Source organism: Dendrobates tinctorius, unplaced genomic scaffold (genome assembly GCF_039654945.1).
Source record: "Dendrobates tinctorius isolate UK_male_01 unplaced genomic scaffold, ASM3965494v1 ptg000022l, whole genome shotgun sequence".
NCBI lineage: Eukaryota > Metazoa > Chordata > Amphibia > Anura > Dendrobatidae > Dendrobates > Dendrobates tinctorius.
In genome coordinates, this window is record NW_027361690.1 from 80,610,744 (window position 1) to 80,682,832 (window position 72,089).

General features: G+C 46.4%; 1 protein-coding gene and 1 long non-coding RNA gene across 2 annotated transcripts; both read left to right on the top strand.

Moving 5' to 3' along the window:
• The first annotated feature begins 28,168 nt into the window (after positions 1–28,168).
• Positions 28,169–30,180, top strand: LOC141083979 (uncharacterized). Its single transcript, XR_012230883.1, has 3 exons — positions 28,169–28,254; positions 28,594–28,802; positions 30,103–30,180. It is a non-coding gene; the product is annotated as an uncharacterized lncRNA (long non-coding RNA).
• Positions 30,181–30,373: 193 nt separating this feature from the next.
• On the top strand, positions 30,374–34,247 carry LOC141084429 (microtubule-associated serine/threonine-protein kinase 3-like). Its single transcript, XM_073569154.1, has 7 exons — positions 30,374–30,475; positions 30,624–30,789; positions 30,942–31,043; positions 31,263–31,385; positions 31,540–31,649; positions 31,949–32,043; positions 34,100–34,247. Exons 1-7 carry the CDS (start codon positions 30,407–30,409, stop codon positions 34,245–34,247), a joined length of 813 nt encoding a protein of 270 aa, XP_073425255.1. The 5' UTR covers positions 30,374–30,406.
• Positions 34,248–72,089: the final 37,842 nt, after the last annotated feature.

The window sequence follows — 72,089 nt, forward strand, 5'->3', positions numbered from 1 at the left end:
CAATTTGTCCTGAGTATGCTGATACCCCATATGTGGGGGTAAACGACTATTTGGGCGTATGGCAGAGCTCAGAAGGGAAGCAGCGCCATTTGACTATTTTGGCTGGAATTGAGATCGGACGCCATGTTGCGTTTGGAAAGCCCCTGATGTGACAAAACAATGGAAACCCCCCCACAAATGACACCATTTTGGAAACTAGACCCCCAAAGGAACTTATCTGGATGTGTGGTGAGCACTTTGAACCCCAAGGGCTTCACAGAAGTTTATAACGCCCGGGCGTGAAAATAAGAAATCATATTTTTTTCCACAAAAATGATCTTTTATTCCCCAATTTTTTTATTTTCCCAAGGGTAACAGGAGAAATTGGACCCTAAACGTTATTGTCCAATTTGTCCTGAGTACGCTGATACCCCATACGTGGGAGAAAACTACTGTATGGGCACACGTCAGGGCTCGGAAGGGAAGTAGTGACGTTTTGGAATGCAGACTTTGATGGAATGGTCTGGGGGTGTCATGTTGCCTTTGGAGAGCCCCTGATGTGCCTAAACTTTGGAAACCCCCACAAGAGACCCCATTTGGGAACTAGACCCCCCAAGGAATGTATCTAGATGTGTGGTGAGCACTTTGAACCCCCAAGTGCTTCACAGAAGTTTATAACGCCCAGGCGTCAAAATAAAAAAAATACTATTTTTTTCCACAAACATGATCTTTTAGTCCCCAATTTCTTTTATTTTCCAAAGGGTAATAGGAGAAATTGGACCCCAAAAGTTGTTATCCAATTTGTCCTGAGTACGCTGATACCCTTTTATGATAGAAAACTACTGTATGGGCACACATCAGGGCTTGGAAGGGAAGTAGTGACGTTTTGGAATGCACACTTTGATGGAATGGTCTGCGGGTGTCATGTCGCATTTGGAGAGCCTCTGATGTGCCTAAACTGTGGAATCTCCCACAAGTGACCCTATTTTGGAAACTAGACCCCCCAAGAAACTTATCTAGATGTGTGATGAGCACTTTGAACCCCCAAATGCTTCACAGAAGTTTATAACGCCCGGGCGTGAAAATAAAATAATCATATTTTTTCCACAAACATGATCTTTTAGTCCCCATTTTTTTTATTTTCCCAAGGGTAACAGGAGAAATTGGACCCCAAAAGTTGTTATCCAATTTGTCCTGAGTACGCTGATACCCCATATGTGGGAGAAAACTACTGTATTATTATTATTATTATTTATTGTTATAGCGCCATTTATTCCATGGCACTTTACATGTAAGGAGGGGTATACATAATAAAAACAAGTACAATAATGTTAAACAATACAAGTCATAACTGGTACAGGAGGAGAGAGGACCCTGCCCGCGAAGCCTCACAATCTACAAGGGATGGGTGAGAATACAGTAGGCGAGGGTAGAGCTAGTCATGCAGCGGTTTGGTCGATCGGTGGTTACTGCAGGTTATAGGCTTGTTGGAAGAGGTGGGTCTTCAGGCTCTTTTCGAAGGTTTCGATGGTAGTTGAGAGTCTGATATGTTGTGGTAGAGAGTTCCAGAGTAGGGGTGATGCGCAAGAGAAATCTTGTATGCGATTGTGGGAGGAGGAGATAAGAGGGGAGTGGAGAAGGCAATCTTGTGAGGATCGGAGGTTGCGTGCAGGAAAGTACCGGGAGACGAGGTCACAGATGTATGGAGGAGACAGGTTGTGGATGGCTTTGTATGTCATGGTTAGGGTTTTGTACTGGAGTCTCTGGGCAATGGGGAGCCAGTGAAGGGATTGACAGAGGGGAGAAGCTGGGAAATAGCGGGTGGGACAGGTGGATTAGTCGGGCAGCAGAGTTTAGAATAGATTGGAGGGGTGCGAGAGTGTTCGAGGGGAGGCCACAGAGCAGGAGGTTGCAGTAGTCAAGGCGAGAGATGATGAGGGCATGGACTAGGGTTTTTGCAGATTTTTGGTTGAGGAATGAACGGATTCGTGAAATATTTTTGTATGGCACACGTCAGGGCTTGGAAGGGAAGTAGTGACGTTTTGGAATGCAGACTTTATGGAATGGTCTGCGGGTGTCATGTCGCGTTTGGAGAGCCTCTGATGTGCCTAATCTGTGAAATCCCCCACAAGTGACCCCATTTTGGAAACTAGACCCCCCAAGGAACTTATCTAGATGTGTGGTGAGCACTTTGAACCCCCAAATGCTTCAAAGAAGTTTATAACGCCCGGGCGTGAAAATAAAATAATCATATTTTTTCCACAAACATGATCTTTTAGTCCCCATTTTTTTTTATTTTCCCAAGGGTAACAGGAGAAATTGGACCCCAAAAGTTGTTATCTAATTTGTCCTGAGTATGCTGATACCCCATATGTGGGAGAAAACTACTGTATGGGAACACGTCAGGGCTTGGAAGGGAAGTAGTGACGTTTTGGAATACAGACTTTGATGGAATGGTCTGCGGGTGTCATGTCGCGTTTGGAGAGCCTCTGATGTGCCTAAACTGTGGAAACACCCACAAATGACCCTATTTTCAGAAACTAGACCCCCCCCAAGGAACTTATCTAGATGTCTGGTGATCACTTTGAACCCCCAAGTGCTTCACAGAAGTTTATAACGTAGAGCCATAAAAATAAAAAAAATAATATTGTTTTTTCCACAAAAATTATATTTTTGCCCCCAATTTTTATTTTCCCAAGGGTAACAGGAGAAATTGGACCCCAAAAGTTGTTGTGCAATTTGTCCTGAGTAGGCTGATACCCCATATGTGGGGGTAAACCTCTGTTTGGGCGCATGGCAGAGCTTGGAAGGGAAGGAGCACCGTTTGACTTTTTCAACGCAGAATTGGCTGGAATTGAGATCAGACGCCATGTTGCATTTGGAGACCACCTGATGTGCCTAAACAGTGAAAACCCCCCAATTCTAACTCCAACCCTAACCCCAACACACCTCTAACCCTAATCTCAGCCCTAACCCTAGCCCTAACTCTAACCCTAACCCTAATGGGAAAATGGAAATTAATTCCTTTTTTTAAAATTTTATTATTTTTCCCTAACTAAGGGGGTGATAACGGGGGGTTTGATTTACTATTTATGGCAGTTTTTATGTTTGGCAGCAGTCATACGCTAAAAGACGCTTTTTATTGTAAAAATAATTTTTGCATCACCACATTTTGAGAGCTATAATTTTTCCATATTTTGACCAACCGAGTCATGTGAGGTCTTATTTTTTGCGGGACGAGTTGACGTTTTTATTGGTACCATTTTCGGGCACGTGACTTTTTTTATCGCTTTTATTCCGATTTTTGGGACGCAGAATGAACAAAAAACAGCATTTCATGATTTTCTTTTGGGGGGGATGCGTTTACATCGTTCTGCGTGTGGTAAAATTGATAAAGCAGTTTTATTCGTCGGGTCAGTACGATTACAGCGATACCTCATTTATGTTTTGGCTCTTTTATGCAATGAAAACAATTTTATATAAAAAATATTTTTGCATCGCTTTATTCTGCGAGCTATAACTTTTTTATTTTTTTGCTGATGATGCTGTGTGGTAGATCGTTTTTTCCAGGACAAGATGACGTTTTCAGCGGTACCGTGGTTATTTATATCCGTCTTTTTGATCGCGGGTTATTGCACTTTTTGTTCGGCGTATGATGATAAAGCATTGTTTCTTGCTTTGTTTTTTATTTTTATTTTTTAAGGGGTTCACTAAAGGGGTTAACTAGTGGGACAGTTTTATAGGGCGGGTCGTTACGGATGCAGCAGTACTAAATATGTGTACTTTTATTGTTTTTTTATTTCCAATAATGAATTTATTAGGGAACATTTATTTATCTTTAAATTTGGTTAGGGATTTTTTATAAATTATTTTTACACTTTTTTAGTTTTTTCTTTGCTTTATTTTATTGTCACAGGGGGGGACATTACTGCAATGTGTCAGATCGCTGATCTGACAGTTTGCACAGCACTCTGTCAGATCAGCGATCTGACAGGTGCTGCACAGTCTTCCTCCGTGCCTGGAAGCTGCCTCCCTGCAGGCCCCCGGAGGCCCCGCAGCCATTTTGGGAAGGAGACCCTCGGACAGCGCAGCACATCGCGCTGCTCTGGGGGTCTCAGGGAAGCATGGAGGGAGCCCCCTCCCTGCCCGATGCTTCCCTAATCCTCAGGTACACTGTGATCATGTTTAATCGCAGTGCGCCAGGGGTTAACGTCCGTGACCGCCCCTGACACATAGTGCCGGGTGTCAGCTGTGATAATCAGCTGACAAACGGCCGCGATCAGCGGCGCCCCCCCCCGCAGTGCCGCTGATCGCTTAGACGTACTATACCGTCCCCGGTCATTCGGACCCGGGTACCGTGGACGGGATAGTACGTCTCATGTCAGAAAGGGGTTAAAAGGAACCTGTCAGCAGGATTGTGCATAGTAACCTACACACTGTGTCAGGTCGGTGCATTTCTACTGATTAAAATGATACCTTGGTGGATGAAATTCATCTAAATGGTTGTTCTTTAATCTTTATTTTCAGTTTGTAGTTAATGAGATTCTCGGGCCCTAGGTTGGGGTTGGTGTATGCGCTGCTCTGATTAAGTATTCATAATGCAGAATGCTGACAGGTCACTGATCCCTCACTGACCTGCCCCCTAGTTTACATAATGAATACCTAACATACTGAAGAAAGAGACAAAAACGCTTAATCGCTTGTTTAGTGTGCCAATAATACATTTTCTTGATGTTATCCAGCTAGGGAAGAAAAACAATTTGAAAAGGGCGCCTGCTGCACCTGCACAGTAGCAATTATCAGTGTCTAGCTGTGATCCGATAGCTGCTACTCAGCATGCCCCGGCGGCGCCATCTTACTGGAGAAGAAAAAAAAAAATCCTCCTCCAAGATGATGCCGCCCATGTATTATTGCCACACTAAAAATGCGATTATGCTGCAGAGCAGGTGCCATGGCTGGCACCTGCCTGCAGAAGCATTTTTGGTCTCTTTCTTCAGTATGTTAGGTATTTATTATGTAAACTAGGGGTCAGGTCAGTGAGGGATCAGTGACCTGTCAGCATTCTGCATTATGAATATCTAATCAGAGCACCACATACATGAACCCTGCCTTAGGGCACGAAAATTTCATTAACTACAAACTGAAAATAAAGATTAAAGAACAACCACAAGACAGATTTCATCTACCAAGGTATCATTTTAATCAAATAATGGCACCGACCAGACACTGTGTGTAGGTTACTCAGCACAATCCTGCTGACAGGCTCCCTTTAAATAGTGATAAGAAAAGAGTATGGGAAGAAATTGAAGGGGCACTGTCCACAAATGTCTGACAAATACACCATGTTACAAATTATTATGCAAATGATATTTTTCTCTGATATTCCTAAATGGTCAGTGCAAATGACAGTCAGTCTAATAAAAGTCATCCCCCGTAAGAGCAGTGGTCCCCAACGTTTCTGACCTTGAGAGCCACATTCAGCTTAGAGAGAGGGTCGCGAGCCACATTCAGCACTGAGAGAGGGTCGCAAGCCACATCTCGCTCCCACCCCCTTCAAAGAAGTGTCAACCAAAGCCCCCATTACAGGTATAAATAACCAAAGCTTTTCCACAGAAATCACTCCAAAGCAGTGCACTGAGATCCAGGGGTTCCCACAATACCCCCATTCAGAATTCTCCCATCAAGGACTCCCAACACAATGTCACATCCAACTTTGAGCACCTCCTCTAACAGGTAGTACTATCCTCCAGCATAGCATACCTAAAACATCTCTAAACCGCTAAGACCAATAAATGTGCATCCACATCTGCTCTTCTGTGCAGGGCTACTCACAAAATTCACCATTTTGAGATGTGCTCTTGTGGCGCCCCCAGGGGCATGGTCGCCACACTGGCTTTGCCTTCCTCCAGGGAAGGGTAATGCCAGGCTCGGAAGCAGTGATGGGTCTCTCCAGCAGTTAACCTAATGCATGCAACACAGTTCCACTCCAGGCCAACAGGGGGAACTCTGAACCAGGATTGAGGGGAGGAGTGCTCTCTGAGGGCCGAGAGGAAGGAGGGGTCAGTTAGTTGAAGGAGGTCCACGTGTGCAGACGTGTGGAGGAAAGTGGAGGTTGAGCTCCGGGTGGAGAGCTCCCTGACTGCAAGAGCGCAAGAACTGGAGCCTGGTCTCCACGGTGGTACGGATACTAACGGTCCTGCCACAGATACCAGAGGAGTAGGAGGCTGTAAATGCCCTGCTCCCAGCAAAGACTTGGGACACAACAGCAATTGAATAGAGAGCCAGGACTCAGAAGAGGAGTCCCCGAAAGAGGCTATAGCTGTCTGTCATACAAGTATAGTTCTAGGAACATCTGAAGAGAGGCATTTCAGAGTAACTAAGTACTGGAGTTCTTCACACCACAAGGCGCTAGGAAGGAGACTGCACAGCCCTTCTGCTGAGAGAGAATCCTGATCTGCTTCCAGGCTAACCTGCCCCAATACCATCTGTAATCAGGACCCTGGACTGCATATACTAAGTAAAGGTACAGAAACTGCAACTGCTGTGTCTTGTCTGCTCCCTACGCTTCCAGCACTGCTACATCCCCGTGCCGGATACATCTACACTGCCCTGGGACTACAGCTCCAACTATGGGGAGCTTTTACATCTTTGCTCCATCCTACCATCAGTCCCAGCGGATCTGTATGCAGTGTTGGCCTAACACCATACTTGCCAAACACCACGGGTGGCGTCACAAACTATTCAACCATTAACTACATCTCCCCATTGCTTGGGCGCCCAAGGCCATGGACCGGGTCACCGCTGCTGTGACACATCCACCTGACACCGGCCCGGTACCAAATACACCACAGCCCTAGGAGGGCGACCCACTCTTCATACCTGTTTGCTAGACCTAATGCGCAAAGCTGGCAGAGTCGCAAGCCACAATTCATGGGAACGCGAGCCACATGTGGCTCCCGAGCTACAGGTTGGGGATCCCTGCATTAGAGTATACATCGATTTTATTGAAGAAACCGCCCAATGATAACAGTATAATCTCCAAAATGAATAAAAACTCAAAATGCACTGTTCCAAATTATTAGGCACAGTAGAATTTTTAAACATTTGATATGTTTTAAAGATCTGAAAATGCTCATTTGTGGAATTTGCAGCATTAGGAGGTCACATTCACTGAACAAAAAAGCTATTTAACTCCAAAACATCCTAACAGGCCGAGTTACATGTTAACATAGGAACCCTTCTTTGATATCACCTTCACAATTCTTGCATCCATTTAACTTGTGAATTTTTGGAGAGTTTCTGCTTGTATTTCTTTGTATAAAGTCAGTATAGCCTCCCAGAGTTGCTGTTTTGATGTGTACTGCCTCCCACCCCCATAGATCTTTTGCTTGATGATACTCCAAAGGTTCTCTCTAGGGTTGAGGTCAGGGGAAGATTGTGGCCACACCATGAGTATAAATCCTTTTATGCCCATAGCAGCCAATGACTCAGAGGTATCCTTTGCAGCATGAGATGGTGCATTGTCATGCATGAAGATGATTTTGCTCCTGAAGGCACGTTTCTGCTTTTTATAGAATGGAAGAAAGTTGTCAGTCAGAAACTCTATATACTTTGCAGAGGTCATTTTCACACCTTCAGAAATCTTAAAGGGCCCTACCAGCTGTTTTCCCATGAGTCCAGCCCAAAACATGACTCCTCCACCTCCTTGCTGACATCACAGCATTGTTGGGACGTGGTGGCCATCCACCAACCATCCATTGGTCCATCCATCTGGACCATCCAGGGTTGCTCGACACTCATCAGTAAACAAGGCTGAAAATTAGTCTTCATGTATGTCTGGGCCCACTGCAACCCTTTCTGCTTGTGAATACTGTTTAGGGGTGGCAGAATATTAAGCTTTTGCACCACAGCAAGCCTTTGAAGCAGTAGCGTAGCTACCAGGGGGGCAAGGGACAGTGGCCCCAGGCCCCGCTTTGAGGGGGCCCACCAGAGCTACAATACACCACTATTCTGTGGCAGAGCAGGGAGAATCGATCTCCCTACTCTGCTGCCCGGCCGCTATGGGCCCCTGAGAGGGCGGTGGGGGGGCCTCGGTGCCAGCAGTGGGCCCCCCACCTCTCAGCCAGCAATGTCGTCCTGGGCTATTCTGTGCGAACAGGACCTGTGATGAGGTCACAGGAGGGGCAGAGTCAGGGGTCACATGATCAGGGGCTTCAGTGGCTGCAGGACTCTGCTGTGCTGGTTGTCATGGTGCTGGCTGGATGAGGTGAAGTTTCTGTGTGGGGTCAGGAGGGGTTTACAGGGTGGATGTAGCAGAGCTGTGTGTATGAGGTGTTGAGGTGTACAGAGCGGAGCAGTATGTGTAGACGGTGTACGGAGCAGAGATATGCATGTATGAGGTGTACGGAGGAGCGGAGCCGTGTGTGTAGAAGGTGTTCAGAGCAGAGATATGCATGTATGATGTGTACAAGTTGTATGGAGCTGTGTGTGTATGGGGTGAGCAGAGCCGTTTGTGTACAAGTTGTACGGAGTGGAGCCGCGTGTGTGCAGCGTGTAAGGAGCGGAGCCGCGTGTGTACAGCATGTACGGAGCGGAGCCGCGTGTGTACAGCGTGTACGGAGTGGAGCCGCGTGTGTACAGCGTGTACTGAGCAGAGCCATGTGTGTACAGCGTGTACGGAGCGGAGCCGCGTGTGTATAAGGGGTGCAGAGGCGTGTGTGTATAGGGGGTATCAGGTGCAGTAATAGGGACACATGCAGCAGCAGTGGCTCAGCATTAGGGTATCAGGTGCAGTAATAGGGACACATACGGTATCAGTGGCTCAGTATTGGGGTATCAGGTGCAGTAATAGGGACACATATGGCAGCAGCGGCTCAGTATTGGGGTATCAGGTGCAGTAATAGGGACACATGCGGCAGCAGCGGCTCAGCTTTGGGGTATCAGGTGCAGTAATAGGGACACATAAGGCAGCAGAGGTTCAGTATTGGGGTATCAGGTGCAGTAATAGGAACACATACGGCAGCAGCGGCTCAGCATTGGGGTTTCAGCAGGATGAGAGGTTTGTGCAGGTTGGGGATACATGGTGATGGAGCTGGAATATGAGAAGTGGAACATGTCGTTGTTGTATTCTCTGTAGCCGAGTCCTGGCTGGAGGAGTAGTCATGTCGGTCTGGGCCAGATGGAAAAGATGTGAAAAGAGAACAATTCCATCAGAAAGATCATCAGCGGTAAGACACCAACTATAATTGTCCAGGAATCACATATGTTTTGTAGGACTGGTATTTACCACTGACCATATGGTGGTAATATCCATGCTGGTCTTTATATAGAGATTATTTTCAGTAACAGCGCGGTCATCTCCTACGTCCACTATTAGGGTGCGTCGCCGAGTTGTAATCAACGTTACCTAGTTAGGGGCCCACTCAGAAGTTTCTCCCCCCCTGAACCAAAACCCTAGCTACGCCTCTGCTTTGAAGGATCCTACACCTTGAGGTTCGAGGGACTCCAGAGGCACCAGCAGCTTCAACTATCTGTTTGCTGGTTTGTAATGGCTTTTTAGCAGCTGCTCTCTTAATCCGATGAACTTGCCTGGCAGAAACCTTCCTCATTCTGCCTTTATCAGCACTATCACGTCTCTGCTCAGAATCAGCCACAAATCTCTTAACAGTACTATGATAACGCTTAAGTTTTCGGGAAATATCTAATGTTTTCATCCCTTGACCAAGGCATTGCACTTTTTGATGCATTTCCGCAGCAGAGAGATCCTTTTTCTTTTCCATGTTACTTGAAAACTGAGTCCTGCTCAGTAGTGTGGAACATCCAGTTTTCCTTTTATTGGGCTCACATAGCAAACTAATTTCCACAGGTATCTGAGATTGATTTCAGTGATCCAAAGAACCCTGAGACACAATACCATCAATGGGTTTCTTTAAAACAAACAAAAAAAACGCTATGACACTTAAAAACAATTTGCATAATAATTTGGAACATGGTGTATACCTGTCGGAGTATTGGATGTATACTTGCAGGAGAATTGGATGTATACCTGCCAGAGTATTGGATGTATATGTATCAGAGTATTGGATGTATACCTGCAGGAGAATTGGACATATAAATGCCGGAGTATTGGACAGATATGTGTCAGAGTATTGGATATATACCTGCCGGAGTATTGGATGTTTACCTGCCAGAGAATTGGATGTACACCATCAGGAGTATTAGATGCATACTTGCAGGAAAATTAGACGTATAACTGCCAGAGTATTGGACGCATACGTGTCAGAGTATTAGATGTGTAACTGCAGGAGTATTCAATGTATATGTGTCAGAGTATAGGATGTATACTTGCTGGAATATTGGACGTATACCTGCTGGAGTAATGGAAGTTTACGCGTCAGAGTGTTCAATGTATACCTGCAGGAGAATTGGACTTATATCTGCTGGAGTACTGGATGTGTACGTATCAGAGTATGGGATGTATACCTGCCGGAGTATTGGATGTTTACCTGCTAGAGAATTGGACATATACCTGAGGGAGTATAGGATATTGAACATGTACCTGCCGGAGTATTGGAAGTATACCTTCTAAACTATGGGATGTATACCTGCGGGAGTATTGACCGTATATGTGCTAGAGTATAGAAAGTACACCTGCCGGAGTATTCAATGTATACGTGCCAGAATATAGGACAAGTTCAGGCCCGGATTGGCCACTTACCCAACCGGGCATTTTCCCGCTGGGCCGCCATTTTCTTGAGGTTATGGGCCGCTGATGGCGGCGGCGGCCGGTCAGCCTCTTTTTCCTGCCGCCGGCCCTTTAAATTTTCTGGCAAGGCGGCAGGCAGCGGGGGTTAAAAACGTGCCACGACGTGGTGACGCTGCACGTCGTCGGTCGACAAGGCCCCGCCCCCGGACCGCTGCAGGAGCAGGAGGAAACCTTGCGGCTGCGGCCATTTTTAATTTGAGCGCGTGGCGTGGGCGAGTCGGCGACGGTGCGGCCCTGGTGATGCTGCAGCTACGGCCCTGGTTACACTGCAGCCGTGGCCGAGCCAGAGCGGCAGGGAACAAGGTGAATGACTTTTTTTATTCTTTTTTTATAAATCAAACAGTATTATGTAGGGGACCATATGTGGGGCTAGTGTACTGTATGGGGGATAACATGTGGGGCCAGTGTACTGTATGGGGGATAACATGTGGGGCCAGGGTACTGTATGGGGGATGACATGTGGGGCCAGTGTACTGTATGGGGCATGACATGTGGGGCCAGTGTACTGTATGGGGGATGACATGTGTGGGGCCAGTGTATTGTATGGGGGATGACATGTGGGGCCTGTGTACTGTATGAGGCATGACATGTGGGGCCAGTGTACTGTATGGGGGATGACATGTGGGGCCAGTGTTCTGTATGGGGGATAACATGTGGGGCCAGTGTTCTGTATGGGGGATAACATGTGGGGCCAGTGTACTGTATGGGGGATAACATGTGGGGCCAGTGTACTGTATGAGGGATAACATGCGGGGCCAGTGTTCTGTATGGGGCATGACATGTGGGGCCAGCGTACTGTATGGGGGATGACATGTGGGGCCAGTGTACTGTATGGGGGACTACATCAGGGTCCAGCATACTATATGGGGAATGACACAGGTTGGGCCAGTGTACTACATGGGGTAAAACACAGGTGGGGCCAGTGTTCTATATGGGGGATGACACAGGTGGGGCCAGTGTACTATATTGGGGATGACACAGGAAGGGCCAGTGTACTATATGGGGGATGACACAGGTGGGGCCAGTGTACTTTATGAGGGATCACAGGTGGCTCCAGCGTACTATATGGGTGACTACAGGTGGGGCCAGCTTATTATATGGGGGATTACAGGTGGGGCCAGCTTACTATATGGGGGATTACAGGTGGGGCCAGTATACTATTTGGGAGAATACAGGTGGGGCCTGTGTACTGTATGTGATGCCATTATATGTGGGGCCATCGTACTGTATGTGATACCATTATATTTGGGGCTGTCACAGTATTTGCAGGGCTATTAGGACTTTTGCTCTGGGACCCCATGTGGCTCCAGACCATCAGTCAGCCGCAGTATGTTGTTGTTCCTGCCCCAATCTGCAGCAATCTGGGTCACTGGATGAGTTAGGATTCTATGCCATCCCAGAGACAAATTTAGTAAATTTAAAGAGAATGTCCACTATTTTAACATTGATGACCTATCCTTATCTCATCAATGTCTGATCTGTGTGGGTGTGACTCCTGGCATCCCTGCCAATTGGCTGTTCTCGGTGATGGCTGGAACTTCTCAGTTACGGCACAGCTGTCTACTGTATACTGGCCACGGCCGCGTACTGCACATTCGTGACCTATTCAAATCAATAAGGGGCGGATGTGCAGAACCCGGTTGTGGCCACTTTACGCTTTGCTGTGCAGTTCTGTAACAGCAGTTCCCGCCGGCACTGAGAACAGCTGATCTGCCAATGGTGCCAAGTGTCGCAGCAACGCCGGTCAGACATTGATCACCTGTCCTAAGGATAGGTCATCAGCGTTAAAGTAGTGGGCAACCCCTTTAAATACTCATATTTCCCTCCTCTGGTACAAAACTGGCTCGTCGCTAACTTTTGGTGCTGATGATAATTACGTTTTCTCCCTACTAAAATTGCCAATCCTCCAACCGGTTTTGCACCAGGAGCTTATTTGGCCAAGAACATATGACTTCTATCAGTGCTGGACAATCAGTCCCTATATAAATCAGATCTTTTAGGCCAAATAAGCTCCTGGTGGAGGTCTGGCTGGAGGACTGTACGTTTTTAGTAGGGCGACAACTGCTTTAATTTTCTTTGTGGTGATCATATTAAGGGCTTGTTCACATGATTGCTGATTACCAGAGAATCAGATGGATTATGGTAATGACTTTGGTCACACTCTGATCCCCGTCTGATCAGTGTCAGTTTACTGTGATCTGCTTCTCTCGCATGAGAGTATGGTATCACAGGTGTGAAGGAGACGGAGAACTTAATGTCGCCACCTTCTCCATTGTCTACGTCAGCTAAAATCAGACTGTAGTTGAATGACGTCAGAGTGAAGTCCAATGTGTCACACGCACCCATAGACTTGTACGGGTGATCCAAATTCCAAAGTCACTCGCCGCATGCTGCAAATTTCAGACCTATTTGGACTGAAGAAAATAACGCAGATCTGCTCTGCCCCATAGTATAACATTGGGCTGAGTGCTATCTGATAAAACATCACACACAGCCCTCTGCCGTATTATACGCCAGTGTGAGCGAGCCCTCGCTGCGCCAAACAAATTCTCGTCTCCCTCCATCAATAGAAAAGTTAGAGAATTGGAGGAGAAGTAATGAGAACGTGTTTGGCAAATCACAAAGTTATGGTTACGTAACAACTGTCTGCACCACCACGAATCCCAACATTACACTCTGTTAGTGTTCAGCAATGGGTGGAAAACCCCTTTAACAATGTTGGAGTATGGGCTGAGTGTATAAATAAGATGTAGTGACGTTAGGTCCTCCTGCACCTAGGGAAGGCATTGAAGACGTCTTAATTATGATTCCCCCTTCCAAAACCAAAAATTGCCAGCGGGGTCATGGGGCATAGGCGCGGTCACAGAATGCTGTATCTCCCAACTTTTAAAGAAAAAGTCATTTTTCACCTATTGAACTCCCTTGGGCCTGTTTCACACTTCAGTTGTTTGACGTCAGTTGCAAACCCCCAAAGTGTGAAAAAACGGATCCGTTTCCACTATGCATAAAAAGAATGCACCGGAAGAGAGAAGAGAGAGATTTGCCAGAACGGCATTTGGGGTTAAAATGCATGACAGAATAAATGTTCCGGGCATGCGCAGTTTAAAATAGTGGGTCCACCCCTGAAAAAAAATGTTCCCTAGCCTGTCTACTCCAGATGGCAGATGCTAAACAACAAACAAATCCGTCAAAAAACAGATGCAACGGACGACCATCAGACATAATCCGCCGCTAATGCAAGTCTATGGGAAAAAAAAAACGGACCCACCAAAAAAAGGCGGATCCGTTTTTTTATAAACCTGGTGGATTTTGACTGACGTCAAACAACTGAAGTGTGAAAGAGGCCTTACTGTTCTCACCTACAAGCTGTACAGAAAAGATTGCATGGAAGATACATTTATTTACTATTTAACCCCTTTACCCCCAAGGGTGGTTTGCACGTTCATGACGGGCCAATTTTTACAATTCTGACCACTGTCCCTTTATGAGGTAATAACTCTGAAAAGCTTCCATGGATCCTGGTGATTCTGACATTGTTTTCTCGTGACATATTGTACTTCATGTTAGTGGTAAAATTTAATTCATATAACTTACGTTTATTTGTGAAAAAACGGAAATTTGGCGAAAATTTGGAAAATGTCGCAATTTTCCAACTTTCAATTTTTATGCCCTTAAATCACAGAGCTACGGCACACAAAAAACTTAATAAGTAACATTTCCCACATGTTTATTTTACATCAGCACAATTTTGGAACCAAAATTTTTTTTTTTAGGAAGTTATAAGGGTTAAAAGTTGACCAGCGATTTCTCATTTTTACAACACCATTTTATTTTTACAGACCACATCACATTTGAAGCCACTTTGAGGGGTCTATATGATAGAAAATACCCAAAAGTGACACCATTTTAAAAACTGGACCCCTCAAGGTGCTCAAAACCACATTCAAGAAGTTTATTAACCCTTCAGGTGCTTCACAGGAATTTTTTGAATATTTAAAAAAAATGAACATTTAACTTTTTTTCACAAAAAAAATATTTCAGGTTCAATTTTTTTTATTTTACCAAGGGTAAAAGGAGAAATTGGACTGGAAAAGTTATTGTGCAATTTGTCCTGAGTATGCTGATATCTGATATGTGGGGGGGAACCACTGCTTCGGCGCATGGCAGAGCTCAGAAGGGAAGGAGCGCCGTTTGACTTTTTCAATGCAAAATTGACTGGAATTCTGATTGGACGCCATGTCACGTTTGGAGAGCTCCTGATGTACCTAAACAGTGGAAACCCCCCACAAATGACCCCATTTTGGAAACTAGACTCCCCAAGGAACTTATATAGATATGTGGTGAGAACTTTGAACCCACAAGGGCTTCACAGAAGTTTATAACGTACAGCGGTACAATTAAAAAATCATATTTTTTCCACAAAAATGATCTTTTCACCCCCAATTTTCATTTTCCCAAAGGTAACAGGACCCTAAAAGTTATTGGGCAATTTGTCCTGAGTACGCTGATACCCCATATGTGGGGGTAAACCACTATTTAGGTGCATGGCAGAGCTCGGAAGGGAAGCAGCACCATTTGACTTTTTTGGCTGGAATTGAGATCGGACACCATGTCGCGTTTGTAAAGCCCCTGATGTACCTAAACAGTGGAATCCCCCCACAAGTGACCCCATTTTGGAAACTAGACCCCCTAAGGAACTTATCTAGATGTGTGGTGAGCACTTTGAACCCCCCAAGGGCTTCACAGAAGTTTATAATGCCCGGGCGTGAAAATAAAAAAATCGTTTTTTTTCCACAAACATGATCATTTAGTCCCCAATTTTTTTATTTTCCCAAGGGTACCAGGAGAAAATGGACCCCAAAGGTTGTTGTCCAATTTGTCCTGAGTACCCTGATACCCCATATGTGGGAGAAAACTACTGTATGGGCCCACGTCGGGGCTTGGAAGGGAAGTAGTGACGTTTTGGAATGCAGACTTTGATGGAATGGTCTGCTGGTGTCATGTTGCCTTTGGAGAGCCCCTAATGTATCTAAACAGTGGAAACCCCCCACAAATGACACCATTTTGGAAACTAGACCCCGTAAGGAACTTATCTAGGTGTTTGGTGAGCACTTTGAACTTTCCCAGTGCTTCACAGAAGTTTATAACGCCCGGGCGTGAAAATAAAAAAATCGTATTTTTTCCACAAACAAGATCATTTAGTCCCCAACTTTTTTATTTTCCCAAGGGTACCAGGAGAAAATGGACCCAAAAGTTGTTGTCCAATTTGTCCTGAGTATGCTGATACCCCATATGTGGGATAAAACTACTGTATGGGCCCACGTCAGGGCTTGGAAGGGAAGTAGTGATTTTTTGGAATGCAGACTTTGATGGAATGGTCTGCGGGTGTCATGTTGCCTTTGGAGAGCCCCTAATGTACCTAAACAGTAGAGACGCCCAACAAATGACACCATTGTGGAAACTAGACCCCCTAAGGAACTTATTTAGGTGTGTGGTGAGCACTTTGAACTCCCCCAGTGCTTCACAGAAGTTTATAACGCCCGGGCGTAAAAATAAAAAAATCGTATTTTTTCCACAAACATGATCATTTAGTCCCCAATTTTTTTATTTTCCCAAGGGTACCAGGAGAAAATGGACCCCAAAAGTTGTTGTCCAATTTTTCCTGAGTACACTGATACCCCATATGTGGGAGAAAACTACTATATAGGCACACGTCGGGCATCGGAAGGGAAGTAGTGACGTTTTGGAATGCAGACTTTGATGGAATGGTCTGTGGTTGTCATGTTGCCTTTGCAGAGCCCCTGATGTACCTAAGCAGTGGAAACAATCCACAAATGACACCATTTTGGTAACTAGACCCCCTAAGGAACTTATCTAGATGTGTGGTGAGCACTTTGAACCCCCCAAGGGCTTCACAGAAGTTTATAATGCCCGGGCGTGAAAATAAAAAAATCGTTTTTTTTCCACAAACATGATCATTTAGTCCCCAATTTTTTTATTTTCCCAAGGGTACCAGGAGAAAATGGACCCCAAAGGTTGTTGTCCAATTTGTCCTGAGTACCCTGATACCCCATATGTGGGAGAAAACTACTGTATGGGCCCACGTCGGGGCTTGGAAGGGAAGTAGTGACGTTTTGGAATGCAGACTTTGATGGAATGGTCTGCTGGTGTCATGTTGCCTTTGGAGAGCCCCTAATGTATCTAAACAGTGGAATCCCCCCACAAATGACACCATTTTGGAAACTAGACCCCGTAAGGAACTTATCTAGGTGTTTGGTGAGCACTTTGAACTTTCCCAGTGCTTCACAGAAGTTTATAACGCCCGGGCGTGAAAATAAAAAAATCGTATTTTTTCCACAAACAAGATCATTTAGTCCCCAACTTTTTTATTTTCCCAAGGGTACCAGGAGAAAATGGACCCCAAAAGTTGTTGTCCAATTTGTCCTGAGTACACTGATACCCCATATGTGGGAGAAAACTACTGTATGGGCACACGTCGGGGATCGGAAGCGAAGTAGTGACGTTTTGGAATGGAGACTTTGATGGAATGGTCTGCGGGTGTCATGTTGCCTTTGGAGAGTCCCTGATGTACCTAAACAGTGGAAACCCCCCACAAATGACACCATTTTGGAAACTAGACCCCCTAAGGAACTTATCTAGATGTGTGGTGAGCACTTTGAACCCCAAAGGGCTTCACAGAAGTTTATAACGCCCTGGCGTGAAAATAAAAAAATCATATTTTTTCCCACAAAAATGATATTTTTTCCCCCAATTTTTCATTTTCATAAGGGCAACAGAAGAAATAGGATCCCAAAAGTTGTTTTGCAATTTTTCCTGAGTAGGCTGATACCCCATATGTGTGGGAAAACACTGTTTGGGCGCATGGCAGAGCTTGAAAGGGAAGGAGCACCATTTGACTTTTTCAACGCAGAATTGGCTGGAATTGAGATCAGACGCCATGTTGCGTTTGGAGAGCACCTGATTTGCCCAAACAGTGGAAACCCCCCAATTCTTACTCCAACCCTAACCCCAACACACCCGTTACCCTAATCTCAGCCCTAGCCCTAGCCCTAACCCTAGCCCTAACCCTAGCCCTAGCCCTAACCCTAATGGGAAAATGGAAATAAATACATTTTTTAAATTTTATTATTTTTCGCTAACTAAGGGGGTGATAATGGGGGGTTTGATTTACTATTTATGGCGGTTTTTATTTTGGCAGCTGTCACACGCTAAAAGACGCTTTTTATTGTAAAAATAGTTTTTGCATCACCACATATCGAGAGCTATAATATTTCCGTATTTTGACCCACTGAGTCATGTGAGGTCTTATTTTTTGCGGGACGAGTTGATATTTTTATTGGTAGCATGTTCGGGCACGTGACTTTTTTGATAGCTTTTTATTCCGATTTTTGGGACACAGAATGAACAAAAACCAGCGTTTCATGAATTTCGTTTGGGGGGTGCGTTTACACCGTTCCATGTGCGGTAAAATTGATAAAGTGATTTTATTCTTCTGGTCAGTATGGTTACAGCGATACCTCATTTATGTCATTTTTTTATGTTTTGGCGCTTATATGCAATAAAAACAATTTTATATAAAAAATAATTATTTTTGCATCGCTTTATTCTGCGAGCTATAACTTTTTTATTTTTTCTCTGATGATGCTGTGTGGTTGCTCGTTTTTTGTGGGACAAGATGACGTTTTCAGCATTACTATGGATATTTATATGAGTCTTTTTGATTGTGCGTTATTGCACTTTTTGTTCGGCTGTATGATAATAAATCATTATTTTTTGCTTCGTTTTTTTATTTTTATTTTTTAAGGGGTTTGCTAAAGGGGTTAACTAATGGGACCGTTTTATAGGGCAGGTTGTTACGGACGCGGCGATACCAAATATGTGTACTTTTATATTTTTTTATTTTTTTTTATTTCCAGAAAATGAATTTATTAGGGAATATTTTTTTTTTTTTTTAATTTATTTAGCGATTTTTTAAAAATTATTTTTACACTTTTTTTTTTAACTTTATTAGGTTGTCCCATGGGGGACATCACTGTCCTGTCACATCACAGGTCACTGTGACGGATCAGTAATCTGTCACAGGCACTGCACAAGGCTTTCTCGTGCCTGCTGTCACGTCGCCGTCAGACTCGGGGCCTGCTGTTCCGCCCTCAGCCACTAGGAGACGACGGACTGTCACACCGCCCTCGGGCTCGGGGCCTGCTGTCCAGGCCTCGGCCACCAGGAGGCGCCGGACTGACACATCGCCGTCGAACTCGGGGCCTGCTGTTCCTGCCTCGGCCACTGGGAGGCGCCGTGGCTCGCGCCCGAGTGATGGCGGCAACAGTGAAAGGGCTTCTGCGCAGGCGTCTAGTGGACGCAGACTCCGCTCCTCTGTCAGTCATGAAGGGGTTGGTGCATCATCCTCAGGTCTGGTCCTGGGGGCGGTCCTGATGACATCATCAGCCCGGGAGCCTGTGAGGGATGACCTGATCCCTCAAATACCTTGGGACTGGGTTTGCAAGCCGCCTGGTATATTCTTGGTTCCCCTTGCGTGCTACTTTGTGATTTACTTTAGTTTACTCTGACCTCAGCCTGGATTTCTGACTATTCTATTGCCTACCGTTTTTGTACTTTGCCTTTCTCCCGACTACTGACGCTGACCTTGGCTTGGACCCCTGACCTCCCTTCTGCCTGCTGATTCTGTACCTCTGCTATTCTCCCGGTTTGTGACCTTGGCCTGGATATTCGACTCTGCTACCGCCTGCCGTTTTTGCACCTCTACCGCCCTCCCGTTTTGTGACCTTGGCCTGGACTCTCGACTCTGCCTCTGCCTGCCGTTTCTGTACCTCCACTGCTCGCCTGGTTCTGACTACATTTTTGGCTCCTTCCTGCTTTTCTATTGGCGACCGTCCTGCTCTGGCGCACTGTCCCTATTCTGACAGCGCCTCCTGGGCTCTGTTGTAAATCCAGATCCCTGTATAGGGGTAAAGGGTATCGGGGTTACTCGGGGCGCTGTCTTTGTGCAGCCCAGACTTGCAGACGGACGTTACACCTGCGCTTTGCAGGCACTGAGGATGCCAGCTCCCTGCAGGCCCTCGAAGGTCCCGGTCGCCATCTTGGATCCGGTGACCTGCAGGGAAAGAGCCCCCCGCAGCAGCACTGCATATTGCACTGCTGTGGGGGGCTCAGGGAAGCACGGAGGGAGCCCCCTCCTTGCTGATGCTTTCCTTTATCCCCCTGTACACCGCGATCATGTTTGATCGCGGTGTGCAAGGGGTTAACGTGTCGGGGGCGGTCCGTGACCGCCCCTGACACATAGTGCCGGGTGTCAGCTGTGATAATCAGCTGACACCCGGCCGCGATCAGCAGCGCTCACCACGTGGGCACAGCTGATCGCGCTAGACGTACTATCCCGTCCATGGGCATAGGGGCCCGAGTCCCATGGATGGGATAGTACGTCTGATGTCAGAAAGGGGTTAAGAATAGAGATTTGTATGTGGGCTGCTTTGGTTTGTGTGCCAGGGCTGATTTTCAGTCCCAGTCCGGCCCTGGACAAGTACCTACCGGAGTATAGGACGTTTACCTGCAGGAGTATTGGATGTATACCTGCCGGAATATTGGATGTATACCTGCTGGAGTATTGGAAGTATACCTGCAGTATAGGACATATACCTGCCGGCAGGGCCGCCATCAGGGCATGACAGGCCTTACATGTGTATGGGGCCCGGTGATTAGGGGGGCCCGACCATGCTGGCAGCCCGATCCGCGCTGGGGCCCCCCTACATTTTATACAGGCTTCTGCAGCTTTATTTTAAATTCAGACTCAGCACCTGCTGGGCCCCCCGGGCCCCCTGGGCCCCTCGGGCAGGCCCCCCCCGCACCATGGTCCAGCCAGCGCAGAAATCCCCCCCTGCACAATGGTCCAGCCACAGCTCCGCCCTCACCTGACGTCACACACTGCTCTGCTCATCCACTTCCTCATTCAGTCAGTGTGCTACGTGGGACTGGGAGAGGGAGGGAGCCTCGCCGCTGGAGCACAGCCAGATAACAAGGTAAGAAGAATTTTTTTTTTTTTGAGAGCGGCTATCCAGGGGGCCTGGGGCAGAATGCTGGACGCTGGGGCAGAATGCTGGGGGCAGAATGCTGGACGCTGGGGGCAGAATGCTGGGGGCAGAATGCTGGATGCTGGGGCAGAATGCTGGACGCTGGGGGCAGAATGCTGGGGGCAGAATGCTGGATGCTGGGGGCAGAATGCTGGACGCTGGGGGCAGAATTCTGGAGGCAGAATGCTGGACGCTGGGGGCAGAATGCTGGGGGCAGAATGCTGGATGCTGGGGGCAGAATGCTGGACGCTGGGGGCAGAATTCTGGAGGCAGAATGCTGGACGCTGGGGGCAGAATGCGGGGGGCAGAATGCTGGACGCTGGGGGCAGAATGCGGGGGGCAGAATGCTGGACGCTGGGGGCAGAATGCTGGGGGCAGAATGCTGGACATGGGGCAGGAATGCTGGGGGCAGAATGGACATGGGGCAGAATGCTGGACGCTGGGGGCAGAATGCTGGACGCTGGGGCAGAATGCTGGACGCTGGGGGCAGAATGCTGGGGGCAGAATGCTGGACGCTGGGGGCAGAATGCTGGGGGCAGAATGCTGGACGCTGGGGGCAGAATGTTGGACGCTGGGGGCAGAATTCTGGGGGCAGAATGCTGGACGCTGGGGGCAGAATGCTGGACGCTAGGGGCAGAATGCTGGGAGCAGAATGCTGGACGCTGGGGGCAGAATGCTGGACATGGGGCAGAATGCTGGGGGCAGAATGGACATGGGGCAGAATGCTGGACGCTGGGGCAGAATGCTGGACATGGGGCATAATGCTGGACACTGGGGGCAGAATAGACATGGGGCAGAATGCTGGATGCTGGGGGCAGAATGCTGGACATGGGGCATAATGCTGGACACTGGGGGCAGAATGGACATGGGGCAGAATGCTGGACGCTGGGGACAGAATGCTGGACGCTGGTGGCAGAATGCTGGATATGAGGGCAGACTGTGAGACGGGGCAGAATGCTGGACATGGGGCAGAAGAATGCTGGACGCTGGGGCAGAATTCTGGACATGGGGCAGAATGCTCGAAGCTGGGGCAGAATGCTGGAGACTGAGGCAGAATGCTGGACGCTGCGGGCAGAATGCTGGACATGGGGGCAGGCTGTGAGCTGGGGCAGAATGTTGGACGCTGCGGGCAGAATGGTGGACGCTGGGGGTAGAATGCAAGAGACTGGGGCAGAATGCTGGACATGGGGGCAGAATGTGACAGTGAGACACAGGAGGGGCAGAATGTGACAGTGAGACACAGGAGGGGGCAGAATGTGACAGTGAGACACAGGAGGGGGCAGAATGTGACAGTGAGACACAGGAGGGGGCAGAATGTGACAGTGAGACACAGGAGGGGGCAGAATGTGACAGTGAGACACAGGAGGGGGCAGAATGTGACAGTGAGACACAGGAGGGGGCAGAATGTGAGACACCGGGCATGATTGGAGATAGATGGAGCAGGGTCATGGGGCAGGATGGATACGATTTAGACAGATTGGTCAGGAGGGGAGATCATATGGGGCAGAATGGATACTGATGAGGGTGGGATGGGAGAACATATGGCTGAAGCCAAAAATGAGACACACGGGAGTCAGGATGGGGGATATTATTACCATAGGGGCTAATTAAGGGATATTATTACTGCAGTGATGTATTTTATTTTCTTGAGGATACTGTTGTAAATGGGGGGGCGGTCCTGTTACTGTGTAGAGTGATACTATGTCGCCTTTTTTTCTTCATGTGGTGTAATGTAGAAGTTGGGAAAAAATAAGTAATGTGTTCTGCAAGCGGAGCTCTAGATAACTGTGATATTTCCTGCAGAGACAAGTCCTGGCTGGAAGACGTGATGGCGATCTGTGCTGGATGAAAGATGAAAAACAAAGATGAAGGACTTCACCTAGAGACATCACTGGTGAGTTAGTGTGTTACCTGTACACTGACACTATGTACAGAGGTCCTGTGTATAATGTCACCGGTGATCACTGTGTTACCTGTACATTATATACAGAGCTCCTGTGTATAATGTCATTGATCACTATATTACCTGTACACAGACACTGCATACTAAGTACAGATCTTGTGTGTATAATGTCTCTTATGGTCATAGTATTATGTTTTTTTAATTAATGTCAGTATTGTAGTATTCAGTCTCCATGTGGTGGTAATATGTGGTCTGGGCGTGGTGCAGTGGTATTTGTCCCTTGTATATTCTATTATTTGGTCACTTTGTGGTGGTAATTTGCGGTCTGTTCATGGTGCGGTGGTATTTGTTCGTTGTATGTGATATTATTCGGTCACTATGGTAGTAATATGTGGTCTGGTCATGGTATGGCGGTATTTGTTCCTTGTATGTCTTATTATAGGTCACTATGTGGTGGTAATATGTGGTCTGGACATGGTGTAGCGGTATTTGTTCCTTGTATGTGATATTATTGGTCATTTTAAAAAATTGAAAAATAAATAAAAATATACCTAAATTGTATTGCATATTTTAACAAATATTTAATAGGTTACAGTAGAGTAGGGCCTGGCCAAAAGTGTCTACCCTGTTATGGTGGCGACTTAAAACAATCTTTTGGCCAAAGCAAAAGCTGCTGGCTATATGTGTGACCTGGTGATGGGAACTGTTAATGTGTGATAGGTGAGAAGTGGAGTTTATCCAAGAGAGCGGTGGGACTGTGGACAGTTCGAGTGGTGGAGGCGGGGCTGGATGGAGCCTGGGCGGAGTCTAAAGGGGGCCCCGAAAATTTTGCCAGTATGGGGCCCCGAAATTCCTAGTGGCAGCCCTGCCTGCCGGAGTACTGGATGTACGACTGATGGAGTATTCACCTGCCTTATGTACTATGCTTTCCTGCGGTTTTTACCTTTTGGTTGGAGCATGGCTGTTTTGTGTCCTACCTGGGATTCTGGAGTTAATAAACCCTTCTTTGCTAAACTAACTTGTTGCATGTGTGAACACGGCCTAATGCCGACCTCAAGCACTACCTGAGAGATTCCCTACAATGCCCTTATAGATGGTTTAGGAGGGTTGATCCTCCTGACAGATTCCCTTATAAGGAGACTAATAGGGGAACTATTAATATTATAAGGAGACCCAGAGGGGTAGTATTAATATTATAAAGAGACCTTAGTGAGAATGCTCATATATTTGTATTATTGATAGTAATACATTTTGATTTGCTCCAATGGTAGGCAGGGTCATCTTTGTAATAGTAGTGGGTGTGGGAGAGCAGCATGGGTCTGTGTGCTTCATATGCCAGGGCTGGATGCAGTCCCAGTCTGTCCCTGTTCCCGCAATAAAGATACATAATTTATCACTGCAATCTGAATTTATTATTCACACAAATTGTTAGAATATTTATTCTGTTTAACAAATATAAATAATTTCTTACAACATGAAAATAGACTAACTGATCAGAAAAGTAAAGCACCCATTGCCCTTTCCTCCACGCCTGCATCTGGTACTGATGCTGAGCCTATATTGTTGCCTCCTTAAGAGATACTAGCCAACTTCCTTATAAGGTAAGAGGCCCCTTTAGAATCAGAACACAAGATTCCATTATGACATCATTATGACATCACAATTGACCATCACTACTTACACAAGTGTTTACACTCCGATCATCACTTTGACAACCTGTTGTCATTGCTGTTTGTGATAAGCTGCATAGCAAGTCATACACTATTGCGATTGGATTTATTTTCAATGTCTGGAATTTCTTCAGACAAACTTCAGGTGTTAGCACTACTCCAGGGGATTCTTACCACCTATGACCCTGACATTGTGCTACCACTACCCGATAGCGTCCTCAGCTTCACTTACCGGCTGGTTATGGAGCTAGTGAGAGACTGCCTGACCAAATACCACCAAGGTCGCATAAGCCTAGAATACCTAGAGCATTTACAGCAGAACATCTGGACATTGGTCCAACAGGTAAGTAGCAGATAATCTGCACAAATCATATAAATATAATAATGGAATACAAGATTAAGTTTAACCTAAATGCAATACCCAGAATAACCGGGGAGATGAAATAGGGCCTACAAGCTACATGACAAGGGAAAAGGTGGGATATAAAGGGTTAATAGAAGTAGGGTGAGAAGGTTGTGGATTATGGACATGGGGGATTGGATAGATAACACTTTAAGGATCAGGATTATTTTTTGCTTTTCTGCTCTCATCTTTTCATAACTTTCTTTCAAGAGCCATAACTGTTATTTTCCCATTGACATAGACATGGAAGGACTTGTATTAAAGTGACGGGGATCTTCAGCAGACCCTCAGGTGTCACAGTAAGTGGTCCCCTGCGATCACATCATAGAGGGTGGATGAGAGCTAGACAGCGGTGTGCCCACCATATAAATGCTGCTGTCAGACATTGACTGCATCATTTAAATGGTTAGCAGAAAAACAGCCGCTGCCAGAACTCAGCTCCGTCCGCGGCTATTACAGACGGCTGCCGTTATGTAATGTACCTGTATATTCCGTGTGATTAGGTAGCTCAGCTCCGGACCCCCCTCCACATGGGAGGACTCCATTCGTGGGAAGGAGTTATGGAGGACAATAAATGGAAGAAGGTTGGGGAGATTCCACCTTTTTGCAGTTTCATGTTCCAGCATCTAACCAACCAGCCCTTATTCATATATATATGAAGAGATGGGGAGGAAAGGAAGCAGGATGTAAAAGATGGTACTTGATAAGTAGGGGTCTTGGGGAGGTAGGATTGTGTTCCTATCATCACAGAAGCGGGGGATGGGTCTGGGTATGAGGCTGCTAAATGTGAGGTCCTTTGGACGGAGGTTACTGCTGGGGAAATAGTGACTTCGGATACATCCCAATATAATGAGTGGACTTATGTCCTGGGAAGATAGAGGTATTATTATGGGATATTAACACCTTACTCCTTGTGCCTGTGTGGTGCGTGTAGGGGCTAATTCTGAATTAGGTTTTGTTTTTTTCTGGTCTGGTGTTGCAGTCACCCCGTGTTTGGAGTGTGAGGCTGCTGTGGCCATTTTCCACAAGTCCCAGTCAGCCATATGCGTTATTTCCATACACTGGGTGCGGAGGAAGGACATGGAAATGTAAAGGTTCTCAGGCGACCGGTTCCATCGGCAGCGGTCATGTAGTACTTGTAGTGCCGATAGCAGGGGTAACATGGTGACATAAATGGCCTCCTCCATTCTGCACTTTATCTGATGATTTTCTTTTCTTGTTTCTTCTCATTTCTATAGGCCGAAGAAAAATCCCACAGTGGAGAATTGGCCTTTATTAAACAATTGGCCCAAAATGTCCTGCTAGTACTGGAGAATCCGGCCTACTCACCGGAGCGTCTGGTAAGGATCCGTTATCTTCTTCATCTCACGCCCATGTTGTCTGATCGTCTCCAGATTAATAATAAACAATGGTGCTAAAAACTGCCGACTGCACAAGCAGCGAATAATGCGGTAAATCAGAGTAACCCCAGATATGAGAACTTGTACTAATTGACATAGGCGGGTTATTAGCCTTATAATAAAGTATAGTGACAGGAGTGCAGGTGTAATGTAGATAAATGCCGTGTATGAGGACAGAGGCAAACAGTTATATACCGTAGATAAGATTCTATATTTCCAGCAGCCATCAGTACAGCAGGAGAATATACCTGCAGTGATTGTCACACTCCACATCCCGGATTCATCGCTATATGTGCAGTTTACCCCTTACCTGACACATATTGAATTGTGGCTCAATCTCCGACGACTATAGGCGGCAACTCTTCCTATCAGCGGCATCTGATTTTCATGCTTATTAATAATTGTTTGCTCCTGTCCTCATACATGTGCACTATATTTTTGAAAAAGTGTGTCTTATAATCCGAAAAATATGGTATTTTATCTATATTACACCTGCAATCCTGTCATTATTCTGTATTATGTGGTTAATAACCCGTCTACATCAGTTAGCACAAGCACACATTCTTGGTTTTATTCTTCCCCAGATTACCAGTCATATAGCAGAAGGTCAGATGTGTGATATCAGACGCCTCTCTGTCCGCTCCAGGCAGACACAGGACACTTTATGGCAGCCTGTCTCTGTGGCTCCATCATCTGTGATGACAGTCTGTACTCAGCAGTGCAGAGTTTGTATTTCCGCCTCTGTCTCACGCGATTATCACAATCTTCCTTCTTGTAAATGCTGCAGTTCTGATAGACGTTATTAGAGAACAGTGGTATATACAAATCCCTTATATATTAATATGGACTTACTGGAGAGATTCGCCGTGTATAGTCCGACCTATACCGAAATTATCATGTAAATCCAGTATTACTCCTTCCTGCCTTATATATACGGTCATTTAGTGTCTGTGAAATGTTATATAAATTGTATATATTATATCCATCAGGAAATATCAGAAGATGACTCCAAAGAGACACAAAACCTCCATATTGCTGACCCTGATACCCGTCAGCCGGGGCTAAACCCTGATCTGATGGAAGGTAAGCCGATCATCTAATATTTTACATTCAATGTCAAGTTATAGAGAACGGTAGAGAATATGGAGATTTACTCCTCATCCTCTGTATGAGGCCGGTGACGGCTCATGAACCCCCTATAGACTGTAATGGAGGGGACTGATGTAATTTGGCTTCTCCCCTCTGGGCTTTTCTCAGCCCCCAATCATGTCATTGATGTGACTCGATCAGATCCTGAAGAAGCACACATTTATGGTACAGTATACATTATATAGATATGCCATAACTATACACAGTGTGTGCAGAATATCCATACACCTCGTATTACTCCATGTACAGGGGTCTTGGCATTTCCTTCACTATATGGATGTTATATAATAAGTGCTGATATAGACTAATACATGACGTCTCTTCATTATTTCATCATTACTTTAGGAATAACTGTGCCGGCAAATACTGATGGAGGAATATGTGAGACACCAGAGATCATCCAGGAATCTGACAATGTAAGTATCAGAGGGACGTCTGTGTATCATCTGATTACGGGTGTGAATTACACATCCCATATTATACCCCATATGATAATGGGATATCGCTGTTTTTCATGTAGATCAGACCTATTGTGTGTGATGATGACGTTATTATTTTACCTCCTCTGTGTGATGTCCCCTATCCTCCCTTGCAGTACAATGACATATGTGTATGGGGGATATCCCCCTATAATATAATAGTGTCTGTGGAGGGTCCAGCTTGTATCACCTCCTCTACATCTGCTGTAGTGTAATCAGCAGGGACGTAATGTAGAAGTGAGACCTTCCTGCATCTGGAGCTGACATGTTTCTCCAGCTTCTGTGTCTTACTGTCATTTCTTATTCCTCTATAGGCCTTGATCGGATCATATAACCCGTGGAGGTTACCTTGTAAGAACGACTATAAGCCGATCAAACTGATCAGCTCTGGATCTTTTGGGTGAGCTTTATTTTGGTATAATAATTTATTTCCCAGGGCTCCTTATGACGATGCCTATGTCTCTGTGCTTTGCCCCTGCAATGCTCCCATAGAGAAATTATATGAGTCCACATCACTATCCACATCAGTGAATATTCAGGTCAGGTAGGATGTGACAGGGATGAGGACCCCCACTAGTGTTCATTTATGGAGTGTTATTTTATGTAATTCTAGACATGGATTTCTAGTGATGGCCTCACATCTAGTATTAACCATTAGGTCAGGAGATCATTAGATGAGGTCTATAGACACATTGTTAGTAAGAATTCATAATAAATCTTGGATTTTACTTTTCTCTAGGGCCGTCCACCTAGTGCGCCATAAAGACTCAAACCAAGTATGTGCTATGAAGAAAATAGACATACAGAACCTTAAAGAGCCAAGGAGACTTGAACGAGCCTTTCTGGAGAGGGACATCTCAATCTTCGCTGATTGTCCCTTTGTGGCCTCCATGTTCTGCTCCTTTCCTACTAAAATTCATCTGTGTATGGTCATGGAGTATTTACCAGGTAGGACACATCCATTGTATCTATATCCAGCCTCAATGGCTTAATCCTAGCACCTATATATAACCAGAATGTGCCCACTAGGACGGGTACATGTCCACACTGCAATTACTATAATGTATCTGTTACCAAGATGCCAGAAAAACCATTGATCTCTGTGAACGTCTCCCCTGTAAGCCCTCACTGAGCATGGCAGCAATTTCCACTATGGATAAACGGAAGATTTCTCTTTACTTGAACAATTTTTATAAATAGGAACTTTCACAGAGAAATAATTTAGAGAATAGTAGATGAGGTCCGGCTAGGCCTCTTTGTAAGGGTCACTGTGTAGTATACAGTTGTGGGTTAAGGCCCCGTTACATTTAGTGATGCACCAGTGATCCCGACCACGATACAACCAGGTCAGGATCGCTTGTGCATCGCTAAATGGTTGCTAGTTAGCTGCCAAATATGCAGATCTCACAAGCGACGCAGCAGTGCTTGGTGGTCGATACTCACCTGTCAGACGCAGCGATGATGACCGTCTTCCGCCCGCGTCCATGGCTCGCTCTTCGGTGGAATACTCCTAGTAGGCGAGTTAGGGAAGGGAACTCTGGTTCAGCAACTTGTGAGAGATCCTATGAGACTCCGGGAATGCAAAGTGTTAGCCAAGGCTTGAGAGCTGTGGGTCTGAAAAGAGACAAGTCGGCGAGGCTGGGGGCACATACAGTAAAGAAGTTAGCCACAGTCGCTTTTTCTAAGTGGTTCATGAAAGTGGGCTAATGCTAGAGAAAGTAGGAAGATGCAGCTGAAGATTTATAGCTATCTAAGAAATTTAGAAGCCCCTAACTCTGATAGTGAAAAGTTTCACCACTTGTGCCGGTGAAAAATGTTTGTTGAAGACATGCCACTGTATTGTAACCTAAAGAAGGATGTCTGTGTCTCCAGCTGTGCTTTTTTATGAACAGTAAAGTCAAACTTGTTTTTATACACCGTTGTGATCTCTCATTCGTGGGGTCACGGGGAACCCCAGCCACGCTGTGTGGCAAACCAGATAAGCCGAGAGGTGTCAACAGCTGCAACAGCATCACTTACACTGGAAACAGGCCACTGTTTTCGGTAATGTGCTAAGGTGCCTGACTCATGACACTCGCCTACGGCTACCACCCTGGGCACTGTTTCACAGTATACACACTATATTACTCAGTCCATCTCTATGTATGAGATCCTGCCCCAATGTGTCCGCCTATTTCTTTTTCACCTTAATCATGTGTAATTTGCATTGTAACAAATTCTCACCTGTCATATTTGCTTTCTACTGTAGGAGGAGGCTGTGACAATCTTTTAAAGGACATAGGTCGTTTTCCTGTCCCCCTGGCCCGTATGTACATTGCGGAAACGATTTTGGCTGTGGAATACCTGCACAGCTATGGTGTGGTCCACCGAGACCTGAAGCCCGAGAAGTAAGTGACCCTTATAGTATAATAATGGGGAAGAAGGTTAAAGTTTCTCTTACAGTATATGGGTTATTACTCGGGGCTAACTTCATTTTTTTCTTTCACAGCCTCCTGATAACATCAACGGGACATATTAAAGTCACGGATTTTGGACTTTCAACACTCGGCATCATGAGACCAACATCAGACATCTACAGAGCTCCAATTGAGGACATCACCAGCGAGTTCGATGATAATGAGGTCAGCTTTACTGACCGGACCTTCTACTTCACAAATCTCATCTCTTTCTCCTTCTCTGATAATTTCTCATCTAGAAAATGTTTCCATTGATGTTATGTATCACATTTATATTTATTGATCATCATCTAATTATTCTGTTGTATTCCAGACTGGTGGCACCCCTCATTACATGGCTCCAGAAGTCATCTTAAGGAAAGCATATGGCAGGCCTATTGACTGGTGGTCAGTAGGGATCATCCTATATGAATTTCTTTATGGATTTACACCATTTTATGGAGATTCCCAAAGGGAGATTTTACTCAGTGTCGTCAGGGGTAAGTAAAATATTCTGAATGCTGTGTGATGTCACAGTTATTTGGTTTAATTGGTTTTGTGCTTTAGTTTCTAGCTTTGTTAAGGAAAATGGTTTATATGAAAATAAATGTAAAGGTTGAATTTCCTGTAATATTTGCTTTTTATGTAACAGATGACATAACTTGGAGATATAATGAATACATTGCTCCACATGATGCTCGGAACCTGATAACTGGGCTGCTCCAAAAAAATCCAGCACAGAGACTTGGGACAGGTAATATTATAATAGTATTATTAATGACTTATTATACCTCTCTGACCAGACAAATGGTTGTGTCTGTGAGGATCAGCACTGAGGTTTTCTTCCTACTTTCAGTACAATTCCTTCATGTCGGCTACATTACATCTTCAGTTTTTAATATAAACAATAGAGATATGGACCAGCTTCTTTGACAATGACTGTATTGCTTTCTTTCTTGTCTTCCTTTTCCAGGAGGAGCAAATGAGATAAAAATTCATCCATTTCTATGTTGCTTAAGTTTTCTCAACCTTCCAAGTCAGAAGCCCCTGTTATGTCTTGATCTAGCATCAGATGAGGACACCTGCTACTTTAATAGTAAGTGAAATGAGACGTCATCTGCCTGAAACTGCAGTGTGTCTTGTCTTTCATGTTATGTGTCAATTATTTCCCATTATTATTAGTGATAGCATGGTGACTGTCTGACCATGGTCTTATACTAATAATCTTTTATAACTTTTGTCCTTTGCAGCTAGCTTTAAGAAACACCAACATATGGATTCAGATGAGGAGAACACAAGTGAGGACAATGACTGTCCAGAAGTCCAAAATTTTGTGTCATCTTCTCAAAGGTTTTCTAAAGTAAGTATGTGGACAATAAAATGTATAAAACCTATAATTAGAAAAAAGTTTAAATATAAGATATCTTATAAAAATAAATAATAATAATCTTTATTTTTATATAGCGCTAACATATTCCACAGCGCTTTACAAATTGCACACATTATCAACACTGTCCCCGATGGGGCTCACAATCTAAATTCCCTATCAATATGTCTTTGTAATGTGGGAGGAAACTGGAGTACACGGAGGAAACCCACACAAACAAGGGGAGAACATACAAACTCCATACAAATTTTATATTTCTCTGCTTGTTTCAGCTATATACAAAAAGTACCAGGATGATGAACAATGTAGAAGAGCGTATGTTGTCTTCAAAGTGTTTCCCAGAGAATAGCGAACAAAGCTCAGACATGTGAGTAGATTATTATCATGAGATTTAGGTCTGATATATGTTCAGATCCAAATATAAGACACGAGAACACAAATATAGGTCCAGCATCCAGCTCTTAATGATTTCTGATTTCTGTGTGTCTGGCTTGTGATATCACTGTAGTAATAACTGATCAATGTGACCAGCCATTCATTTCCAGTTCACTACAGACCAATATTACTAGTTACACTCTATTCCTGCTGGTAGAATTGGGATTACAGACAGATGTTCTTCCATTTTTCTATTGTTTTTACTCTGAATTTACTTGTCTTTCTTCTACCAAACAGGCACAGAGAGTCTTCTTCCAAACTTGATGGTGACAAAATCAGCGAGTCATCCTCGCTCTCATTGTCAGGTACTGTATGTACAGATTTATAGGCCACACTATTATAAGCTATAATAAAAAAGTAAAATGTGGATCAGCTCTTAAAGACTCAGAAAATTACTTTCTTTATTCCCGTTGTCCCCCTTAGTATTCCGTTTTTTGTTTTGTTAAAATACCCCATATGGTTCCAGAGATATGGGACTTTTTATTTAGTGCTAACACTTACGGTCTTTACCAATGGGGCGTGGCTCACAGGATTCTCTGGAGGCATGTTTACAGGCAAAAATTACCTGTGAGTCACGCCTCCATGGTAAAGATAATTACAATTAGCACTAAATAAAAAGGCCCAAATCTTCAGAACCCTATGGGGGATTTTAACAAATCTAAAAGAAACAGAATAGTCAAGGGATCAGTGGAAATAAAGTAGAGTGAATCCTGGACACTTTTGACCTAGTGACAGGTCCCCTTAGAAGTTACTCTGACATTTTATCTAACTGATTACATAATAACATTGTGGCTAGCTGCAAGTAATGTCATGTTAATAAGGGGACATATTTCCTTTGGGAGACCCCACATGGCGACACACAGAGAAGCTGCAGGTGCATATTAAGGCCTGTTTCATACCTCCGTCGTCGGCGGTCAGCTGAAATCCGCCAAAGATGGAAAGAAACTGATCCGTCTCCGTTTAGCGATGTCGGATGACATTGGACCACGTAGGAGAACGGATCCGTGGAAGAAGCAATGCGGCTTGATTTAAAGTGCCCGCGGTCGTCTCCATGGCCGCAATCTCGCGGGAGGTCGTCCCCATGGCCGCGATCTCGCGGAAGGCCGGTCGTCCCCATGGCCGCAATCTCGCTGGAGGCCGGGCGTCCCCATGGTCACGATCTCGTGGGAGGCCGGGCGTCCCCATCGATCTCGCGGGAGGCCAGGCGACCCCAACCATGGGCGCGATCGCTTGCGGGAGGCCGGTCCGGTATTCAAGATCGGGAGGTTGATGCCGGTGAGGAGAGAGAGAGAGATTTTAGCGGGTCCCGGGACGGTAGATAAGGGTTAAAATGCTTCCCGGAGAGAAAATAGCTGACGGTCACTGCAAAAAAACGTTGCAGGGTCCGTCTCATCCGCCCGGGAGCCACTAAAATCTTGGCTGATCCGTAAAGTAACGGGTGTGACGGACGACCGTCAGTCAAGATCCGCCAATAATGTAAGTCTATGGGTGTAAAAAACGGATCCGCCCCTTTTTTGGCGGATCCGTTTTTTAAAAAAATTGGCGGATCTTGACTGATGGGAAAAAAATGATGTGTGAAACAGGCCTTAATCAGTTTGCATACTCTATAAACGTACAAAGCTAATCTTATAGAAGTTTATCATCAACATCTGTTTCTGAATTTTTGATTAGATTCTCCTGCTCAGAAGAGAAGAAAATCTGCACGAAAATTGAAAAAACAACAAAAAACAGAGATAGTAGAAGAGGAGGAAAGGAGGCGAGGTAAGTGTGACAATAGGGTCCATGTTTTATTATGTCAATGAGAAGAATTCATGTGGAGCAGATGTCATCTGTCAGTGGTGGGATTGTCACATGTATGACCACTGACAATGATCCCCTTACCCATGTATGGAGAGCATCCCTCTACCGTCCTCTCTCAGTGACACCACAGTGGTATCCTCTAAAATGGAGTCCCATTACTTACATGAGTTTTACATCTTTTCTCATAGGTTCCATCTTCCGCCGGATGATATCATCGTGTCGGCGTGGATTCTCCAGGGCTGCTCGCGCTGTCAGAGAAAGCTGCATTTTTGCCTGCTATCCCCAGAGCACCAGAGACATCGCATGGACAGAAGACCCCCACATCTAGAGCCCTGAAGAAAGTGCGGCACGTCCACCATCAGTGCTGTACCTATATGGAAGGACTTGTACATCTACTTGTGGCATTCTGACCAGCACAAAACATCTTCAAAAGACGAAGACATCTTCAAGAACATCTCTTGATCCTTTCCTTCAATGCTTAATTTAAAAATATCAATAAATAAAAATATAAAATTGATTAATGTCATTTTGAATCTAATTATAATGGTGATAGTAATGGCATATCAATACGATACACGTCATAAATGTCTCAAGGGTAGGACACCAAACATGAGAAGATTGGTTCTATATTTCCCATTAACCCTCTAAACTCAGGCCAATAGTGGAGGAGAGTAACACATATTCCGTATATTCCATTATTCCTAAGCGTACATGTACATAGCACTTTACAGATGCCAGCATGCCCACATAGTTTTCTCCTGGTAGACACTGTAGGAAAATGTAAGCGGTGTTTTTCCTCAGGTGTCTTTTGTGTAGTTTTTGCAGTTGGTGTTTTTTTAACTATATACAGTAGGGAACGTCTTCTTAAAAGAAGCAACCAGCAGAATGAGCAATCATTTCCGTTATCCTTGTGCACAGACCACAAGAGTGGCAACCAATCTAGAGAAACATGTTCTGATTCACTGGTTTTATAAGAACTGAGACACCTTAACCCCTTTACTGCCAAGGGTGGTTTGCATGTTAATGCCTGGGCCAATTTTTACAATTCTGACCACTGTCCCTTTATGAGGTAATAACTCTGGAACGCTTCCATGGATCCTGGTGATTCTGACATTGTTTTCTCATGACATATTGTACTTCATGTTAGTGGTAAAATTTCATTCATGTAACTTGCGTTTATTTGTGAAAAAACAAACGGAAATTTGGCAAAAATTTTGAAAATTTTGCAATTTTCCAACTTTGAATTTTTATGCCCTTAAATCACAGAGATATGGCACACAAAAAACTTAATAAGTAACATTTCCCACATGCTTACTTTACATCAGCACAATTTTGGAACCAAAATTTTTTTTTGGAAGTTATAAGGGTTAAAAGTTGACCAGTGATTTCTCATTTTTACAACACCATTTTATTTTTAAGGATCGCAGCACATTTGAATTCACTTTGAGGGGTCTATATGATAGAAAATACTCAAAAGTGACACCATTCTAAAAACTGCACCCCTCAAGGTGCTCAAAACCACATTCAAGAAGTTTATTAACCCTTCAGGTGCTTCACAGGAATTTTTTGAATGTTTAAAAAAAATGAACATTTAACTTTTTTTCACAAAAATTACTTTAGGTCCAATTTTTATTTTGGGCAGGACGGTGGCTCAGTGGTTAGCGCTGCAGCCTTGCAGCGCTGGGGTCCTGGGTTCAAATCCCACCAAGGACAACATCTGCAAGGAGTTTGTATGTTCTCCCCTTGTTTGCGTGGGTTTCCTCCGGGTACTCCGGTTTCCTCCCACACTCCAAAGACATACTGATAGGGAATTTAGATTGTGAGCCCCATCGGGGACAGTGATGAAAATGTGTGCAAACTGTATAGCGCTGCGGAATATGTTAGCGCTATATAAAAATAAAGATTATTTATTATTATTATTTTATTTTACCAAATGTAACAGTAGAAAATGGACTGCAAAAGTTATTGTGCAATTTGTCCTGAGTATGCTGATACCTGATATGTGGGGGGAACCACTGTTTCGGCGCATGGCAGAGCTCGGAAGGGAATGAGCGCCATTAGACTTTTTCAACGCAAAATTGGCTGGAATTGAGATTGGGAGCCATGTCACGTTTGGAGAGCTCCTGATGTGCCTAAACAGTGGAAACTCTTCAAAAGTGACCCCAGTTTGGAAACTAGACTCCTCAAGGAACTTATCTAGATGTGTGGTATGAACTTTGAACCCCCAAGGGCTTCACAAAAGTTTATAACGTACAGCCGTACAATAAAAAAATCATATTTTTTCCACAAAAATGATCTTTTCACCCTCAATTTTTATTTTCTCAAGGGAAACAGGACCCCAAAAGTTATTGTGCAATTTGTCCTGTGTATGCTGATACCCCATATGTCGGGGTAAACCACTATTTGGGCGAATGTCAGAGCTCAGAAGGGAAGCAGCGTCATTTGACTTTTTTGGTTGGAATTGAGATCTGACGCCATGTTACATTTGGAGAGCCTTTTATGTGCCTAAACACTGGAAACCCCCCACAAATTACACCATTTTGGAAACTAGAGCCCCCAAGGAACTTATCTAGATGTGTGATGAGCACTTTAAACCCCCAAATGCTTCACAGAAGATTATAACGCCTGGGCGTGAAAATAAAAAAATCATATTTTTTCCACAAATATGACCTTTAGTCCCCAATTTTTTTATTTTCCCAAGGGTAACAGGAGAAATTGGACCCCAAAAGTTGTTGTACAATTTGTCCTGAGTACGCTGATATCCTATATGTGGGAGAAAACTGCTGTATAGGTACACATCTGGGCTCGGAAGAGAAATAGTGATGTTTGGAATGCAGACTTTGATGGAATGGTCTGCGGGTGTCATGTTGCGTTTGGAGAGCCTCAGATGTGCCTAAACTGTGGAATCCCCCCACAAGTGACCCCATTTTGGAAACTAGACCCCCCAAGGAACTTATCTAGATGTGTGGTGAGCACTTTGAACCCTCAAATGCTTCATAGAAGTTTATAACACTTGGGCGTGAAAATAAAATAATCATATTCTTCCCAAAACATGATCTTTTAGTCCCCTTTTTTTTATTTTCCTAAGGCTAACAGGAGAAATTCGACCCCAAAAGTTGTTGTCCAATTTGTCCCGAGTACGCTGATACCCCATATGTGGGAGGAAACTACTGTATGGGCACACGTCGGGACTCGGAAGGGAAGTAGTGACGTTTTGGAATGCAGACTTTGATGGAATGGTCTGCGGGTGTCATGTTGCCTTTGGAGAGCCCCTGATGTACCTAAACAGTGGAAACCCCCCACAAATGACACCATTTTGGAAACTAGACCCCCTAGGTTCTTCCCATCCCAATCAATTTCACTACCTCTCTTCACCAGCAGAGGGAGTTCATCAGACATCAAAGGTGAAGGGGAAAATGAACTCACAACAGTACCTCCCCCTTGAGGAGGGGTCACCGAACCCTCACCCACGCCACCAGGGCGATCAGGATGGGCCCGATGAAAGGCACGAACCAATCTTTCGGCATGAATATCGGATGCAGGGACCCAAGAATTATCCTCCTGGCCATAACCCTTCCATTTAACCAAATACTGGAGTCTCCGTCTAGCCAGGCGAGAATCCAGTATCTTCTCAACCTCATATTCCACATTACCTTCAACCAATACCGGGTCAGGAGGTGCCACCACAGGAACTACTGGCTCAACAAACCTCTTTAACAGAGACTTATGAAGCACGTTATGGATCTTAAATGTAACAGGAAGAGCCAATCGAAAAGAGACTGGATTAAGAATCTTCAAAATCTTGTAAGGTCCAATAAATCTAGGTTTAAACTTTGGAGAAGCCACCTTCATAGCGATATTCTTTGATGACAACCAAACCATATCACCCACCTTAAACTGGGGACCAATGGTCCTATGCCGGTTGGAAAACCGCTGGGCCTTTAACTGGAAGAGAGACAACTTATCCACCACTTGGTCCCAGATCTGGTGCATTCTCTCCACCACAGTGTCAACACCTGGGCAGGCAGAAGGCTTCACCTGCCCTGAAGAGAATCGAGGATGAAACCCAAAGTTACAAAAAAAAGGTGACATCAAAGTGGCAGAACTAGCTCTATTATTTAAAGCAAATTTGGCAAAGGGCAAAAATGAAACCCAATCATCCTGATCAGCAGAAATAAAACATCTCAAATACGACTCCAAAGTCTGGTTTGTTCTCTCCATCTGCCCATTGGTCTGAGGGTGAAACGCAGAGGAGAAGGACAACTGAATTCCCAGCTTGGAACAGAAAGTCCTCCAAAATCTAGACACAAACTGAACTCCTCTGTCAGATACAATGTTCTCAGGAATCCCGTGCAAGCGAACCACCTGTTGCAAAAACAAGGGCACCAACTCTGAGGAAGATGGCAACTTAGGGAGTGGTACAAGATGAACCATCTTAGAGAATCTATCACAAATCACCCAAATAACAGTCATTCTCTGAGAGACAGGCATATCAGAGATAAAATCCATTGAAATATGGGTCCATGGCCTCCTGGGCACCGGCAAAGGCATCAACAACCCACGAGAGCGAGAACAAGGTTTAGACCGAGAGCAAGTCCCACAGGACTGCACAAAATTCCTGACATCACGAGACAAGGCGGGCCACCAAAAAGACCGACTCACCAAATCTCTAGTACCAAAAATACCTGGATGACCAGCCAATGCAGAGCAATGAACTTCAGACATCACTCTCTTCCTCCACTGGTCAGGAACATACAATTTTCCAATGGGACAACGCTCAGGTTTGTCCTCCTGAAACTCTTCCAGAGCACGTCTCAAATCGGGCGAGATGGCAGAAAGAACTACCCCCTCACCTAAGATGGTAGCAGGCTTGGTTATAACAGGAGAATCAGCAAAGAAACTCCTAGAGAGGATGTCTGCCTTGACATTCTTAGTGCCCGGAAGAAAAGAGACCACAAAATCAAAACGTGTGAAAAACAAGGCCCACCTAGCCTGTCTAGGATTCAAGCGTTTGGCCGACTCCAGGTAAATCAAATTCTTGTGGTCAGTAAGGACCGCGACTTGATGTTTAGCTCCCTCCAACCAATGTCTCCACTCCTCAAATGCCCATTTCATGGCTAACAGTTCCCGATTCCCCACATCATAGTTAGTTACGTTCGGATGGGGAGAACTTTCTGGAAAAGAAAGCACAGGGATTTATTTTAGATGTTACAGGATCTTTTTGGGACAAAACAGCTCCTGCACCAATCTCAGAAGCGTCCACCTCTACCTGAAACGGGAGTGAGACATCAGGTTGCCGCAAAACCGGAGCAGAAGTGAACCTTCGCTTCAGCTCCTGAAAGGAAGAAACAGCCTCCGGAGACCAATTCAGCACATCAGCACCCTTCTTAGTCAAATCAGTCAATAGTTTGGCAATACCAGAAAAATTAGCTATAAATTTACGATAAAAATTAGCAAAACCCAAAAACTTCTGGAGGGCCTTCAAAGAAGTGGGCTGAAGCCAATCATAAATGGCCTGTACCTTGGCCGGGTCCATTTCAATAGTTGACGGAGACAAAATAAATCCCAAAAATGAAATCCTCTGTACACCAAAAAGGCATTTCGATCCCTTGACATACAGGGAATTTTCCCTCAAAATCCGGAAAACAGCCCGAACATGTTCCACATGAGAGTCCCAGTATCAATACAAAAAGAGAGTCCCAATCCTTGGAAAAGATCAAAATATCATCCAGATAGATGATCAAAAATTTATCCACCAAGTCTCGGAAAATATCATTCATGAATCACTGGAAGACAGAAGGGGCATTAGTGAGCCCAAAAGGCATCACCAGGTACTCAAAATGTCCCTCCTGAGTATTAAACGCCGTCTTCCATTCATCCCCATGCTTAATGCGAATAAGATTATACGCCCCCCTGAGGTCAAGCTTTGTAAACCAGCAAGCACCTTTAACTCTGGAGAATAGATCAGAAATCAGGGGTAACGGATACTGATATTTAACAGTAATTTTGTTGAGGGAACGATAGTCAATACAAGGCCTTAATGACCCATCTTTCTTAGCCACGAAAAAAAACCCAGCACCTAAGGGTGAAGAGGATGGTCTAATATGACCCTTCTCCAACGACTCCTTAATATAGGATCACATAGCCTCGTGCTCGGGTACAGATAAATTGAAAAGTCGACCCTTGGGAAATTTACACCCAGGGCTCAGCTCAATTGCACAGTCATAACTCCTATGAGGAGGCAAAGACGCAGACTCATTCTCACTAAATACATCATAAAAATCAGCCAAATAGTCAGGAACATCATGCAACTGGGGAGAGGTGGAGAAAACAGGAGCATCACTAAGGGCACACCGACAACCCCAACTCACCACAGACACAGATTTCCAATCCAAAACTGGATTATGGATTGGCAACCAGGGAAACCCCAGAACAATGGTATCATGCAAATTATGCAACACCAAAAATCTGCAATTCTCTTGATGGTCTGGGGCGACCCACATTACCACCTGGGTCCAAAACTGAGGTTTATTCTTCGCCAAAGGAGTAGCATCAATACCCCTCAAAGGGAAAGGTGTCCGCAGAGGTGTCATAGGAAATCCACAACGTTTAGCAAAATCCAAGTCCATCAGGTTCAGAGCTGCTCCCGAATCCACAAAAGCCTTAGCGGAAAATGTGGACAGGGAGCAGATCAGAGTAATTGCCAGAAGAAACTTAGGTTGAACACCACTCACAGCAAACGTGTGTGCAAAACGTTTCTCTCGTTTAGGGCAGACAGAAATAATATGCGAGGCATCACCACAGAAGAAACACAGCTTATTACGCCTTCTGAACTCCTGACATTGCGCCCTAGACAAAACTCTATCACATTGCATAGGTTCAGACATTTGTTCAACAGGTGGCAACACCTCTCGTGCGGTTTTGCGTTCACGCAAACGCCGATCAACCTGAATGGCTAATGACATAGAATCGTCAAGACCAGAGGGAACAGGAAATCCCACCATGGTATCTTTTACAGTTTCTGACAAACCCTTCCGAAAGAGAGCTGCCAAGGCACGATCATTCCAGGTAGTAAGGACCACCCACTTTCGGAATTTTTGACTGTGAAACTCTACAGAATTCCGACTCTGGCTCAATACCAACAGGGCCTTTTCAGCCTGATCAATAGCATTAGGTTCATCATACAACAACCCCAAGGCTTGAAAAAATGCATTCACATTAGTAAGAATAGGATCATCAGGTTTCAAAGAAAACGTCCAATCCTGGGGATCGCCGCGCAGTAAAGAGATGACAATTTTAACCTGCTGCGCGGAGCTCCCCCACGAGTTAGGCTTCAAGGCAAAAAATAATTTACAATTATTCTTAAAATTCAAAAATTTAGACCGATCCCCAAAAAACACATCAGGAGTAGGGATCTTTGGTTCAGCAGCATGTGAATGAGCAAGATAGGCGGAAATTCCCCGCACTTCAGCAGTGAGCTGCTCCACACGATCAGACAATTGCTTCATCTCCATTGAGAAAGAAAAAAAATTCCCCCTACGGCCTCAGAGACATAGAGGAAAAAATATACACAAAAAAAAAAAATTCTGACAAACTCTTTTTTTTTTTTTTTTTTTAACAATTCTTTCCTGCTATTGAGTACCCTAGGATCTGCGGTATGGCTGGTGATTCTGCTATGAATGAGTCACCAAAGGAGGAAAAAGCAAAAATACAAGCTAAGTCCAGAAAACCGGAGAGGTTGGTAGCTATCGGATTGCAGACCCCTGATCCTATCCACAACAACTAACAGTAGCCGTGGGGGGTTCCTACGATGCCCTAGACCCCTCGATCACAGCCGGAGAACTAAATAGGCCTAAAAAAAGAAAGGGGAAATCTAAACTGCCCCAGAGCAGACCCCAAAGCAATAGGCAGCCCCCAGCATATAATGACGGTGAAGCAAGATGAAAACACTAACACAGATAGAAAGATAGTTTGAGCAAACGATCGGTCCCAAGCTAACTAAAAAGGACAGGATAGAAAAGCTGCTGTCTGCAATCCGTGAAAAACCCTACCAAAAAATGTCCCAACCGTCTGATAGGAAAAACAGGCCCTGAAGTCACTAGGACTTCAAAATGACTATATCAGCACTCAGGTAAATTCTGAAGACAGAGCAAAGAGACAAACTGATCAGAGACAAAAATGGAACTCAGCACACCCCTGACCGGGGATGGCTGACCTCCAAAAAACAAGGTAAACAAAACAAAACTAATAAGTTCAATAGCAGAGCAAAAACTTATCTTTGGGAAGCAGGAGTCAGACTGGTCTCCAAGAATCAGCAGAGAAATCACCAGCGACTCAGAAGGGCGTCGGCTGCCTTATATCCAGTCAGAAGTTCCTGTTACCAAGTCATCATCTACCAGATCAGGTGTCTGGTAATCAGCCTCACTACCTTCCTTCACCAGAAGAGGGAGTTCATCAGACATCGACGATGAAAGGGAAAATGAACTCACAACATTTAGGCTTGTTTAGTTCTCCTGTCTGTATTTGTGTTTTCATCTGTTTTTCGCCGACAATACATGTTGGGGGCTGTCTATTGCTTTGGGGTCTGCTCTGGGGCAGTTTAGATTTCCCCTTTCTTTCTTTAGGCTTGATTAGTTCTCCGGCTGTGACGAGGGGTCTAGGAACCCCCCACGGCTACTGTTAGTTGTGGTGAATAGGATCAGGGGTCTGCAATCCGCTAGCTACCAACCTCTCCAGTTATCTGGACTTAGCTTGTGTTTTTGTTTTTTCCTCCTCTGGTGACTCATTCATAACAGGGGGCTGTCTTTCCTTTGGGGTCTGCTCTGGGGAGTTAGTTTTCCTCTCTTCCTGCTTTAGGCTTATGTAGCGCTCCGGTTGTGACGAGGCGTCTAGGATCACCGTAGGTACGCTCCACGTCTGCTTCTAGTTGTGTGTGGTAAGATCAGGGCTCTGCAGTCTGCATAGTGACCAACCTCTCTGGTTTTCTGAGACTTAGCGTTTGTTGCTTTTTTCCTCCTCGGTGACCCATTCATAACAGAATCACCAGCCATACCGCAGATTCTAGGGTACTCAAAAGCAGGAAGGAATTGTTTTAAAAAAAAAAGAAAAAAGGGAAAAGAAAAAAAAGTGTCAGAATTTTTTTTTTTTTTTTTTATATTTTTTCCTCTTTTTCTCTGGGACCGCAGGAGGATTTTTTTTTTCTCCATTAAGATTAAGCATCTGTCTGATCGTGTGGAGCAACTTGCTGCTGAAGTGCAGGGAATTTCTACCTACCTCATTCAGTCACATGTTGCTGAACCCAAGATCCCTACTCCTGATGTGTTTTCTGGGGATCGGTCTGAATTTCTGAATTTTAAGAATTATTATAAATTATTTCTTGCCTTGAAGCCTAACTCATCAGGGAGCTCCGTGCAGCAGGTTAAAATTGTCACCTCCTTGCTGCGCAGCGATCCCCAGGATTAGGCTTTTTCTCTGACACCTGAAAATCCTATTCTGACTAATGTGGATGCATTTTTTCAAGCCTTGGGGTTGTTGTATGATGAACCTAATGCCGTTGATCAAGCTGAGAAAACCCTGTTGGCATTAAGCCAGGGTCAGGATCCTGCAGAGTTATACTGTCAAAAATTCCAAAAGTGGGCGGTCCTTACTACATGGAATGATAGTGCACTGGCAGCTCTCTTTCGGAAAGGTTTATCAGAGACCGTAAAGGATGTTATGGTGGGATTTCCTGTTCCCTCTGGTCTGGATGGCTCTATGTCATTAGCCATTCAAGTTGATCGGCGTTTACGTGAACGTCAGACTACACGGGAGGCGCTGCCACTTTCTGAACAAATGTCTGAACCTATGCAATGTGATGGGGTGTTGTCTAGGGCGTAACGTCAGGAGTTTAGAAGGCGTAATAAGCTGTGTTTTTTCTGTGGAGTCGCCTCTCATACTATTTCTGTCTGCCCTAAATGATAGAAACGTTTTGCACACACATTTGCTGTGGGCAGTGTACAACCTAAGTTTCTTTTGGCAATTATTTTGATCTGCTCCTTGTCCACATTTTCCACAAAGGCTTTTGTGGATTCAGGAGCAGCTCTGAATCTGATGGATTTGGACTTTGCTAAACATTGTGGCTTGTCCATGACGCCTCTGCAGACGCCTATTCCTTTGAGGGGTATTGATGCCACTCCTCTGGCAGAGAATAAACCTCAGTTTTGGACCCAGGTGACGATGCGAGTTGCCCCAGACCACCAAGAAAATTGTAAATTTTTGGTTCTGCATAATTTACATGATACTATTGTTCTGGGTTTTCCCTGGTTGCAAACTCATAATCCAGTTTTGGATTGGAAATCTGTGTCTGTGGTGAGTTGGGGTTGTCAGTGGGTTCTTAGGGACGCTCCTGTTTTCTCCACCTCTCCTCAGTCTCATGATATTCCTGATTATCTGGCTGATTTCTCTGATTATTTAGTGAGAGTAAGTCTGCGTCTTTGCCTCCTCATAGAAGTTATGACTGTGCAATTGAGTTGATGCCTGGGTGTAAATTTCCCAAGGGTCGGCTTTTCGACTTATCTGTACCCGAACATGATGCTATGCGATCCTATATTAAGGAGTCGTTGGAGAAGGGTCATATTAGACCATCCTCGTCACCTTTAGGTGCTGTTTTTTTTTGTGGCCAAAAAAGATGGTTCATTAAGACCGTGTATTGATTATCGTTCCCTTAACAAGATGACGGTTAAATATCAGTACCCGATACCTCTGATGTCTGATTTATTCTCCAGAAGTTTTTGGGTTATGCTAATTTCTATCGTAAATTTATAGGTAATTTTTCTAGTATTGTCAAACCACTGACTGATCTGACCAAGAAGGGAGCTGATGTGCTGAATTGGTCTCCTGAGGCTGTCTCAGCATTTCAGGAGGTTAAGCGGAGATTTACTTCAGCTCCAGTTCTATGGCAACCTGATGTCTCACTTCCATTTCAAGTGGAGGTAGACGCTTCTGAGATTGGTGCAGGAGCTGTTTTGTCCCAAAAAGATCCTGTGACTTCTAAGATGAATCCCTGTGCCTTCTTTTCTTGAAAGTTCTCCCCATCTGAACGCAACTATGACGTGGGGAATCGGGAATTGTTGGCCATGAAATGGGCATATGAGGAGTGGAGACATTGGTTGGAGGGAGCTAGACATCAATTTGTGGTCCTCACCGATCACAAGAATCTGATTTATCTGGAGTCGGCTAAACGCTTGAATCCTAAACAGGCTAGATGGGCCTTGTTTTTCACGCGTTTTAATTTTGTGGTCTCTTTTCTTCCGGGCACTAAGAATGTTAAGGTAGACGCCCTTTCTAGGAGTTTCTTTGCTGATTCTCTTAATGTGACCGAGCCTACTACTATCCTAGGTGAGGGGATAGTTCTTTCTGCCATTTTGCCCGATTTGAGACGCGCCCTGGAGATATTTCAGGAGGATAAACCTGAGCGTTGCCCTATGGGAAGATTGTATGTTCCTGACCAGTGGAGAAAGAGAGTGATGTCGAAGTCCATTGCTCCGCATTGGTTGGTCATCAAGGTATTTTTGGTACCAGAGATTTGGTGAGTCGGTTGTTTTGGTGGCCTGCCTTGTCTCGTGATGTCAGGAATTTTGTACAGTCCTGTGGGACTTGTTTTCGGTCTAAACCCTGTTCTCATTCTAGTGGGTTGCTGATGCCCCTCCCGGTGCCCAGGAGGACATGGACCTATATCTCATTGGATTTTATTTCTGATCTTCCTGTCTCTCAGAGAATGACTGTTATCTGGGTGATTTATGATAGATTTTCAAAGATGGTCCATCTTGTACCACTCCCAAAGTTGCCATCTTTCGCTGAGTTGGTACACTTGTTTTTACAACAGGTGGTTCGGTTACACGGGATTCCTGAGAACATTGTGTCCGATAGAGGGGTCCAGTTTGTTTCCAGATTTTGGAAAGCCTTTTGTTCCAATCTGGGAATTCAGTTATCCTTCTCCTCCACGTTTCATCCCCAGACCAATGGGCAGACTGAGAGAGCAAACCAGACCTTGGAGTCTTATTTAAGATGTTTTATATCTGCTGATCAAGATGATTGGGTCTCATTTTTGCCCTTGGCCGAATTTGCCCTGAACAATAGAGCAAGTTCTGCCACTTTGATGTCACCCTTTTTCTGTAATTTTGGGTTTCATCCTCGATTCTCTTCGGGACAGGTGGAATCTTCGTCCTGCCCAGGTGTGGACACTGTGGTTGTGAGAATGCAGCAGATATGGGACCAAGTGGTGGATAAGTTGTTACTCTCTCAGGAAAAGGCCCAGCGTTTTTCCAACCGGCATAGGACCATTGGTCCCCGGTTTAAAGTGGGTGATATGGTTTGGTTGTCATCTAAGAATATTCCTATGAAAGTTGCATCTCCAAAATTTAAGCCAAGATTTATTGGACCTTATAAGATTTTGGAGATTCTTAATCCAGTTTCTTTTCGGTTGGCTCTTCCAGTTACGTTCAAAATCCATAGCGTATTTCACAAATCACTGTTGAAGAGGTTTGTGGAGCCAGTAGTTCCTGTGGCGGCTCCTCCTGACCCTGTTTTGGTTAAAGGCAATGTGGAATATGAGGTAGAGAAAATATTGGATTCTCGCTTGGTCATACGGGGACTCCAGTATTTGGTCGAATGGAAGGGTTATGGCCAGGAGGATAATTTTTGGGTCTCTGCCTCGGATATTCATGCCAATAAATTGGTTTGTGCTTTTCACCGGGCCCATCCTGATCGGCCTGGAGGCGTGGATGAGGGTTCGGTGACCCCTCCTCAAGGTGGGGTACTGTTATGAGCTCATTTTCTGCTCCACCAGCTGGGAGTTCTCCTTCCGTTCTCCCTCTGGTAGTGACAGGAGGTAGTGAGGTTAGTTTAATTGGTAATGGTCTGCCACATGACGAGGAGGATAGTGATTGGATCTCTGGAGTATCAGACTGGATATAAGACAGCCGACGCCCTATCCTGTTGCTGGTGATTAGTCTGCTACTCAGGTCTTGGACTTCAGCTTTGCTCTAGTCATCTCAAGTTAAGTTTCTTTTTTGCTAATGTTCACACATGCTCTAGTTGGTCAACTCAGTTTTTGTGTGGTCAGCTAGCCCGGCTGGGCTGTGCTGAATTTCCACTCTTATTTATCTGTATTTGCCAATTTGCCTTTTTGCCCTTTATTAGATTGGCCTCTTTTTTGCTCTGTCTCAGAATATTCCAGAGTGCTGATATAGTGGGAGAAGTCTAGTGACTTCAGGGTTAATTTTGATATCAGAAGCGTTGGACATTATTTTTGGTAGGGTTTTTGGCAGATTGCAGACAGTATCTTTCCTTTCCTTTCCTTTCAAGTTAGTTTGGCCCCATCATTTGCTCAGCCTATTTTTCTGCCTTTGTTTGTGTTTTCATCTCGCTTCACCGTCAATACATGTGGGGGGCTGTCTTTCCTTTGGGGTCTGCTCTGGGGAGTTAGTTTTCCTCTCTTCCTGCTTTAGGCTTATGTAGCGCTCCGGTTGTGACGAGGCGTCTAGGACCACCGTAGGCACGCTCCACGACTGCTTCTAGTTGTGTGTTAAGATCAGGGCTCTGCAGTCTGCATAGTGACCAACCTCTCTGGTTTTCTGAGTCTTAGGCTGAGTTCACACGTAGCGTTTTTTTCGCGTTTCCGTGGCGGTTTTAACCGCGCGATTTTGCCGTGGAAACGCGAAAAATAAGCATCCCATGCATTCCTATGGGATTCCGCAATGCTGTGCTAATGCTGTGGTTTTTACCGCGGCGGAATCGCTTTGCGGTAAAAACCGCAGCATGCTCATTAATTTGCGGAATCGCGGCGATCCCGCACCCATAGGAATGCATTGTTCCGCTTATTTTCCGCATGTGGCTGTGCACACCATGCGAAAAGTAAGCAGAACATTTGCGGATGGTACCCACGGTCCGGAGGAGAGGAGACTGTCCTCCGGGCTTTGGGAACCATATTCCTGTAAAAAATAGAATTTAAAAATAAAAAATATTGTTATTCTCACCCTCCGGCGTCCCGCGCAGTCTTCCCGCTTCTCTCCACGCATCCGTTCCCAGTAGTCCTTTGCGAAAATGCTCGCGATGACGTCCGTTCTCGCGGGATCGCGAAGTCTCGCGGTCATTCGCGCGACGTCATCGCGAATTACCGCGAGACGTCGCGATCCCGCGAGAACTGACGTCATCGCGGGCATTTTCGCAAAGGATTACTGGGAACGGATGCGCGGGACGTCGGAGGGTAAGAAACACTATTTTTTTTTTTTTTTTACATCCTATCTTTTACTACTGATGCTGCATAGGCGGCCTCAGTAGTAAAAAGTTGGTCACACTGTCAAACACTGTGTTTCACGAGTGTGACCAACCTGTCAATCAGTTCTCCAAGCGATGCTCCAGATCGCTTGGAAAACGCTAGCATTCTGCAAGCTAATTCCGCTTTCAAAATGCTAGTTTTTCCGCGGGAAAATCGCGGGAATTTAAAATGCGATTTTCCCGCGGACTGGAATTCCGGAACTCTCGCGGTAATTTCCGCGAGAGTTCCGTTACGTGTGCACTTAGCCTTAGCGTTTGTTGCTTTTTTCCTCCTCGGTGACCCATTCATAACAGAGAACCCTTCCCAAGTTCACAGCTCAAGGCCGGGGTCCGGTCCCCAAGGTTGTACGGATACTAATGGTCCTGCAGCAGACACCGGAGGAATAGAAGTCACCATTTTATTCCCACACAAGACTTGGGGGCACAACAGCAATGATAGTGAGCCGGGACTAGGTAGTAAGGAGTCCCCGACGCAGGCTTCAGCTGTCTGCCGTACAAGTAGAGTTCATAGGAACATCTGACAGGAGGAACTCCAGTGTAACTCAGTACTGTGAGTACTTCACTCAAAGGCACTAAGAGGGGGACGTTCAGAAAAGGCACATATGTTCGTGGAGTGTTGGAAGTTGCCTGGAAGTTGGCTGAGCTCCTGACCCGGAGGACACGGTACGGATGCGGGCACCTGTACCTGCAAGAGACTGTGAGTAAAGCTTGGAACTACATGCCCTGGTGTCCTCCACTTATTCACGTGCCAACCCGCCCGGCACTGCTACATCCCTTGCACCAGACACTACACCATCTAAGTGTCACTTCACCTACTCTGCCCTGGGACTACAGCCCTGCCTGTGGAGGGCTATAACATCATTGCTGCACCACACCATCTGTCCCAGAGGATCTGTCTGCAGCGTCGGCTTACATCTTCATTGCCGAACACCACAGGTGGCGTCACGAATCATTCATAAATAGTGTTGAGCGATACCGTTCGATACCCAAAAATATCGTATCGGATGGTATCGCCCGATACCAAAAAAAATATCGGGTATCGCCGATTCCGATACCGGAAGTCCCATTCAAGTCAATGGGACTTCCGGTATCGGGATTAAAAAAAGCCCTTTATTTCCTTGTTGGCTAATTCTACATAATTGAAAACAAATAAGAATCATGTAGAATGTATTGTGGGAGGTGGAGGAGACATTAAAGGCATAGTGGTTTATTCAAATCACATGGCATAGCATTAATTCCAATTTTTTTTTTCAAGACGTTCGGAGTTAAAAAGATATTGATTATGTTAACTTTTTTATATTTTGTCAGATATGTATGTTTCACAAATTCCATGCTCTTCACCTTCTTTTGTACTTCTCCCACACTTTCTCCTTCATGATCCGCAGCAGTAGCATTTTTTTCATCAACTTTTTCTTCACCTTATTCATCTTCTTCTTCTTCACCTTCTTCCCATTATTTTTTTTTTCCATTCTTCATATTCTTCTTATTCAGCTATTATTAATTTTCACATGCTATTTCTTCATCTTCTTCCTATTTTTCTTTTTCTTCATTTTCTTATGGTGACAGGCATTCCTGTAGACCTTATCTATAAAAGTTAAAAGATTACACCTTACGTTCTGCCTGTCACAAAAGATTTACAACAGGATTTGTCCGCGTTCAGTTTGGCCTGCAGCAGCAGGCATTTTCCAGGGGCACCACGAGGAGGAACGGACTCACCCCCATTTACTGCTTAGTCTTCTTCTGCTTATAATTTTGATATCTTCCATGCTGATTTTTAATCTTATGCTTAATGTTCTTCTGCTTTCTGTTCTTCTGCTTCTGCTTCTTCTGCTTCTTGTTCTTCTGTCTTTTGTTCTGTATCTTGGTGGTTGTCTTCATGTTCTTTGTCCTCTTGGTCATATTATTTAGGGTCATATTTCTGGTGTTCTTTGGTGTGGTCTTCAGGGTCGTCGTCATCAGGGTCGTCGTCATGGAGATCAATAAGGATTACCAAAGACAATTTCAAAAAGCTTGATCTTGGAAATGTAGCAGAAGGTACAAGAAGGCTGAGAAACTGTCGAGAACCAGCTGACAGTACTGGAACCCGTAGTGGCAGCAGAAGGAACAAGAGCCAATGGCACTACTGAGGAACAGCTGACGGTGCTGGACCCCGGTTACTATGCAGGAGTTACCTGTGCTAGAAACCACTACCAAGGACCAGCTGATGTTTCTGGACCTCGGATACCGAGATGGAGGCACCTAGGCCAAAGACTCTGGCGAGAACCAGCTGACAGTGCTGGCACCCGGATGGGTAGCAGAAGGAACAAGAGCCAATGGCACTACCGAGGACCAACTGACGGTGCTGGACCACGGTTACTAAGCAGAAGGTACCTGTGCTAAAAAGCACTACCAAGGACCAGCTGACAGTGCTGGACTTCGGATACCGAGATGGAGGCACCTAGGCCAAAGGCTCTGGCGAGAACCAGCTGACAGTGCTGGCACCCGGATGGGTAGCAGAAGGAACAAGAGCCAATGGCACTACCGAGGACCAACTGACGGTTCTGGATCACGGTTAATAAGCAGAAGGTACCTGTGCTAAAAAGCACTACCAAGGACCAGCTGACGGTGCAGGACCTCGGATACCGAGATGGAGGCACCTAGACCAAAGGCTCTGGCGAGAACCAGCTGACAGTGCTGGCACCCGGATGGGTAGCAGAAGGAACAGGAGCCAATGGCACTACCGAGGACCAACTGACGGTGCTGGACCACGGTTACTAAGCAGAAGGTACCTGTGCTAAAAAGCACTACCAAGGACCAGCTGATGGTGCTGGACTTCGGATACCGAGATGGAGGCACCTAGGCCAAAGGCTCTGGCGAGAACCAGCTGACAGTGCTGTCACCCGGATGGGTAGCAGAAGGAACAAGAGCCAATGGCACTACCGAGGACCAACTGACGGTGCTGGACCACGGTTACTAAGCAGAAGGTACCTGTGCTAAAAAGCACTACCAAGGACCAGCTGACGGTGCAGGACCTCGGATACCGAGATGGAGGCACCTAGACCAAAGGCTCTGGCGAGAACCAGCTGACAGTGCTGGCACCCGGATGGGTAGCAGAAGGAACAGGAGCCAATGGCACTACCGAGGACCAACTGACGGTGCTGGACCACGGTTACTAAGCAGAAGGTACCTGTGCTAAAAAGCACTACCAAGGACCAGCTGATGGTGCTGGACTTCGGATACCGAGATGGAGGCACCTAGGCCAAAGGCTCTGGCGACAACCAGCTGACAGTGCTGGCACCCGGATGAGTAGCAGAAGGTACCCATCCAAAGCAAAGTAGCCAGGCCGCAAGCCGGCCGCAGTTACCGAAACCCACAGTCCTACAGGGGGTCCAGGTCCCATTGGCACTACGGATCCAGCCTTCCAGCCTTCAGTGCCAGATCCCGCAGTCCACATAGGAGTCACCTAAACTGCAGGCACCGTAGAGTCGGCTAACCCGGCCGCAAGACGACAGGACAACGGATTGGTGGCAAAGTGACGTTGACACTACCCGGAAACAGCTGGCGTGCTGAAAACAGGCTGGGTAACAGGGAGTACCCGTGCCAAAGACACTGCTGAGAACCAGCTGACGGTGCTGGAACCCAGATGGGTAGCAAAAGCTACAAGAGCCAATGGCACTACCGAGGAACAGCTGATGGTGCTGGACCACGGTTACTAGGCAGGAGGTACCTGTGCTAGAAGGCACTACCAAGGACCTGCTGACGTTGCTGGACCTCGGATACCGAGATGGAGGCACCTAGGCCAAAGGCTCTGGCGAGAACCAGCTGACAGTGCTGGCACCCGGATGGGTAGCAGAAGGAACAAGAGCCAATGGCACTACCAAGGACCAACTGACGGTGCTGGACCACGGTTACTAAGCAGAAGGTACCTGTGCTAAAAAGCACTACCAAGGACCAGCTGACGTTGCTGGACCTCGGATACCGAGATGGAGGCACCTAGGCCAAAGGCTCTGGCGACAACCAGCTGACAGTGCTGGCACCCGGATGGGTAGCAGAAGGTACCCATCCAAAGCAAAGTAGCCAGGTCGCAAGCCGGCCGCAGTTACCGAAACCCACAGTCCTACAGGGGGTCCATGTCCCATTGGCACTACGGATCCAGCCTTCAGTGCCAGATCCCGCAGTCCACATAGGAGTCACCTAAACTGCAGGCACCGTAGAGTCGGCTAACCCGGCCGCAAGACGACAGGACAACGGATTGGTGGCCAAGTGAACTTGACACTACCCTGAAACAGCTGACGTGCTGGAACCAGGCTGGGCAGGAGGGAGTACCCGTGCCAACGAAACTTCTGAGCAGCAACTGGTGATGTTGGAGCCCAGGGACAATCATGGTGTAGGCCGAGGCCTAGTTGGTGGCAGTATTATATAGGTTGTAGACTACAACAGACTGTCAACGCGCTCCAATTAGGCATCTGTCTCCACTCCATTTCCAGGATTTCACCTGACCACCAACACCGCCAGTTTATGCGTACAGTAGCCGTCTGCCCAATCCACACGTGTTCCTGTGTTACTGGGGTTCTGTAATGTCAGCAGATCCCCTGATGTGTGTCTGGCAATGTCTCCTGCTCTGTCCACATTCCCACCACTTGTAGTGGGAAGGTGGACAGCGCAGGAGACAGTGCTGGACACACATTGGGGGATCAGCTCACGTAACAGAACACCAGGAACACAGGAACAAGTGTGGAATGCGTGGACGGCAACTGTGAGCAGGAACTGGTGGTGTTGGAGGTCAGGGGAAATACTAGAGACAGAGTGGAGACAGAGGCCAAATCAGAGAATGTTTAAATTAGAAGTAGTTACAATTTGGAGGCAGCAGCAATTTGCCCTCCACACAGCAGGGGATCAGCTGACGTTACTGACCCCCACTTTCACATGAACGAGTGTTTTTTTCTGTGTGGACAGCACTTCCGAGCAACAACTGACGATGCTGGAGCCCAGGGATAGTCATTTTGTAGGCTGAGGCCTACTTGGAGGCAGTTTAAGATAAGACGTTGTTTGAATTTGGAGGCAGCAGGAGAGTTTGCCGTACACACAGCAGGGGATCAGCTGACGTTACCAAACCCCACTTACACATGAGCGAGTGTTTTGTCTGTGCGTACAGCACTTCTGAGCACCAACTGGCGGTGTCGGAGCCCAGGGAAAATCAGGTAGTAGGCCGAGGCCTACTTGGAGCCAGGTGTATATCTGAGGTACTTTGAGTTTGGAGGGAGCAGGACACTTTGCAATACACACAGCAGGGGATCAGCAGACATTACCGAACCCCACTTACACATGAACAAGTGTTTTGTCTGTGCGTACAGCACTTCTGAGCACCAACTGGCGGTGTTGGAGCCCAGGGAAAATCAGGTAGTAGGCTGAGGCCTACTTGGTGGCAGTTTTAGATTGTTTCTACACTACTACTAACTGTCAACGTACTCCAATTAGGCCTCTGTCTTCACTCTGTTTCGAGTATTTCCACTGGCTTCCAACCACGCCAGTTGCTGCTCTGAAATGCCGTCTACACAACCAACACTTGTTCCTGTCTTACTGGGGTTCTGTAACAGCAGCTTCTCCCTAGAGGTGAGTCAGGCAATGTCTCCTGCTCTGTTCACGTTTCCACTACAAGTAGTGGGAATGTAGACAAAGCAGGAGACATTGCCGGACTCACCTCTGGAAATGAGCAGATGTTACAGGACCCAGGTAACACAGGAACAAGTGTTGATTGTGCAGAAGGCACTTGAGAGCAGAAACAGGCAGTGTTGTAGGCCAGAGGAAATATCCAAAACAGAGTGGAGACAGAGGGCAAATCAGAGAACATATTAAATCAGAGGTAGTCAGAAGTTGTAGGCAGCAGGAGAGTTTGCCGTACACACAGCAGGGGATCAGCTGACGTTACCAAACCCCACTTACACATGAGCGAGTGTTTTGTCTGTGCGTACAGCACTTCCGAGCACCAACTGGCGGTGTTGGAACCCAGGGAAAATCAGGTAGTAGGCCGAGGCTAACTTGGAGCCAGGTGTAAATCTGAGGTTGTTTGACTGTGTAGGGAGCAGGACACTTTGCCATACACACAGCAGGGGATCAGCTGACGTTACCAAACCCCACTTACACATGAGCGAGTGTTTTGTCTGTGTGGACAGCACTTCTGAGCAACAACGGGCGTTGCTGTAGCCCAGGAAATAAAGTTCAGGTCATAGAAACATGAACACAACAGGAGACCTGGATCCTGTTGCCAGGCAATTATTTATTCTGGAAGAGGACTGGCAAATTCAGGTGAGATCCAGGCCTTGTTCATTTTCACAAAATAAGCCGGTCAACATTATCAGCGGATAGTCGCGTGCGACGGTCTGTTACCACACCACCTGAAACACTAAAGACACGTTCCGATAATACACTGGCAGCAGGGCAAGCCAGCACCTTCAATGCATACTGGCTAAGCTCTGGCCATGTATCCAGCTTAGAGACCCAAAACTTGAACGGGGAAGAGCCGTCTGGGAGTACACTAACAGGGCAAGACAAGTAGTCTGTCACTATCTGACGGAAACGTTGCCTCCTGCTGACTGGAGCCGTCTGTGATGGTGTAGCCGTTTGTGGCGGTCCCACAAAACTTTTCCACATTTGGGCCATACTGGCCTTGCCTTGTCCTGCGGCACAGCCTCTGCTACCTCTTTGTGCAGAGCTTCCTCCACTGCCTCTACTCACATGGCTGCTTTGAAAAGCACTATCAGCAACACTTGCGGGGGGGAATGGAGAACATGATGGCCTGCACAAGTGTTTCTTGATACTCCCGCATTTTACGCTCCCGGTTCAACTGTGGTATGAGGCTTTGTAAGTTGTCCCGGTAGCGAGGATCTAGGAGGGTGTACACCCAATAATCAGCCGTGTGGAGAATGTTGGCGATACGGCGGTCATTTAACAAGCACTGCAGCATGAAATCAACCATGTGCTGCAGACTGCCAACTGGACCGGAAACGCTGTCCCCAGCTTGAGGCAGCATCTCAGCCTGCTCAGCATCACCCCACCCTCGCTGTACACACTGACTACTAGAGCCTTGTGTACCTCCCTCCTCTGGAGAGATGTGTTCCTCCTCCTCCATTGACTCCTAGTCATCCTTCTCACTAAGTGTCCCCTGCCTGGGCCTTTGTGTGGAAGCACGTTGCGCAGACTTGCCAGAAGCAGATGGCATTTCTGACTCCTCATCCTCGACCTCTTCAAAAACCTCCTCACTTAGTGCTTGTAAGGTTTTTTGAAGCAGACAGATAAGGGGGACAGTCATGCTGACTAGTGCATCATCTGCACTGGCCATCCGCGTAGAGTCATCGAAGGCACGCAAAACTTGGTAGATGTCCCTCATAGTGGCCCACTCAGTGGTGGTGAAGTGTGTCCAGCGCACAGTGCGACTTGTTTGCGCCTGATGCAGCTGGTACTCCATTACTGCTGCCTGCTGCTCACACAACTGCTCCAACATATGTAACATTGAATTCCACCTGGTGGGGAGGTCACATATGATGTGATGTTCTGGCAGGCGGAATCGGCGTTGCAGAGATGCAATGCGTGATCTTGCCATGCTGGAACGCCGCAAGTGAGCACGCTCTAGGCGAACCTTGTGCAGCAGTGCATCAAGATCCGGATAGTCCCTCAGAAAGCTCTGCACGACCAAATTGAGCACGTGTGCCAGACATGGTATGTGAGTGAGGTTGCCTAGGCCCAGAGCTGCAACTAGATTTCGGCCATTGTCACTCACTACCAAACCTGGCTGGAGATTCGCTGGCACAAGCCACACATCGCTCTCCTGCTTGATGGCATTCCAGAGCTCCTGTGCTGTGTGGCTCCGATTCCCCAAAGAAATTAATTTAAGGATGGCCTGTTAACGTTTGGCCACACCTGTGCTCATATCTGGCCTAACAGGCTCATGCACTGCTGATTCCGAGGAAATAGAGTAGGAGGAGGACTCAATACGTACAGACTGCATTCCTGCAATCCTTGGAGTTGGCAGAATACGTACAGAGCCACTCTCCAGATCTGTACCCGGCTCCACAACATTGACCCAATGGGCAGTGAGGGAAAGGTATCGTCCCTGTCCATGGCTACTGGTCCACGCACCGGTGGTCAGGTTAACTTTGCTACTGACGGCGTTTAGTAGCTTATTTTTAATTTTTCCCTCCACATGCTTTTGCAGGGCAGGGACGGCTTGCCTGCTGAAATAAAAGCGGCTGGGCACATTGTATTGTGGAACTGCCAATGACATCAAGTTCCGGAAGGTGTCAGTCTCCACCAGCCTGAATGACAGCATCTCAAGGGCCAGTAGTTTGGCAATGCCGGCATTCAGAGCCAGTGCTCGGGGATGGTTTGCCGAGTATGGACGCTTTTTCTCCCATGCCTGTGCTACCGATTGCTGGTGAGTGGCCTGGGAGTGTGCTGATGACTGAGAACGTGGTTCAGTGGGTGGAATTTCACTGGGTCTCTGGACAACAGTGGCAGAGGTTCTTTCATGGCGTTCCAGTGAGGAAGCCGAACCAGCTGTGTGTGAGCTGGAGGAAGAGGCCCCAACACGAGCTGAAGAGGTGGTAGGTGCTGCTGAAGGTTGGCCTACATCTTCAGTGTGTCTGTGTAACTCCACCTCGTGCTTGGTACGCACATGTTTCCACATATTTGTGGTATTGAGGTTGCTCACATTTTTCCCTCGTTTAACTTTCTGATGACACAGCTTGCATTTGACAAACCAAATGTCATCTGCAACTGTGTCAAAAAAAGACCACGCACTGCAAGTCCTGGGAGCGCCCGTTTTGTGTTTTGGAAGAGGATTGCTCCTCACGGGTGCCAAAGTGGAGGCTACGGGCTACCAAGTCTGCCCCCGCCCTCTCCCTCCTGTTTTGGCCGTTCGGGGAATCTCTTCCTCAGAGCTGCTCCCACCACCTTCCTGTGGCTGACGCCATGATGGGTCAAGGACCTCATCATCTCCACTCCCCACTTCAAGCACCGGCTGGTCCTGGGTTGTCTCGCCAGCACCGTACGCACCAGAAATTGGCAACTGAGTCTCATCATCATCAGATGAGTACTGAGGTGTGCTGACAATAGGCACTGGCCCACCCGCCTCTTCAGATTCAGAGGGACAAAGCAGTTGCGCATCACTGCATACTCCCTCTTCTTCACGCTCTAGAATGCTGCTTGGCTGGCCACCTCTTTCCAAGCCAACAGATTCTGAGAACAGAAGTAAAGATTGAGATGGCTCCTGTCCAGGGCTCTCAGACTGCCTGGGCAATTTGGCAGGTGGTGAAGAGACGGATGGTTGCTCTTCAGTGCTCTGGCCCTGAGAGGATGCAGAAGTCATTGAAGTGGATGCGTTAGCTGCCATCAATCCGACAACGGCTTCAATTTGTTCGTCACGCAGCAGTGGGGTACGGCGAGGTCCTACAAAGCTGCGCATGAAGGACTGTTGCCTGGTAAAAGTGGGGGATGCCGGGTCACTGGTGGCCGCAGCAGACACCGAATCCCCACGTCCTCTCCCTGCTGAATCCCCCCGTCCTCTCCCTGCTGAAACTCCATGGCCACGACCACGTGCCTTACTCCCTGCCTTCTTCTTCTTGGTAGACTGATAAAGATAGGCAGAAAAGTAAAAAAGGGGGGGCTTAGTGTTCTTATTCCTGAACACCTGCTAACCAGTATAAGAAACACTAATTTTGCTAAGAGTGTGTGTACTACACTTTAATATGATCTAATGTGGCCTACACAACTCTAAAGTGGAGTGTTTGGTGAACTTTATTTCCTTTATTTTGGGGGGGGGGAAATAAAAGGATGTGACCAAAGTTTGAAAGCTATAGTATCACAAACTTTTTGGAGCGATTACAATGCAGGAAGCTAACCTACAATGCAATTGATGAGGCTCCAAAAAATAGGGTGATACTAGTCTGGCTGGCCCTGAAGGGCACAAGCCAGCAAAAAGCCTCCTCTATCTAATCCTATACAGTGTTTGCAACCAACCAATGACAATGGATGCAGATGGAAGCACACTAATATAGGAGCAAAAATCTGGACAAATTAGCTGCAAAAAAAGGACTATGTATGAGGCAGTGACGCACGCTGAGCGGACTACAACCAGCGGTGGCTGTAGAACACACTGCAACGTGAGCTGCACTCACACAGAGAGACCTATCAGACAGCCAAAAACAGTGCAGAGAAATGGGCTATAGTACTGAAAGGCTGCTGAAAGGCTCCACTGTCCACTCCTTTAGTGTTTGCAACCAACGTATATGGATACGTATGGAAGCACACTATACAGGAGAAAAAAAAAGCAGCAATAAAAGAAAAATGTGTATGAGGCAGAGACACATGCTGGGCGGCCTACAAGCAGACGTGCCTGCAGGACACACTACACAGCGTGGGTCTGCACTCACACAGCCCTTGCAGACAGCTATTAAAACAGCGCTGCTGGGCTAAAAAAGCTACAGTGGTGGATTATGTAGCCTGGGTATAGCAATAGATATGTTTGATGATCGCTATTTCTAACTGTCCCTCACAGTCTTCAACAGCAGCCTGTCCCTAACTGAATTCACAGCAGAGTGAACCCGAAATGGCGGCTGCTGCGGTTTTTATAGTGCATCATGACATCATTTCAGCAGCCAATCACAGCCATGCCAGTAGATAACATGCCTACATGCCTAACAGGATGTGCCCACACTTCTGAGGATCCCCATTGGCTGAATCAAATCGAGCGGGCTCCTAGCATTATGGGAACTTCCGATTCCGGTATTCGATATGAAAAAAGTTTCGGAACTAAGTATCGGAATTCCAATACAGCTAATATCAGCTGATACCTGATACTTGCGGTATCGGAATGCTCAACACTATTCATAAACTTTCCCCTGTTTACAATGGGCGCCCAGGGCCACGGACAGGTCCCAGCTGCCGTGACATCTCCCATTGAAGCACATCGGGTCTGGTACCGAGTACCCCACAGCCCTGGGAGGGCGACCCATATCCAGCTAGGGAAGAAAAACAATTTGAAAAGGGCGCCTGCTGCACCTGCACAGTAGCAACCATCAGTGTCTAGCTGTGATCCGATAGCTGCTACTCAGCATGCCCCGGCGGCGCCATCTTACTGGAGAAGAAAAAAAAAATCCTCCTCCAAGATGATGCCGCCCATGTATTATTGCCACACTAAAAATGCGATTATGCTGCAGAGTAGGTGCCATGGCTGGCACCTGCCTGCAGAAGCATTTTTTGTCTCTTTCTTCAGTATGTTATTTATTTATTATGTAAACTAGGGGCCAGGTCAGTGAGGGATCAGTGACCTGTCAGCATTCTGCATTATGAATATCTAATCAGAGCACCACATACATGAACCCTGCCTTAAGCGGGAGTCACACATAGTGATCTCGCTAGCGAGATCGCTGCTGAGTCACTACTTTTGTGTGACAGCGATCAGCGACCGGCCCCCCTGCCGGTATCGCTGATCGCTGCAAGAAACCTCTGGACATATTTTCGTCGCTGGTCTCCCGCTGGCCAGCACGCATCGCTGCGTGTGACAGGCGGGAGACCAGCGATCAGCTGTAAAAAATAGAATTAAAATAAAAAATATTGTTATTCTCACCTTCCGACGTCCCATGCAGCGTTCCCGCCTCTTTCCACGCTCCGGTCCCAGTAATCCTTTGCGAGAATGACCGCGAGATGCCGCGACGTCTCGCGGTCATTCTCGCAAAGGAGCACTGGGACCGGAGCGTGGAAAGAGGCGGGAACTCTGCACGGGACGTCGGAAGGTGAGAATAACAATATTTTTTATTTTAATACTATTTTTTACAGGGATGGCATCAGCGCTCGGCATCGCTGTGCTGATCGCTGGTGAAGCTGTCTGTGTGACAGCTCACCAGCGATCACATAGCGACTTACCAGCGATCCTGACTCCTTGATATCGGTGTCGGTATCGCTGGTAAGTCGCTATATGTGACTCCAGCTTTAGGGCACGAAACATTCATTAACTACAAACTGAAAATAAAGATTAAACAACAACCACAAGACAGATTTCATCTACCAAGGTATCATTTTAATCAAATAACGGCACCGACCTGACACTGTGTGTAGGTTACTCAGCACAATCCTGCTGACAGGCTCCCTTTAAATAGTGATAAGAAAAGAGTATGGGAAGAAATTGAAGGGGCACTGTCCACAAATGTCTGACAAATACACCATGTTACAAATTATTATGCAAATGATATTTTTCTCTGATTTTCCTAAATGGTCAGTGCAAATGACAGTCAGCCTAATAAAAGTCATCACCCGTAAGAGCAGTGGTCCCCAACGTTTCTGACCTTGAGAGCCACATTCAGCTTAGAGAGAGGGTCGCGAGCCACATTCAGCACTGAGAGAGGGTCGCAAGCCACATCTAGCTCCCACCCCCTTCAAAGAAGTGTCAACCAAAGCCCCCATTACAGGTATAAATAACCAAAGCTTTTCCGCAGAAATCACTCCAAAGCAGTGCACTGAGATCCATGGGTTCCCACAATACCCCCATTCAGTATTCTCCCATCAAGGACTCCCAACACAATGTCACATCCAGCTTTGAGCTCCTCCTCTAACAGGTAGTACTATCCTCCAGCATACCATACCTAAAACATCTCTAAACCCCTAAAGGACCTGTCACACTAAGCGATATCGCTAGCAATATCGCTATAACTTGTGACGTTATAGCGATATTGCTAGCGATATCGCTGTGTCTGATACTTACCTACGATACGCTCCCCCGCTGGTTATCGCTGATCGCGCGAGAATGTCCTGGACCGCTTCTCGTCGTCAGCTTCCTGCGGCGCTTCCTGTGGAGAGACGAGCGGCGAGCGTGGAGCCGGGCGGGAGGACGTCAGGATCGCCTAGTGTGACAGGTAAGTAGTGACCCCCGACCCCTGCGATGTCACTGGAGAGATCTGCCTGTGTGGCAGCTCACTAGCGACCACTTAGCGATGTACCAGCGATCCTGACCGCGTCATATCGCTGGTCGGGATCGCTGGCACATCGCTAAGTGTGACATTACCTTTAGACCAATAAATGTGCATCCAGATCTGCTCTTCTGTGCAGGACTACTCACAAAATTCACCATTTTGAGATGTGCTCTTCATACCTGTTTGCTAGACCTAATGCACCAAGCTGGCAGAGAGTCGCGAGCCACAATTCATGGGAACGCGAGCCACATGTGGCTCCCGAGCTAAAGATTGGGGATCCCTGCATTAGAGTATACATCAATTTTATTGAAGAGACCTCCCAATGATAACAGTATAATCTCCAAAATGAATAAAAACTCAAAATGCACTGTTCCAAATTATTAGGCACAGTAGAATTTCTAAACATTTGATATGTTTTAAAGAACTGAAAATGCTCATTTGTGGAATTTGCAGCATTAGGAGGTCACATTCACTGAACAAAAAAGCTATTTAACTCCAAAACATCCTAACAGGCCGAGTTACATGTTAACATAGGAACCCTTCTTTGATATCACCTTCACAATTCTTGCATCCATTTAGCCTGTGAGTTTTTGGAGAGTTTCTGCTTGTATTTCTTTGTATGAAGTCAGTATAGCCTCCCAGAGCTGCTGTTTTGATGTGAACTGCCTCCCAGCCTCATAGATCTGTTGCTTGAGGATACTCCAAAGGTTCTCTATAGGGTTGAGGTCAGGGGAAGATTGTGGCCACACCATGAGTATAAATCCTTTTATGCCCATGGCAGCCAGTGACTCAGAGGTATCCTTTGCAGCATGAGAAGGTGCATTGTCATGCATGAAGATGATTTTGTTCCTGAAGGCACGTTTCTGCTTTTTAGAGAATGGAAGAAAGTTGTCAGACAGAAACTCTATATACTTTGCAGAGGTCATTTTCACACATTCAGGAACCTTAAAGGGCCCTACCAGCTGTTTTCCCATGATTCCAGCCCAAAACATGACTCCTCCACCTCCTTGCTGACATCACAGCCTTGTTGGGACGTGGTGACCATCCACCAACCATCCATTGGTCCATCCATCTGGACCATCCAGGGTTGCTCGACACTCATCAGAAAACAAGGCTGAAAATTAGTCTTCATGTATGTCTGGGCCCACTGCAACCATTTCTGCTTGTGAATACTGTTTAGGGGTGGCAGAATATTAGGCTTTTGCACCACAGCAAGCTTTTGAAGCAGTAGCGTAGCTACCGGGGGGGCAGGGGACAGTGGCCCCGAGCCCCGTGCTCTGAGGGGGCCCACCGGAGCTACAATACACCACTATTCTGTGGCAGAGCAGGGAGAATCAATCTCCCTACTCTGCTGCCCGGCCGCTATGGGCCCCTGAGAAGGTGGTGGGGGGGCCTCGGTGCCAGCAGTGGGCCCCCCACCTCTCAGCCAGCAATGTCGTCCTGGGCTATTCTGTGCGCACAGGACTTGTGATGAGGTCACAGGAGGGGCAGAGTCAGGGGTCACATGATCAGGGGCTTCAGTGGCTGCAGGACTCTGCTGTGCTGGTTGTCATGGTGCTGGCTGGATGAGGTGAAGTTTCTGTGTGGGGTCAGGAGGGGTTTACAGGGTGGATGTAGCAGAGCTGTGTGTATGAGGTGTTGAGGTGTACAGAGCGGAGCAGTGTGTGTAGACGGTGTACGGAGCAGAGATATGCATGTATGAGGTGTACGGAGGAGTGGAGCCGTGTGTGTAGAAGGTGTACAGAGCAGAGATATGCATGTATGAGGTGTACAAGTTGTATGGAGCCGTGTGTGTATGGGGTGAGTGGAGCCGTTTGTGTACAAGTTGTACGGAGTGGAGCTGCATGTGTGCAGCGTGTAAGGAGCGGAGCCGCGTGTGTACAGCGTGTACGGAGCAGAGCCGCATGTGTACAGCATGTATGGAGTGGAGCCGCGTGTGTACAGCGTGTACGGAGTGGAGCCGCGTGTGTATAAGGGATGCGGAGCGGAGCCGTGTGTGTATAGGCGGTATCAGGTGCAGCAATAGGGACACATGCAGCAGCAGTGGCTCAGCATTAGGGTATCAGGTGCAGTAATAGGGACACAAACGGCAGCAGCGGCTCAGTATTGGGGTATCAGGTGCAGTAATAGGGGCACATAAGGCAGCAGCGGCTCAGTATTGGGGTATCAGGTGCAGTAATAGGGACACATATGGCAGCAGAGACTCAGTATTGGGGTATCAGGTGCAGTAATAGGGACACATACGGCAGCAGCGGCTCAGCATTGGGGTATCATGTGAAGTAATAGGGACACATACGGCAGCAGCGGCTCAGTATTGGGGTATCAGGTGCAGTAATAGGGACACATATGGCAGCAGCGGCTCAGCATTGGGGTATCAGGTGCGGTAATAGGGACACATAAGGCAGCAGCGGCTCAGCATTGGGGTATCAGGTGCAGTAATAGGGACACATATTGCAGCAAAGGCTCAGTATTGGGGTATCAGGTGCAGTAATAGGGACACATACGGCAGCAGCGGCTTGGTATTGGGGTATCAGGTGCTGTAATAGGGACATATATGGCAGCAGCGGCTCAGCATTGGGGTATCAGGTGCGGTAATAGGGACACATACGGCAGCAGCAGCAGCTCAGTATTGGGGTATCAGGTGTAGTAATAAGGACACATAAGGCAACAGTGGCTCAGCATTGGGGTATCAGGTGCAGTAATAGGGACACATACGGCAGCAGTGGCTCAGCATTGGGGTATCAGGTGCAGTAATAGGGACACATATTGCAGCAGCGGCTCAGCATTGGGGTATCAGGTGCAGTAACAGGGACACATACGGCAGCAGCGGCTCAGCATTGGGGTATCAGCAGGATGAGGGGTTTGTGCAGGTTGGGGATACATGGTGATGGAGCTGGAATATGAGAAGTGGAACATGTCATTGTTGTATTCTCTGTAGCCGAGTCCTGGCTGGAGGAGTAGTCATGTCGGTCTGGGCCAGCTGGAAAAGACGTGAAAAGAGAACAATTCCATCAGAAAGATCGTCAGCGGTAAGACACCAACTATAATTGTCCAGGAATCACATATGTTTTGTAGGACTGGTATTTACCACTGACCATATGGTGGTAATATCCATGTTGCTCTTTATATAGAGATTATTTTCAGTAACAGCGCGGTCATCTCCTACGTCCACTATTAGGGTGCGTCGCCGAGTTGTAATCAACGTTACCTAGTTAGGGGCCCGCTCAGAAGTTTCGCCCCCCCCTGAACCAAAACCCTAGCTACGCCTCTGCTTTGAAGGATCCTACACCTTGAGGTTCGAGGGACTCCAGAGGCACCAGCAGCTTCAACTATCTGTTTGTTGGTTTGCAATGGCTTTTTAGCAGCTGCTCTCTTAGGCTGTGTGCCCACGTAGCAATTTTTAAGCGTTTTTGCCGCGATTTTCGGCGCGAAAACGTTTAAAAATCGTGTACAGAACGCCCCCCCATGCATTCCTATGGCATTCCGCACATGCTGTGCTAATGCTGCACTTTTTTCCGCGGCGGAATCGCATGGCGGAAAAAATCGCAGCATGCTCATTCTTTTGTGCGGAATCGCAAAGAATTGCCGCGATTCCGCACCCATAGGAATGCATGAGAATCGCTTACTTCCCACATGTGGCTATGCCCACTATGCGGGAAGTTAAGCGTCTCATGTGCGGTTGGTACCCACGGTGTGGAGGAGAGGAGACTGTGCTACAGGCCCTGGGTACCATACCCCTGTAAAAAAAAAGAATAAAAAATAAAAAAACGGGGTATACAGTATTTACCTTCCGATGTCCCGCGCTGCATTCCCAGCCTAGCGTTCCCTGTAATGCCTTGCGGCAAGGCCCTGTAATGACGTAGTCTCGCGTGACTCTAGCGGTCTCGCGAGATCGCTATAGCAACGCGAGACTACGTCATCACAGGTCTCGCAAGGCATTACTGGGAACGCTGAGGCCCGGGAATGCAGCGCGGGACATCGGAAGGTAAATATACCCCGATTTTTTTATTTTTTTTTAGCATTTTAACATTCTATCTTTTACTATTGATGCCGCATAGGCAGCCTCAATAGTAAAAACCTGGTCACACTTGTCAAACACTATATTTGACGAGTGTGACCAACCTGTCAATCACTTTCCAAGCGATGCTTCAAATCGCTTGGAAAGTGCTTGAATATCGCACGCGAAAATCGCGGCAAAATCTCGATCATAATCGCGGTAAAATCGCGCGGGGAAAAAACGCGCGATTTCTGGGAAGGAGTCCGGTTTTTAGTGAACGTTTTAAAACACTACGTGGGCACATAGCCTTAATCCTATGAACTTGCCTGGCAGAAACCTTCCTCATTCTGCCTTTATCAGCACTATCACGTCTCTGCTCAGAATCAGCCACAAATCTCTTAACAGTACGATGATCACGCTTAAGTTTTCGGGAAATATCTAATGTTTTCATCCCTTGACCAAGGCATTGCACTTTTTGATGCATTTCTGCAGCAGAGAGATCCTTTTTCTTTTCCATGTTACTTGAAAACGGAGTCCTGCTCAGTAGTGTGGAACATCCAGTTTTCCTTTTATTGGGATCACATAGCAAACTAATTTCCACAGGTATCTGAGATTAATTTCAGTGATGCAAAGAACCCTGAGACACAATACCATCAATGGGTTTCTTTAAAACAAACAAAAAAAACACTATGACACTTAAAAACAATTTGCATAATAATTTGGAACATGGTGTATACCTGTTGGATTATTGGATGTATACTTGCAGGACAATTGGATGTATACCTGCCAGAGTATTGGATGTATATGTATCAGAGTATTGGATGTATACCTGCAGGAGAATTGGACATATAAATGCCGGAGTATTGGACAGATATGTGTCAGAGTATTGGATATATACCTGCCGGAGTATTGGATGTATATGTATCAGAGTATTGGATGTATACCTGCAGGAGAATTGGACATATAAATGCCGGAGTATTGGACAGGTATGTGTCAGAGTATTGGATATATACCTGCCGGAGTATTGGATGTTTACCTGCCAGAGAATTGGATGTACACCATCAGGAGTATTAGATGCATACTTGCAGGAAAATTAGACGTATAACTGCCAGAGTATTGGACGCATACGTGTCAGAGTATTAGATGTGTAACTGCAGGAGTATTGGATGTATATGTGTCAGAGTATAGGATGTATACCTGCTGGAATATTGGACGTATACCTACTGGAGTAATGGAAGTTTACGTGTCAGAGTGTTGAATGTATACCTGCAGGAGAATTGGACTTATATCAGCTGGAGTATTGGATGTGTACGTATCAGAGTATGGGATGTATACATGACAGAGTATTGGATGTTTACCTGCTAGAGAATTGGACATATACCTGAGGGAGTATAGGATATTGAACATGTACCTGCCGGAGTATTGGACGTATACCTTCTAAACTATGGGATGTATACCTGCGGGAGTATTGACCGTATATGTGCTAGAGTATAGAAAGTACACCTGCCGGAGTATTCAATGTATACGTGCCGGAATATAGGACAAGTACAGGCCCGGATTGGCCACTTACCCAACCGGGCATTTTCCCGCTGGGCCGCCATTTTCACGAGGTTATGGGCTGCTGATGGCGGCGGCGGCGGCCGGTCGGCCTCTTTTTCCTGCCGCCGACCCTTTAAATTTTCTGGCAAGGCGGCAGGCAGCGGGGGTTAAAAACGTGCCGCGACGTGGTGACGCTGCACATCACCGGTCGACAAGGCCCTGCCCCCGGACCGCAGCAGGAGCAGGAGGAAACCTTGCGGCCGCGGCCATTTTTAATTTGAGCGCGTGGCGTGGGCGAGTCAGCGACGGTGCGGCCCTGGTGATGCTGCAGCCACGGCCCTGGTTACGCTGCAGCCGTGGCCGAGCCAGAGCGGCAGGGAACAAGGTGAGTGTCTTTTTTTATTCTTTTTTTATAAATCAAACAGTATTATCTAGGGGACCACATGTGGGGCCAGTGTACTGTATGGGGGATAACATGTGGGGCCAGTGTACTGTATGGGGGATGACCTGTGGGGCCAGTGTACTGTATGGGGCATGACATGTGGGGCCAGTGTACTGTATGGGGAATGACATGTGTGGGGCCAGTGTATTGTATGGGGGATGACATGCGGGGCCAGTGTTCTGTATGGGGCATGACATGTGGGGCCAGTGTACTGTATGGGGGATAACATGTGGGGACAGTGTACTGTATGGGGGATGACATGTGGGGCCAGTGTACTGTATGGGGCATGACATGTGGGACCAGTATACTATATGGGGGATGACATGTGTGGGGCCAGTGTATTGTATGGGGGATGACATGCGGGGCCAGTGTTCTGTATGGGGCATGAGATGTGGGGCCAGTGTACTGTAAGGTGGATGACATGTGGGGCCAGTGTACTGTATGAGACATGACATGTGGGGCCAGTGTACTGTATGGGGGATGACATGTGTGGGGCCAGTGTATTGTATGGGGGATGACATGCGGGGTCAGTGTACTGTATGGGGCATGACATGTGGGGCCAGTGTACTGTATGAGGGATGACATGTGGGGCCAGTGTACTGTATGGGGGACTACATCAGGGTCCAGCATACTATATGGGGAATGACACAGGTTGGGCCAGTGTACTACATGGGGTACAACACAGGTGGGGCCAGTGTACTATATGGGGGATGACACAGGTGGGGCCAGTGTACTATATGGGGGATTACACAGGTGGGGCCAGTGTACTTTTTGGGGGATGACAGGTGGGACTATCGTACTATATTGGGGACTACAGGTGGGGCCAGCGTACTATATGGTGGATGACAAAGGTGGGGCCAATGTACTATATGGGGGATGACACAGGTGGGGCCAGTGTACTTTATGAGGGATCACAGGTGTTTCCAGCGTACTATATGGGTGACTAAAGGTGGGGCCAGCTTACTATATGGGGGATTACAGGTGGGGCTAGCTTACTATATGGGGGACTAGCTTAAGAGCCCGGCGCTGCCCAGGCATAGTAACTAACTGTGGTTAGTTATAACAAATTTTAATAATCCTCCATCCCATAGTCCCGTGCCCATATACCCATCACACATCCACGATCCCATAGGCCCGTTCCCATATAACCATCATACATATCCTCCATCCCATAGTCGAGTGCCCATATACCCATCCTCCATCCAATAGTCCCATGCCCATATACCCATCATACATATTCTCCATCCCATAGTCCCATGCCCATATACCCATCATACATATCCTCCATCCCATAGTCGAGTGCCCATATATCCATCATACATCCTCCATCCCATAGTCGAGTGCCCATATACCCATCACACATCCTCCATCCCATAGTCCCGTGCCCATATACACGTCATACATAGCCTCCATCCCATAGTCCCGTGCCCATATACTCGTCATACATATCCTCCATCCCACAGTCCCATGCCCATATACTCGTCATACATATCCACCATCCCATAGGCCCATGCCCATATACCCATCATACATATCCTCCATCCCATAGTCGAGTGCCCATATACCCATCACACAACCTCCATCCCATAGTCCCATGCCCATATACCCATCATACATATTCTCCATCCCATAGTCCCATGCCCATATACCCATCATACATATTCGTCATCCCATAGTCGAGTGTTCATATACCCATCCCACATCCTTCATCTCTTAGTCCCATGCCCATATACCCATCATACATGTCCTCCATCCCATAGTCGAGTGACCATATACCCATCATACAACCTCCATCCCATAGTCCCAGTGCCCATATACCCATCATACAACCTCCATCCCATAGTCCCGTGCCCATATACCCATCATACATATCCACGATCCCATAGGCCCATGCCCATATACCCATCATACATATCCTCCATCCCATAGTCGAGTGCCCATATACCCATCACACAACCTCCATCCCATAGTCCCAGTGCCCATATACCCATGATACATATCCTCCATCCCATAGTCCCGTTCCCATATACCCATCATACATATCCTCCATCCCATAGTCCGGTGCCCATATACCCATCACACATCCTCCATTCCATAGTCAACCATTATGACATCATAATGAGCGGCGGCAGGGCTTGCAACCTATGATGACATCAGTGTGATGCTTCTCTAATTTGTGTAATTAACAGCACCTGTAACTTACCTGTGGCACCTAACAGGTGTTGGCAATAACTAAATCACACTTGCAGCCAGTTGACATGGATTAAAGTTGACTCAACCTCTGTCCTGTGTCCTTGTGTGTACCACATTGAGCATGGAGAAAAGAAAGAAGATCAAATAACTGTCTGAGGACTTGAGAAACCAAATTGTGAGGTTGCATGAGCAATCTCAAGGCTACAAGTCCATCTCCAAAGACCTGAATGTTCCTGTGTCTACTGTGCGCAGTGTCATCAAGAAGTTTAAAGCCCATGGCCACAACTGTAAGACCTCACAGCTCACAGTGCATGTCAGACCAAATGAGAATCATGAGGTCAAAAGAAATGGCCAAGGAGCTCAGAGACAGAATTGTGCCAAGGCACAGATCTAGTCAAGGTTGCAAAAGAATATCTGCAGTATTCAAGCTTCCTAAGAGCACAGTGGCCTCCATAATTCTTAAATGGAAGACGTTTGGGACCACCAGAGTCTTCCTAGACCAGGCCGCCAACCAAACTGAGCAATCGTGGGAGAGGAGCCTTGGTGAGAGAGGTAAAGAAGAACCCCAAGATCACTGTGGCTGAACTCCACAGATGCTGTAGGAAGATGGGAGAAAGTTCCACAAAGTCAACTCTCACTGCAGCCCTCCATCAGTTGGGCCTTTATGGCAGAGTATCCCGATGGAAGGCTATCCTCAGTGCCAGACATATGAAAGCTCACATAGAGTTTGCTAAAAAAACACCTGAAGGATTCACAGACTATGAGAAATAAGATTCTCTGGTCTGATGAGACGAAGAAAGAACTTTTTGGTTATAATTCTAAGCGGTATGTGGGTGAGAAACTCAGGCACTGCTCATCACCTGCCCAATACAATCCCAACAGTGAAACATGTTGGTAGCAGCATCATGCTATGGGGGTGTTTTTCAGCTGCAGGGAAAGGATGACTGGTTGCAATTGAAGGAAACATGTATGCGGCCAAGTACAGAGATATCCCGGATGAAAACCTCTTCCAGAGTGCTCTGGACCTCATACTTGGCAGAAAGTTCACCTTGCAACAAGACAATGACCATAAGCTCACAACTAAAATAACAAAGGAGTGGCTTCAGAGAAACTCAGTGACCATTCTTGACTGGCTCAGCCAGAGCCCTGACCTACACCCAATTGAGCATCTCTGGAGGGACCTGAAAATGGCTGTCCACCAACGTTCACCATCCAACTAAGAATGACAGACGATCCCCAAATCCAGGTGTGAAAAACTTGTCGCATCATTCCCGAGAAGACACATGGCTGTACTAGCTCAAAAGGGTGCTTCTACTCAATACTGAGCAAGGGTCTGAATACATATGACCATGTGATATTTCAGTTTTTCTTTTTTAATAAATTTGCAAAAATGTCTACATTCCTGTTTTTTTTCAGTCAAGACAGGGTGCGGAGTGTACAGTAATGAAAACAAATGAACTGTTTGAATTTACCAAATGGCTGCAATGAAACAAAGAGTGAAAAATTTAAAGGGGTCTGAATACTTTCCTATCTATCTATGGCCTCACATTTGACTCCAAAATACTTTTGTATTCTGAGGAGCTCAAGGTTGACTCAATGACTGCAAATTGCTCAGATCCTGTGTCATCAGCATACATTTGAATGGCCTGTGTACCCAATGTTAAAGATAGGTACGCAGGACACATGCCGTCGCATGCCGATGCATGCGGAGCTGAATGGAAGAGGTGAGGCAGTGGGCAGGGCTTACACATGCTTCCTTAATCTTTTTTTTAGAAAGAAGTGAATTTAAATTGGCAACTCTTCCAAACAAGTCATACTTGTTCAGTTTTTTTTCTAACTATACTGTCATGAACTTGAACATTTAACATGCTAACTCAGGAAATTTGTAATTTCTTTTAGGCTGTGTGCCCACGTTGCGCTTTTGTAATCGTTTTTGCCATGATTTTTGGCATGAAAACACTTAAAAAACTCATATTGAACGCACCCCATGCATTCCTATGGCATTCCGCACATGCTGTGCTAATGATGCGTTTTTTTCCGAGGCGGATTCGCATCTCGGAAAAAAACGCAGCATGCTCATTCCTTTTGCAGAATCGCTGCGATTCTGCAAAGAATTGCCTTGATTCTGTACCCATAGGAATGCATGAGATCCGCTTAACTTCCCGCATGTGGCTATGCCCACCATGTGCAAAGTGAGCGGGTCATGTGTGGATGATACCCAGGGTCTAGAGGAGAGGAAACTGTCCTCCAGGCCATGGGTACCAAATCCCTGTAAAAAAAAGAATTAAAAATAAAAAATGGTCTTATATTCACTTTCTGGCGTCCCGCGTAGCCTTCCCGGGCCTCAGCGATGCCCTGCGAGTCCTTTGATGATGTCACGGTCCCGAGATACTGTAGTGGTCCCTATTCCTCGTGAGACCGCTACAGTAACGCGAGACCTCATGTCATCAATGGTCTCGCAAGGCATTACTGGGAACGGGAGCATCGCTGAGGCCCGGGAAGGCTGCGCGGGACGTCGGAATGAGAGAATATCACAATTTTTTATTTTTTTAGTATTTTTAACATTCTATCTTTTACTATTGATGCCGCATAGGCAGCCTCAATAGTAAAAAGTTGGTTACACTTGTCAAACACTATGTTTGACGAGTGTGACCAACCAGTCAATCACATTCCAAGCGATGCTTCAAATCGCTTGGAAAGTGCTTGAATTCCGCACGTGAAAATCGCTGGAAAAACGCGTTAATAACCGT

What these genes read in the sequence shown, in the direction of transcription:
- LOC141084429 (XM_073569154.1), top strand. Translation starts at nt 30,407, where the DNA reads ATGAGACCAACATCAGACATCTACAGAGCTCCAATTGAGGACATCACC. An exon ending in TTTACTCAGTGTCGTCAGGG is followed by an intron (nt 30,790 to 30,941) that starts GTAAGTAAAATA and finishes TTTATGTAACAG; the next exon opens with ATGACATAACTTGGAGATAT. An exon ending in AGCACAGAGACTTGGGACAG is followed by an intron (nt 31,044 to 31,262) that starts GTAATATTATAA and finishes TTCCTTTTCCAG; the next exon opens with GAGGAGCAAATGAGATAAAA.